This window comes from Pleurodeles waltl, chromosome 11 (genome assembly GCF_031143425.1).
Source record: "Pleurodeles waltl isolate 20211129_DDA chromosome 11, aPleWal1.hap1.20221129, whole genome shotgun sequence".
In the NCBI taxonomy this organism is placed as follows: Eukaryota; Metazoa; Chordata; class Amphibia; order Caudata; family Salamandridae; genus Pleurodeles; species Pleurodeles waltl.
The window spans coordinates 766707508-766779596 of record NC_090450.1 but is presented as its reverse complement, the minus strand read 5'-3'; positions in this window follow the sequence as shown (position 1 = coordinate 766779596).

The following is a 72089-nucleotide window of genomic DNA, read 5'->3' as shown; positions in this document are numbered from 1 at the left end:
TTGGAGGGTAGTTTGCACTGCCTGTGTGTTTTTTTGTGAAGGGGGATTGTGCACCTGATTCTTGTGCTATACCTGTTTTTGGAACTATCTGTAGCCTCAGGAGTAAATATGTTTGTAATTTTGGTCCACAACAATAATCTGTAATCATTACTAGATGTACCATTCTTGGCAGTCTCCACCACAAGTAAGCAGCCCGGGGATGTTTTGAGCCAAACTAGTGGCACTTTTAGTGACACTGGTGAATTTAAGCAGAATGCCTAGCAGCCATGCATGCATATGAAGCACCATGTTAACAGCAACAAGCTAGAATAACGTGCAGACACACTAGAAGATTTCAGGAACTCTCATATGCGCTATAAATATGTTGGCATATGAGCAGCAGTGTGACATAATTGCCTTTTCCAGGCAATAAAATACCAGTAGAATTGTTGTTTTGATACTTAAGCAACAGCAGCACAGAAATAACATTAATAAAAATGGCACCATCTATCAATTGTCCATTCACGTAGCCTGTAGGTCATGGGCCTGGTGGAAGTAAATGGCCCCCTTGGCTGATGTCTGAATTATAAAATACAGCATAAACAAGATTCAGTGGGCCCCTCAGGCCTCAGTGCCCGGTGCCACTGCAACCGATGAACCAATGGAAGCTACACCCCAGCAGTTGTTTTTTTCTGTTTGCAGAAATATCAGACTTTCGTGCATCGAATGACTGTCAGACACAACATTTTTTTAAATAAACTTAGTTCCTTCCCACAACTCATGCTTTTGGGTACTCTGACTCTCAAGTAGTGTTGAGACGTTTTAAGCAGCGCCCCTCAGACTCTATGGCTTTATAGCCTAGCTCTTTAGCAAATGTTTAAAACTTAGTTGGCACAGTGCGCAAAATACCAACTGACTGGGATGTGGCCCAGAGTAATTACCAGTGGCTGAGATTAGTTCAAGCATTCTATTCGTCATTGTTTTGTATTCTTCAGTGTGATGTCATAAGTGGAACGGAAATGCCCAGATGTGGGTGCCATGCACACTGAACCACTGGAACTCAGCTATACCTGACTGATGAGCCCTAATAAAGGCAAAACTGGTCTTTAGCTGCTTCTGTTCCAGTTCATGAAGAACTAAACCTGGCATTTCGGGCTGGACTATTCCTATTAGAGCAGGGTCAAGACTGATTTTATAATGGCAGTGTCCAAATAAGGTGGCATGAAGTACAAAATAATGATTGACTGGGATCCAGTCAGCGTAAATACCAGTGGCTGAGATTAATTTCAGCATTCCATTCATTGTTTTTTTGTATCCGTCCGTGCAATGCCCTTAGTCGGACTGGTATGCACATATATGAGTCCTGTGAACACAGTTACTGGAACCAAGATATACCTGCCTGAAGAGCCCTAATAAGGGTGAAATCGGTCAGTGGTGTACTGAATCCTACTTCGTTTTAATGGGATAACAGGAGTTAGCTTAGCCTTTGGCTTGCAGACTCGTGCCCCCGTCACCTAGTGACTTTTATCCTACTTAGCTTGCTCTGTCTTAACACATTTAATTATTTATTTCTTCTAAGATGGCTGCCTTGTTTAGAGTTAGGCCACTTGTTATGGGTTACATTATCAGTGTCACCGCGCTAAGGCGTCAAGATCTATCACCAAAGACAAACAAACAGTAGGCCTTCACACTTAGGGATTTTCCCTCTCTATACTTTTGAGGGATAATTGCCGTCCCAAGCATGTCTGTTACCTATTGTTTGGGAACACACCTACGTCAGGGGTCCTTGAAGATCTGTATAAATATATTGCACTTTAGACAGATAATCAGAGGGATCCAGACCAGAGGGCATCGCCACCATCGCTGATATCGATGCTGCAGTCGTCTTGACGCTAACCCAATCTTCGTGTCCCTACGGAGTCTGAGATAGAGACCTCATTCCAAGGTAACGAGGGTTGGGGCTCCTTTCATGGACATGGCATTGGCAGATTAGGTTTAACAAACCCAGCTCTCCTTTAGGTAGGATGTTAGGTCTTACGCACTAGGGTATTAGGGCACATTACATTCCGTATGTCTTTTTAATGCATTGCAAGATGGTGGGGGTCTTTGTAATAATGACTCTCGTCTTCACAATTCTGTTACTTGCATTATTCATTATCCTAATCATTGCATCCCATGCAACTTATCACAAATTGCAGTTATGTTGAATAAAAACTATTGAAACGTTACTGCATCTTTGTCATTGCCTGCGTTTGTATGAGACATGATACATCTGTGACAAAGGGGTAATCTCCGTTTAACCACAACACTCCCTGAGATGTCTTACTCTCGAGTCCATGCGTAAAGGCTGCCACAAATCACCTTTTATTATTGTGTTTCTGGTGAGGTGCTGCTAGTGAGCCAGTAAGGTTGGGACAACAGTTGCAACTTGTTGTAGGAGAGATGTAGTCGCCTACAAACAAAAGTACTGTCATCCTTTAACCAGCAGTCTTGACTAGAGCAAGAGTCCAAACTACGACAGTGGGTTGCTTGTGTGTGTATCAGGGAGGAAGTGGCATTTCAAGCTTGACTGTTCCTAATGTAGTAGGGTCAAGAATGAATTGCAAGTGGCTTGGCCTCACCTGAGGAGGCATGGTGTGCAAAATAATGATGGACTGGGATGCGTCCCGAGTAATTCTCAGTGGCTGAGATTAATTAAAGCATGAGTACTCACAAACATTTTCCAGGGCCAAAATGTTTGGTCTGTGGTGTGACTGACCACCGCATTGAATTCAGCAAGGAGGTGGTTGGAGGGGTTGGAGTACGTAAAGTTGATGTGGGCGAAGCAAAGAATGTACATCTAGTGGCTGAATTACACAATGTGAAACCAGAAAACCTTGGAATCAATTCTAGCTTCTTCAGTTGACCAAATTGTGTGATCCTAGGCAATTGTTTTATTCAACTTCCTCTCCTTTTTCTTCATAATCACATATTAGAGGACCCTGAAATACATGATGTCAGGATGTGTGTGTGTGTGTGTGTGTGTGTGTAAAAAACAGTAAAACAGGCCACCTCTTAGGTCACTTTTGGGATTGTTGTCAGGGTAAGTGGAAACATGAATGTTTCTAATTACATGTTTAAAAACTATCCCTTAAAAAATACTTATGAATTCACTGATAGAATCTGGTGCACTAAGGTGAAATTGTGCTGCATGTTCATGAACTACACTTTTTGAATTCTGAAGAGACTTTATCACATTTTTTCACATTTGTTGCAAGATGTCTTTAAAAATGATAGTGTTCCTAAAGTTAAGCAGTTCAGGACATCATGTTTATTTACTTTTTTTAGCTTCAATTAACATGTTGCTGCTTGCCTATTTATTTAACATATTTTTAATATTAGGACTGGTTCCAGTAAATGGCAGTGTAGAACACCGCTGACCAGGGGGCCACATCTAAAGGTCAGGACGGCCACCTGGGGTCCCCGGGCCATACTTTAAGTATCACTGAATTAAAGCAAGTTCATCCATCAATTGTTTGTATATTTCCGTGTGTCTTAAGTGTGTCCACTCAGTAAAATTGCATTAGGATCACAAACAGACATTAAAAATAGACATGAGTTTCCTTGCCTCATTTTGGGTAAGGTGGCAGAATGGTTTGTCTGTACAAAATTGCCACCAGGTTTCTGGTGTACATTGCTTTAGTTAAAGGTAACTTTTCAATTTTCTTTCTGAATCCTTATACTAACTGAGTCTTCAGAGAAAAGCTACTCAACAAGCTAATCTTGTAACATGCTTCAGTTCCATGCTAGAGAGGAGCAAAATATAACGAAAGCCAATTTTTCTGAGCTTCTGAAAAGCTTCAACGCACTTTTTTTCCAACACTGCAAGCAAGAAACACCTACTGCTGCAAAGAAACACATGGAAAAGAGATATGAACTCGTCTAAATTAGGGAAGGGAAGAGAGAGAGAAAGATACGTTGCTTGAAGGCATGCTGACTACCAGGGTGCCTAAGACACAACCACTTGGCCTGTATTTATGCAGGATTTTACATCATTGTGTGACAACCAAGCCATAGTATGATTTCACAAGACATCTCAAGACACAAAACTTTAAATTGGTGATGAACAATGTTTGGCATCTGTATTTTATTCACTTACATAACTCATTATATCTGAGGTAGTAATAATTATCATGGTGATAGTTGTTATTAACGTGAGTTAAATAAGATCCATATTATTAAAAAATAATTTACCAACGGTCTGTGTGAGTAAATAATTCTGTGCCATATCTGTTTTATTATGAATAAGGCTCCCTGTTTTTACTTTTTTACTTATTTTACAGATGAATACAGACAGAAGACCATTGAGTTACCTGTCTGTATTCATTTTTAAATGTGTATAAAAAGGGATATGGGGTTGTTTTTTTGAGTGATTCTAATGCCATCAGTCATGATTGCCAGGCCCCCTCTTGCTGTGTGGATTGGCAAGGAAGGGGGTTAAAAAATAATGGAATTTTAGTAAAGAGCCTTAAACAGCAGTAGATATGCACAACATCGTTAGCAAATTTCTAATGTTTTCGTCTAATTGCATATTTTATCATCTGCATGTGCTTTTATCACTGAAAGCTGTCATGCATTCAGGCATAAGTGCACAATTTTTTGGTTAAATAAATGTAGACATATACCCGCTCCAGTTTCATTTTTTAACAAAAATCAAAATAAATATTGGCAAATACAGAGAAAATTACCTTCTTATAGAAAGACGCAGTAAAGCTGCATTAGCCTTCTTTAGCAGGAGCACATAACTGGGAGAAGAAGCAACAAGAATTTGAACCCAGGTCTGCAGGTTGTGAAAACTGGAAATTAGCAACTAAGGCATGTTGTATCTTATCTTAATTTTTGTAAACCGTGTTTTACTACTGACACATAAAGATTGACCTGAGATCTTGGCAACAGCACACAATAAGGGATAATCACATCAACAGAGAGTGTTCGAAATGGGGTCTTTGGTTGGCAGTCAGGTTACCCCCTGTTCAAGCAAGAACCCTCACTCTAGTCAGGGTAAAGGAGAATGTTATGTTGAAATTCAGTCACATGGTGTCAAGAAACCACACTGGGCATTGTGGAGTTAACAGCAGCCGCTGCAGGTGCTGTGCGTTGTTTCTTCAACCATGTTGCATCGATCTTCCAGCTGTGAATCAGGTGGAGCATCGATTGTAGCTACGAGGCTGGTGGCGTGTCGTTTATCAGCCGCGAGGCGGGTGATGCGTTGAAAGATTCCCCTCTGTAGTCTTTGCATGGATTTTCAGTTCTTAGCTGCCAGCTCCCCCTCTCAAAGGTCCAGGGACTGGATAGGGCACCACTTGGCAGGGCAGGAGTATCAGCAGAGAGTCCAGGTGCAGGCAGGGGAAGTCTTTGATGGCCCTCAGATTTCATCAACAGGAGACAAGTTAAGTTCAAGCCCTTGGAGATTGTTCTCAAGCAGGAATGCACAACAAAATCCAGTCTTTGTCCCCGTTCACAGGCAGAAGCCGCAACTACAGGATAGCCCAACAAAGTACAGTCACAGGCAAGGGCAGCACTTCTCATCAGCTCTTCAGCTCTTCTCCTTGGCAGAGGTTCCTCTTGATTCCAGAAGTGATTTAATTTTCCAGGGGTTTGGGTGATCTTATTATACCCCTTTCTGCCTCTGTAGTAAGCCTACTTCAAAAAGAAGTCTCAGTTGTTTTCAAGATCCTACCTTGCCCCGGCCAGGCCCCAGACACACCAGGGGTTTGGAGACTGCATTGTGTGAGGGCAAACACAGCCCTTTCAGGTGTGAGTGACCACTCCTTCCCGCCCTCCCAGTACAATTGGCTCAACAGGCTATGCAGGCTACACCCCAGCTCTCTTTGTGTCATTGTCTAGAGAGATGTGCAAACAGCCCAACTGTCAAACTGGTAAAAGACAGGGAATCCACAAACAGGCAGAGTCACAGAATGGTTTAAGCAAGAAAATGCCTACTTTCTAAAAGTGGCATTTTCAAACACACAATCCAAAAACCAACTTCACTAAAAGATGTATTTTTAAATTTTGAGTTCAGAGACTCCAAACTCCACATGTTTATCTGCTCCCAAAGGGAATCTATGCTTTGATAAAAATTTAAAGGCAGCCCTCATGTTAACTTATGAGAGAGATAGAACTTGCAACAGTGAAAAACGAATTTGGCAGTATTTGACTGTCAGGACATGTAAAACACATAAGTACATTTCCCACCTTGAACATACACTACACCCTGCCCATGGGCCTACCTAGGGCCTACCTTAGGGGTGCCATACATGTATAAAAAGGAAAGGTTTAGGCCTGGCAAAAGGGCACACATGCCCAGTTGAATTGGCAGTTTAAAACCATACGCATAGACACTGCAGTGGCAGGTCTGAGCCATGTTTACAGGGCTACTTCTGTGGGTGACACAACCACTGCTGCAGGCCCACTAGTAGCACTTGATTTACAGGCCCTGGGCACCTCTAGTGCACTGTACTAGGGACTTACTAGTATATCAAATATGCCAATCATGGAAAAACAATCAACAATTCAATTTACAGAGAGAGCATATGCACTTTAGCCCTCGTTAGCAGTGGTAAAGTGCACATGGTCCTAAAGTCAACTAAAACAGGTCAGAAAAATTAGGAGGAAGGAGGCAAAAAGATTGTGGATATCCCTGCAAAAAGGGCCAAGTCCAACAGGGTATAAATTGTGGTGAAGAATATTAAGACCTAATTTATGAGAGAGTGGTCAAAGGCATTCACCAAAAAAGGTAGATTCTGTGTCCTCCCTCTTCTTTATTCTCTTTCCTTATGTATAATGCCATAGGATGAAACACTTTCTATGTCTCTGGTTTCACCATTCCTGTATTCACGAAAACCCTTTGAGACCACTGATGCTTTTTGAAATTCCATCATAGGGTGTGCTCAGTTTAAGGTTACCTTTATGGCCTAATTTCCAATGGCACATTTTTTTGGAAATAGCAGGCCTGCTACCATGCTTCTTTCTCCACTATAGTTTCTGACATGTATGCAGGAATGGCTTTCAGCAAAAATGTTTACCCACAAGGCACATAACTCTTACGTAGACTGCTATAAACCACCAGCAGCATGACCACACTGCATAGCACTAAATAAAACAGTTATGGTTTACCTATTTTATGGCTTTTATTTACCTGTATCCAACCCTTGTAAAAGTATCCTCAAAAAGACCTTTTCTTAAATGCTTTAGTAATGTATGTGTCTGAGTGGAGGAGAAAATACAGCAAGCTTCAAAACCACCATTATTAAAATTCATAGCATGAAATGTATTTTTAAATATGTTCTGCTATGACTGACTACTGAGAACATTGAGCCTACATGGTTATCATTTTCATGTATTTTACTAATTTTTATATTCCTAATTTTATTAGGTACTATAATTCGTGAGCATGCCAGGGTGCCAATGGATACGACCTTAACAAGGGATACAACTGACAGTGCAGTGATTATTGCAAAGCCCAGAGCATAATGTACTTTGTTGCCGGAGACATTGTGATAAAATGAGGATTATGTTCACTCTTGGATGTAACAAGTGAAGGTGAATTGGATTACATTTAAAAAAAAAATTGGGATATCTGAGGATGGTGACACGATGATGAAATATTGATGACAGAATAACAAATTCTGGAGCACAGATCAGAGTTGGCAAGATTTTGTGTGGATCTTAAACTTCTGACCAGCTCCATTGTGCTGTTCTTCATTTATAGAGTTCCACATTTAGGAGGCCACCAGGTTGTTTCTCTAGTTGACCTACAGAATGTTGATGGATGCTAGGGTTGAAACAGCTTTAACAGTTATTCATGAGAGTAGCTGGAGTTACCATCCATATCATGAACAACGTCTTACCCTTCAATCATTGTTTTATGTGAAGCTAATAGAAAGAGTTCAGAGCAAGCATGATATAGATATGGTGGCTAAATGCACAGATGAGCTGTGCTGCCAGGTTCTATACTCTTTAAATATTGCTGAGTTCTTGTTGAGAGTTATCCTTGTAAATGACTTTGCTGTGATTAAGTCAACAGATTATAATAAATGATGTCAATGCACTTCTGTTAGTCAATTTCAACAGAGGCTACAGTGTTTTGGGGGGAATTGTTGAAGACGGCATTTAACGTGATGGGAGTTGATTTTGCTGGCAAGGATTAGTCCCAAGTATTACTTTTTGTTTACTCATGTTATTAGTTGTCCCAAGGGTTTGTCGCAGTGAAGAACATGGTAAAGGATAAACTGGGCCAATAAGTAGGATCTCTAATTTCTACAAATTAAGCCATATTTAGCTGGCCAGCACCATTTTCAGGACACTACTCTGTCAAATGTTCAATTAATATAATGTGCTAGCAACCTTTTAGAGAATAATGTGGTCAATGATTTAATAGCTTATAGTTGGCGTACAATGTGATCAATTTTCACAATGCAACTCAGAAAAGTCATGCAAAAGTTTAACAGGATTAGAGAGAGAGCTGATACATGAGATGATGGAGTTGTTTTTCAAACGGTAATGAACCTGAGGAAGGCTATAAACCATGCCAGCGAGAACCCTCCAATTTGAATTGAAAATTCAATAAATTTTTTCTATATATTGTGTTTAGTAGAGACACATGTGGTTGTAACACCCACTAGAATGTGTCCAAAAGCCCTGCTTGGTCCCTAGCAAAGGGGAGTTCCTTGGTGATGTTGTATAGCGATGTCAGAGCCATGGACTGGTTTTAGTCCTGACTGAAAGTCACTCAGTATGGGTATAGTTTCCATGTGATCGGAGAGTTATGTGTGTGATATGGATGCCAAAGCACTGGCAAGATTGGGGAGATAAAATTGGGACTGTAGTTCATTAGAAATTCAGGGTCATCATTAGTACTATTCAGTTGTGAATTCATTATTGCATATTTTAACAACAGTACCTGTTTAGAAGGATATGTTAACTCTGTTAGTGATTGGTAGTAAAAAAGCCATAAGGCCAGGGTTAGTTGCCTTTGCATTGCAATTGTCTGTTGTGAAGATAGAAAATTCTTTAGTGTTACCTCATGAGGCACAGAGAATTATAGGAAAGGTCTGCATTGATTATCCTCTCAGTCAGTGTGGTCCAATCAAGAACGGATAATTTGATATGTGCTTTAATGGAAGAGCAACCCAATTGCTGTAGTGAGTGTTGAGATTTTTATTGCTGATCTTGAAATGAGTGAATGACTAGTTCTAGTTGGCTGAAATATCTTGAAGATCAAGTTTGTGATAGACCACATACATTAGTAAGTACTGAGTTTTTGAAAGGTACTGTCAAATCTGTGCATCTAAAAAGTGGTGTATGACGCAGCTATGGTAGTGGTGTTTGAGTTAGCATTCAGCATTTAAATGTATTTGTGCTTTGAATCATCTTTTATAAAGTTGTGAGTGGACCTTGGGTATGCATGTGATTATGCTTTGTGATGAGTATAGTTATATTCCTGTTTTTGAGAAGTACAAACTCAGGAGAATATACGAGGATAGCAGTGATTAGATGGAGTGGCTGAGAAGGAGGTGTTTCAGTTCAAGTGTGGTTGATTTCAGCACTGTACACAAATATCACATGATTTGCTTGGTCAGCCTGCCTCATTATCTTTCCACCGTACTAAAGTTTTAATATCAGGGTAGCCAGAAATGTGGTGAGTAAGATGGTGTGAGAGTGTTTGAAAATATGGACCCATGAGTGAGATCTGAGTTAGAGAGCATAACATTGCTGTTAGTTATATCTTTAATTAGACAGAAGAAAGTGTCTACTACATTTGAGTTGTCTGAGATATAGAGCATGGAGGTGGTGTTATTTAAGGCCTTAATTCGACATAAGTGATTGTCTACCCTGATTTTGGCGCATGGTTGGTGGACTTTTTCTTCATTATTCAAGTTTTTCTTTGTACAGAAAGAGGGAAACTGATTTCTTGTCTGGCCACACCAACCTAACTAAACCTGTATTGTGCAGCATAGTTAACATCAAAAGAACCTACAGCCAACGATGAGTGCATACAAAATTAGAATCCATTAGCGGGTTTCACTTCGGTGAATTAAATCTGTAAAACCAAGTGGTGGACTGTAAGAAGTATGAATAATTCAAAGGTCAAGCTCGGAAGCAATGACGTTTCTATGTTAAACTCGAAGGCACTGCAAAGGGACAATGAACAGACCATTGGTCTGGTAAAAGAAGATCATCAGCGATGCTCTAAGCATACCAGCAGGATCTCTGACATTTGCTCACAGAATTTCGTTGACAAGTGACAAGAGGACTGCGAGTGAGGGTTAGATGACAGGGTTATTAAATCAGAGAATGTTAATGATTCAGTGATTAATTGGCATAATTGATACCAGGAACAGAGTTTCGATAAACTAATGTTAATTACCAATCATATGTTGAATGATGAGAGGCTAGAGTCAGGAAGGCATGAAAACTCTTCTGCCAAGCTGATTTTATGAATATAATATTTAGAGAATAGTAAGACATTTGGCGTTGGCCTACATCCAGCCTGGCCAATTGTTCATCTCGTAGAAATACACTGCCAAACAGGTTTATTGATCGTCTCCGTTGGGCCTATTTCAAAGATGGCCAATGTCTATCTTGAGAGAATAAATGGGAGAATGCTGGTGTGATCTAGCCCTTTTAATTGAGTCCGATATTAAGATGTCGTTCTCTAGAGAAAACACACTATACAGGCTAACAACTAAGGCAAAACAACAATCCATTGAGAATAATGGTATATTTGTTAAAAAAGGCACGTTATAATAAAACTTGAACGGAAGGACAGGGAAGCGACTGACAAGGACAGCAAATCTTAAAATATATTATTGGACTGGTTTACTTACTATCAGAAATGGCTGAGCTTCTTCTAGAACTCTGCTAAAGAAGACAGCATGGTAGCAGCAAAGATGGTGGCCATGCCTACCAATGTCGTTAGACAGCCTCATCTGCTCCATTCTAGTGATACCTCATCCTCAGTCTCCTTGACTCATGAGGTTGTCATCTCACTAGACAGAACATGATACACCTCATCCTAAGCTCTAACCGTATTTATACTTTTTTTAGCGCCGCAATTGCGCCGCTTTTTGACGCAAAACGGCGCAAACCTACAAAATACAATGGCATTTTGCAAGTTTGCGCCGTTTTTGCGTCAAAAAACGACGCAAATGCGGCGCAAAAAAAGTATAAATACGGGCCTAAATTGTTACAGATGTGACTCCAAGTAGGAGCCCTGCGGAGGACAGTTCATATAAATGCTTCACACCGTTTCATTAGGTGCAGGGGCCGGCCTACTCATTCCTTAGTTGGCCTTTATACGCTCCTACAGAAAGCACAGCGGTCAGCGAGGATGCATAACACAGTTTTCAACTGTGTCACTTCGCAGCCTGGAGGATCGAGCGAGGGGTCTTACCGTGTGATGGTTTGCAGCTAGGAGCCAGCAGCATCGCTGGCATGAGGACTTTGGGTGAGCTCCTTTGACCTTTGCAGAACATCCTGCATCAAAGGATCAAACGGACAAGGGAGGCTGCTGGGGTTACTATAGGACAAAGCGTGCTTGCCTTGGTGACGAGGCACTCTCACGGCATAGCGGCAATCCTTCATTTAAAGCTGAAGCGCTATTTACTGATGATAATGGCAAATTTGGTAGTGGCTTCATAAGTTTTTTTCATAGTTAATTGTTAGCAAAAGCACCTTTATTTCGCATGCACCTTCATTTGTTGGTATGTGGGCAAGGGCGCCCATGACATTTCTTTTTCATTACGAGTCATGACGTTTAGCCACTGGTGTATGTGTCTTAATTTTTAGTTGATCATGTGACATTACTGTATAGGAGATGTGTTGATGGAATTAGGGCTAATACCTCACACTATGCCGTTCATGGCTGCTGGTCAAAGGCCTTAGATCGATGATTACCTCAAAAATCCAGGCATCATAGATCTTGGCGACTCTAACGCTTTGACATTGCACCTCAGAACCCCACACGAGGACTCAGACTAGCACCAGCAGAGGCAGAACGTCAAAGCCTAACAATCTTCTAACCCATTCTTAGCTTAATTGTCCTCTTTTTATACCCTCCCCATCGCACTCAGGTTATGACATGGTGGCGTGCAGCTAATTACAAAAAACAAAAAAACGAAAAAAATAATCTTATCTCTTAATTGTCACTTCCTTTTCATTAAAAGCCCATAAAACAGTGCATTAAATCACCTTAAGCGATGCAGATATCTGTGTTATAAGTCTTTATTGAATACAGTTATCTAGGTCTTCACACATTAATAAACCCTGTCTGCTCTGCAGTAGGAAGCCAGTGGCTTTAAATGAACTCTGTTAGTGCGAGCTGCACATGATTACTTTCCAAGAGGCATGCCAAATTTAAAGTTAAAAATAATGTGCTTGCAGATACCCTTGTAACTTAGAACCAGCTGGAGGACAGAAATGATGAATGGAGAAAAAGATGAAACACGATTGTCAGATATTTCTTTGATGGCAAGTTGCATTCATCTTTTACAAACAAAAATGCCATTATGTAAGCATTTGTAAGATGCCATTGAAAAACATGCAGACCCAACTCTTTCCAAAGAACAAATATTCCTATTTATCTTTCCTTAGGCAACGAGAAATTACTTTGTTAGCAGGAGATTTTTGTACTCAAATCATATGGACTACATGCATACTTGCCAACATTTCCCTGACAACATATTCAGATCTCTCACTGACAGTCATTTATCTTATCAACAGTGATAGCTACTCCTATTCAGATCAAATCATACACATAAAATTGCATTTGGACGAACAAAAACAAGAGAAGCCTAGAATTCATCACTGCCAAGAGTTGGACAGTTTACTATCTTATTGTTTTTCAAATATGAGAAAACAGCAGGATATTACGGCATCCATATGTATAAAAATAATGATACCAATCCACTAGTATTACCTGCTGTGTTGGTGTTTCCATCTAATGAGATTAGCACTCAAGCACTTACTGTGAGAAACTGGGCTCTTTCCAGATGTCCCCACCCCTACACACTTTTTGCCCCATTTAGACTACTGCTGCTGTAGGTTTTGATCTGAAAGTTCACTGAGGCCTGCTATTCAGACCTCAGTGCCAGTGCTCTTTTCCTTAAATTGTACTGTGATTTTGTAAATCCACTTGTCAAGGACTTTACCACCCCTGCAAGGCCCTAGTAAATGGTGCCAGTGGTACCCAGGACAGGGGTGGTAAAGGCGTCACCAGGACTGCCACACCGATTGTGCCTTGCTGTGTGACCCAAGTAAATGCAAAGGTGCAGAGCTGCCATGTCAGCCTGCACGAGCAGCTTGTCTGCTCAAGTTTGACTCTGCCTACACCAAGTGTAGGCAATGTCCCTTCTTTTCCCATAGCACAGGTCAGCCATCCCTGAGGCAGGCCTCCTATAGCCTAGGAGGCAGGGTTCCCTTTTTTGTAAGTGCGGACATATATGCACACGCATATATGACCCTGTGATAGTGTTAACGCGTCCTTTTATGTTAAATTTATACACACTAGGACTCGTTTTAGGCCAATGACTCTTGTGACCCAGTGGTGAGACACCGTAGGACGAGAAAACTGATCAATATGTCAAGCAATATATCAATAATGTCATAAATGTCAAAAGTACTAAAGAGAGGTGGTTGATGCTAAACGACGCACATCTGAAACCAGTAACTACAAAAATAGCATATCATCAATGAGTCCTGTGGCGGGTGCCAACCTGGTGCGAAGAAACCCAACCACCAAGGGTTTCACGATGCACATGAACAGAGGTGGAGATAAAAAACACCTATGTCATGCGCTGTAAGTTACAAAATCAGAAAAAGAGCAACCAGGGCACTCCAAAGATCAATGAGTCCAAAGTTGAGTAGCTTTGTGTACAACACTTTAATCCTTTGTGATCGGTAGTCGATTCGCAGTTCTATGATGTTCAAGTCCACAGAAAAAAGATATATACGAGTTTAACAATGTCTGAATCCTCAGAATTAACAGGTATATAAGAATAACAAGAAACAGCCAACACGTGTTTCGTCCTCACGGACTTTTTCAAGGCTGCGAACAGAGACAAATGGAAACTTATTACAATTAGTGACACTATCATACGGTAGGTAGCATTTAAAGAATACAAATATCAGAGGTGATCACGCAGAAGAGTTAGTTAGCCCCAGCGTAAAGAAAGATTAAAAATAGAGAACACCCTTTGATCCGAAACATTACATATATTAAAAAAGGGGGGAAATGTTTAAGTCCACACATGAAAAGATATATACGAGTTTAACAATGTCTGAATCCTCAGAATTCACAGGTATATACGAGTAACAAGAAACAGACGAAAAAAGAAGAAACAAGGGGAAAGATAAGAGGTCACCGTGAGTGCAGAAGAGAGAAGGTCTGATTGTATTAAGGAGGTATTTCCAAAGTCTTCGTGGAGTGGGAGACCCGACAGCCAACTTGTGCGAACAGGAAGTTATTGAGTACAGTGTGCAGATGTGTGTGAGACAGACGGTGCTCGTGGGTATATTAATTTACCTCGAGAAAAATGAGATCGAAGCTACAGTTGTTTTGTTTGAAATCCAATGGTGAGACTAAGTCTATAAAGGAGAGGCGAGAACCAAAAGAAATGCAGCGTTAATTGTAGAATTACAGGTTGCCAAACAGAGGTATGGAGTTGATGAATTAAGCAAAATATTGTAAAATGAGATGGAGGAGGCGCGATTGTAAACCTACCAGAGACTCAGGGGTGAAAGAAGTTATTCGTGTGTTCCAACTGTATACGGGACAGGTAATACTCTTGTGTGACAATCCTGGAACCAACGATGTGTCCGCATTAAGGGACATGGAATAATTTAGAGGTCTAAGTAGACCCTACCTATAGGGATAGAACAAATAAAATGGAGAAAAAGTCAACCGCTATGTAACGTGTATGAAAAAAAGCGGTACATAATGTGTATAGGAAAATTGATAGCTACGCGCTTGGTATAATAGGCCAGGGTTGGAAAAGCCCTGTCCACCCTTGTGGAGACGTTGACCATGATATAAGGACTGGGCGTAGCACTAAGACGTGACGGGAAAAGGGATTAGCCTCTCTATCACAAAGCACAAATGGTATAGTGTGCAGAAAGAGCCAACACAATCGTATAGGTGAACAATCCAAATATAATACAGAAATATCTTGTCAACGACCAACATATAGGAAGGTCAGGCCTTTTCCAAGTGTCACTAGAATGCTTGTTGACGGAGAAATAAATTGCATCGAACACCCAAAGGAGCTATTCGAACGGGGAAGTCAATCCCCATAATTGCCAATTGGCCGGGGAAGTCGCCCGTTACTTGAAACATACGATATTGTTTACAGCCACTAGAGGAGAGAGGCTCTTAAAACTTTTTTTCCCCTTATCCGTACCTCCCCGTACGTATTGGGAGGGCCAGTGAGCAATGCGTGTATAATATCAAGTCTCCAATAGATTAACCATACGCTAAAGAAAAATGCCAAATAACCCAAAGGAGAAAGTTTAAGTCATTCTCCCCTACCTTTATCGCCCGTAAGTTTTGGCCAAACAGGTAAGAAAGCAAGTACGCGAAGTCCCACAGCGCCTGATAACGCTGCTGTGTTGTCGGCAGGAGCGAGGCCACTGGAGTGTCCGCGTCTATATACGCACACTCTTAAAAAATGAACAACGGACTAGAGGAAGGTTCTCCGGCAGGCCAGGGAGTTCCTGTTCACTGATAAAGGTGAATGTAGGCGCCATGTTGGAGTGTGCTCACTGCACCGAGCGTAGACAGTTAAATGAATTAAAAGCGAAAAGTGGAAATGAAATGGTAGAAATAATTACTTAAACGCCTGAAAAGTTCAAGGGTATGTACCTTTGGTAAATAGAAGTGTGAGGAAAGCTAATTATTGTGAGGTGAGGACATGCATGGTACGTGAATTAGAGAAAAAGCGTGCTATCGGTACATATATAAATAGAGATTATTTGCCGACAAAGTACAGGACACTAGATACATTACTTATAACCCAGTAATACATCGGAAAGATAATGCGACACGGCATGGGTGCCCCAGTATCTTCGGACATGGGTTTATATAATATAGTCAAAGGTGAAAATAATTGTGAATACGAGATGTGAGAACATTAAAGACAGAACAGAAAATCATAGACAATGGCGTGGGTGCCCTAATAACTTCGGACATGGGTTTATACAATATAGTTCAAAAAATGGAAGTAATTATAAATATGAGATGTGAGAGCATAAATGACAGACAAGGTAATGATAAAAAATGACGTGGGTCCGTTAATTGGACAAGACCCATTAAGTCAAAACCCAACATGCTACTTGTTATAGACAGTCATACATTATGTACAAATCAGAGACAGGTAGCAACCGGGAGGGTGGGAAAACATATTGGAAAAGGAGTGTAGCCGTAGATTGAACAGATGGTATGGGATCTTAAATGCGTTTGTTTTCTATATACATTTTGCTTATTTAAGCCAGTGGGAGATGGCTAAGTCACACACACTTGCTGTGGACAATACTAACCCCGATCTCATGGTGGGGATGCACTGTGGAGGAGGTGAACATTATACATACATGGGTACTTAGAGAAATACATGGAGGTCCTTGTGGATATTCAGGCCCTGTTCAACGGCTCGTAGTTTGACTATCCACCTGCTTTCCAGGCGTCTTAGGGCCAGAGTGCAGTTACCCCCTCGGGATGTTTTTTTGAGGGAGTCGATCCCATGTACATGGATGTCCAAGACTTCCCTGTGTCCATGGGTCTCGTTAAAATGGATCGCAAAGGGATAGTTGATGTTGGATGATCGAATGGCTCTAAGGTGTTCTTGGATACGCTCTTTCAATGGTCGGATGGTGCTACCAACATAAATTAGTCCGCATGTACACACAATGCAGTATACCACATGACTGGTGTTGCAGTTAATGAAGTGTTTTAATTCGTGTGTGATCTGGGTGTTATACTGGAATTTCACTGTCTTATCTTTAATGTATTCACAAATATTACAGTGTCCACACCTATATGTGCCTGGTGGTGGTTTGGGTAGCCACGTATCCCTGCTTTCAATCGGCAGGAAACTATGACATAACCGGTCGCGTAGGGTGGTGCCCCTCTTATACACAATACTAGGTTTGCCAGTAAGACCATTTTTAAGTGTCTCATCTGTTAATAACACAGGCCAGTGTTTATGTATAGTTTTATGGACTTGGGAGCTTAGTGCACTGTGTTGTAAAATGAGGGAGATATGTTCTCGTGAACTGCTTTTCTTGATATTGGTGAGTAAGGTAGGGCGTTTGATTTTCATGATCTTGTTGCAGGCTTTATTTAGGGTCTGTGGATGGTAGCCCCTATGTTGGAAACGTAGTTTCATGCTACGCAATTCTTCTTGGAAAACCCGTTCCTCACTACAGTTACTTGTACTTTCCCCATAGGGGATAGCATTAATTTGGTGCTTTGGATGCGAGCTAGTGGCGTGCAAAATGGCATTACATGCCGTAGGTTTTCTGAAAAGTTTAGTGCAGATTTTACCTTGTTCAATGTAAATAGTGAGGTCCAGAAAGTTGATGGAAGATTGACTGGCCTCATGGGTGAATCTAATGTTGAAACTATTGTTGTTAAGGTGCTCTGTAAAAGCTAGAAGAGACGGTGCATCGCCTGACCAGAAAACTAGAATGTCATCGATATATCTGCCCCAATAGAGAATGTGCTGTGTCAGGGGTGGAGGGCAGGAACGCCACACATGTGTTTTCTCCATGTACCCCATATTTAAATTAGCGTATGATGGGGAGAATTTGGCCCCCATAGCCACTCCTCGTATCTGACGATACCAGTCTCCATTGTGCAGAAAGATGTTGTTATCTAGGACTAGACTAATCAGGTCCATAAGCATGTTTGTATGATCCAGTAGAGAGGCATCTCTAGTATCTAGATAGTGTTGGATAGCAGTAAGACCCTCTATTCTTGGGATGCTTGTGTATAATGAGGTCACATCCAAAGTGACTAGATAATGGCCCTCTGTCCATTCATAGTCCGCCAGTTTACACAATAAGTCCTTGGTGTCCCTGATGTACGAGGGTAGGTTTTGGACGAAAGGCTGTAGGAAGATATCTATGTATTCCGACAGTTTTTCCGTAGGGGAACCAATGCCTGAGATAATGAGTCTGCCTAGGGGAAATATGCCCGTCTTGTGTATCTTTGGCAGAATGTAGATACAGGGTGAAGTAGGCATGTTGTTATATAGATATTTGAATTCCATATCGGATATTAGGTCAAGGTTCAGGAAACCTTGTAGTTTCTGCAGAATGGACCTATTAACCCCCTGCATGGGGTTGTGTGTAAGTTTGAGGTATGCAGTACAGTCTGACAGTTGACGATCCAGTTCAGAGACATAGTCCATTCTGTCCATGATCACGATGTTGCCACCCTTGTCTGCCTCCTTGATGACTATGTCCTTATGTGACCCAAGTGACACTAGCGCTTGCTTCTCGGCTAAAGTGATGTTAAATGCAGGGATGGACTTGTGTCCTAAAACATACTGTTCCTCCATGTGATAAAGGTCGTTGGTGACCTTATGACAGAACGAGTCAATTGCATAATCCCTGGGTATTATGGGTGTGAACTTGGAGGTCGTTTTTAAACCACTGATAGTCCTGGTGTTGGAATCTATATTAAGATCATTGATGATCTCTGTGAGTGATGGCATGGGACCCTCTTTGTGTTCAATTGATAGCAAGGTTTGGATGTCCTTGACATCTTTGATGGTCATTGTGTTAGGGGTGTGAGGCAGGGCATTGGTGGATCGAGCAGAAATGTTAACGTCATAATAGTATTTAAATAGTTTACATTTGCGAACAAACTTAAACAAGCTAACATGTAGTTGTGTGAAGTCTGGAAGAGTGGTAGGTACAAAACCCAGGCCTTTCTTGAGAATGTTGGTTTGGTCAGGACTCAGGGTCATGGAGGATAGATTAACAATAGAGATGGTGTCTAAGGTGTCACTCATAGAGGCATATGTGTCTGTCATTGTTGGGCGTTGCAAGTTATTGAACGTGTGGCCACGCCTTCCAATCGTTTGTTTGTGTTTGTGCCTATGTTTCCCCCATCTGATGGTCTTGTGGTGTTCTCTTCTCTCCTCTGGGGTTGTTTTTGGCCTCTCCGAAATCTCTCTAGCTCTAGTAAAAAAGGTGACCTATGTGTGGAGGTGGATAACAAAGTTTGGTCCCTTGCATCTTCACTGGTCCCATTAGAAATGCTAGAGATGTCCGTGTCACTGGTGGTGAGATTGGAAGAAGGAAGACTTTCCTTAATAGTAGGGGATGCCCTATTGCTGTCTATTTTGGAGTTATCATATTTACGTGCAAATGTGAAAACCCTTCCGTTCTTGTAGTCGTTGTCGTCTCTCTTGAGTTTACGTAGTTTTTTGTCCTTTATGTATAATTGGTGTTTATGTAGGACATCTTTTAGTATGTTAAAGTTCTTCATTTTGTTATCAGTTGAGTCAATGTCATTGATCTCTTTTTCTAGCAATATAATGTCTTGCAAGAGTTTCTCTCGCTTGGCCTTAGCATCCCGGATAAGTATATCCATCATCCCGTATGATGAAGTGATTAGTAGTTGTTCCCACTCCTTGAGTAGGTCAGGGCTGAGGTCATCAAAAGATGGAAATAGAATGACCCTCAACCCCCTAGGGATTTGGTGGTTTTCTAGGTATTTTTGTAGGATCGTATAATCCCACCACCGTGAGAGTTCCTGTTTTTTTAGACGCTCGAGTTTAATGAACTTAGTTCTAAGGCCCTCATGTGTGGGATTAGACGTGCTAGGTGCATTGGTTTGAGCACTGGTCTGGAATAATTCTTGAAGCAGGGTGTCTCTATTATCATCAAAATTTGCCATTATTCACTATTGTAGAGAAATTACAAGAAATGAATACAGAGTCATATATACACAAATATAGAGTTAATATAAAAAGACATTGTTAAACTCTTATATATCTTTTCATGTGTGGACTTAAACATTTCCCCCCTTTTTTTAATATATGTAATGTTTCGGATCAAAGGGTGTTCTCTATTTTGAATCTTTCTTTACGCTGGGGCTAACTAACTCTTCTGCGTGATCACCTCTGATATTTGTATTCTTTAAATGCTACCTACCGGATGATAGTGCCACTAATTGTAATACGTTTCCATTTGTCTCTGTTCGCAGCCTTGAAAAAGTCCATGAGGACGAAACACGTGTTGGCTGTTTCTTGTTATTCTTATATACCTGTTAATTCTGAGGATTCAGACATTGTTAAACTCGTATATATCTTTTTTCTGTGGACTTGAACATCATAGAACTGCGAATCGACTACTGATCACAAAGGATTAAAGTGTTGTACACAAAGCTACTCAACTTTGGACTCATTGATCTTTGGAGTGCCCTGGTTGCTCTTTTTCTGAATAATGTCATAAATATTCACCACCACAACGCACTTTATTTTGGTTAAAGACATTAATCAAATTGTCAACGCAACCATGACCTTTCAGCCATGAATAACCACACCTTTTGATAAAATTTTATGAATTTTATTCCCTATTGATTACAATCAAAATAATTTAGAACATCAATTTAGAAAACATCTAACTATGGCCTCTAATCAAAAATGAGCAGTTGGTACCTAGAAAGGAAAAGCAAACAGTCAAATTACATATCGCATTGTCATAATTACCCTCCAAGGATTAGGTCAGCACACAGGATCAGTCTTCGTCTTCAGGACATCAGTCAAATAGCCATCTGTCTATCTTCGTCTAAAGGACAGGGGAAACTTCCCTCATAAGGAGGAGAAGTGTAAAGGGCAGTCTATGGGTGAGGATGGTTTATTAAGTCTCAGGTCACCAAACAGAGTGACAGAGTTTCTGGATAAATCAACAGCATTCCCTACCTAGTTCTAACGACCCTTCTGTGACGGGTTTTTATCCCTTTTTCGTGATAGCTTCCCCCAAAATTCTATTGGACATTTACTATACCCCACTAACTTTAACCTATAAAAATTAAGCATTAGGTAATCTCAATTGTCACCCCATGATAATCCATAACATTTTGATTGGTCTTCATAATTGACGCCTTCGGAGGTGGCACATCCGGGGTTACTTCACTCCTTGGCACGTCTTCTTGGGTCATAAGTTTCCTTTGTCCATGGTTAACATCCTTGTACATTACATTAATCTACTTTTGTTTCAACTTTTGTACATAACTCATACTAAACAACGAGCATGCGAGTGAGAATGGAATTTAGGTTGATACATGAAATGAAGAAAAGGAACAAATGCAGGGTCAAGGCCCTTTGCGAGTCAGCACACTGAAAAACAGAGAAAAATGCTTTAATATGAGAGCTAGGCAGCTAATTCTACAACTCACGCTAACTTAAGGCCTATGAGATTTTAAGACAAATGCAATATCGTAAATGTTAATATAAAACATAGCATGAACAGTTTTTACTCATTATTGTTAGTTCACGTATATTGGTGACTTCACACATTATAATCGTAATTCAAATGCATATTTAAGCAGAACACTAATTATTGTTGTTTTCTATGCAGCATCATTAAACATTTCACTTTTAGTATATGCAGCATTTAAACTACGCTCTCTCAATATCATTTAAAAAGTAATGTTACAGCTATTGACTGGTGGTCCATAGGATCACATGGGCTGACACCTGGGCAAACCACAGATGTCCAGCTCCATTGTGGCCCGACCAATTTCCCCAGTGTTTGGTGTCAAATACTGTGCTTTTCAACCCTAAGCACAATTCTCATGCTCAGGATTAGCTAGCATGTACCCTGGTGGTGTCCGTACAGAATGCTCACCAAGTTGCCAGCTTTCTCTTGCCTTACTGCGTTCCCCAGAGCCATTTTCCACCAAGACAAGAGTCTGCCCTCCTGCTGGCTATACTAGCACTTCCTCAGGACACAGACTAAGGACCCAGGCAGTAAGACGGTCACACCTCCTCCCTCCCAGGGTGGCTGGTGTTTACAGTAATCAAGGTGGGGACCCTCAAAGGCTTTCACTGCCCTTGATATGTAATCTCTTGCCCCCACAATTGAGGACAAAGCCCTTCCCACCCTGTCAAGTCTGATAGGTGGGAAAACAGCAGACGTACACCTCCAAGAGGCTAGCCACACCTTGTTGTATAGCTATTTTAGCCATGTTTTAGACACATTATTTTAGCAAACTAGGCCTGCCGTTGTGCACTTTAGCCCAGTCACATTTTATTCAGCGTCATTTTATTTTTCTAGCATTAGCCACATTTGGGGTGTTGTTTTGTTTTATCAATCTATTTGTTCCTTTGCCTAGGAAAGCATCACATTCTTAGCATTGCACTTTGTGCTTTCCTCAAGGCTGCAGTCCAATAGGGTTGCTGGCAAAAGTGGTACGCTGTGCCTCCAACATTCACAGAAACATACATACGCTTATGTGGGGACATTTTTCCTAGAACATCCATTTATTTTATTATAAAAAACATCTCTGTCCCATACACGTTAGAGGGAGATTCCAGCCAGATCACCACAACTGCATGCTGATTACTGATCGCTACAGCTGCTTGCTTAGACTACTGAATCCCTGGCCTACATGGGGACGGTGTCTTTTTGGACAACAGGCTTCCCTGCTCAGGTATGGGGGATAATGTCTTTCCGGGGGGGGGGAGTTGAAGTGTGGATTATGGCTCATCACACAGTGCTCTAACTTAGGTTAGGTAGGAAAGATAGATATCACTCCTAGTGACAGTATGGTGGGATTATATTTGTGTTTCACTCTCCTTCTCACAATTTTGCTTCTATTGTGTTTTATCATCCTAGTTATTCCAATACATGCCATTTCATCTAAGATGCATTTACTTCAATAAACCCTTATTGAACTATATTTTGCCTCTCTTTGTCTTTGCTTGTGTGAAACTAATGTAATCAATAGAAAGGGGTGAGATGTGATCGACCACGATTCATCTGAGGAGTATTGTTTGTCATGTTCCCAGTTACCACAATCGTCCCTGCTCTTGGGCAGAGATGAGGCACTACTAAATAGCCAGAAATCCCAGATTAGGCCAACAGGTGTCACATGGTGTGGGATTATACTCAGTACCCTACAATTCAAATGATTCTGCCACCCAAATTCAGTAGCCTTATTAGGATAATGAGAACTTACACAACAACGTTTAGAGCAGACTAGAAGGTCTGAACAGCCTAGAAAAGGTCCTGCCATGTCGGCAAATCTTGAAATTAGAAGATTCTAGGTAGAAAAGGGACATACTCCCACAGGACGTCATCCCCTCAGGGGCAGAATAGCAACAGGGACAAGTAGCCCATTGTCCATGGTCCCTCACACCCCTAATGCCCCCTAAACTATGATTTAAGGGGATCCCCGGGCACCAGAACATCAGTTCTGCCTTTGAATCTGCAAAGAGGCACAGAGAAGATGCATTCACCAACAACAGGACTCTGGACTCTGTCACCACACAAAGAGAGGATGCTTATGTGCCCTGAGGAGACCATATACTGGAACTGTGTGTTTGACTTGGCAAAAGCTCATTGTTCCCAGTAAGAGGGACTGTCAGAAACTGAAGCAGACTCCCTTGACTGGTGGAACCAGTCACCTGCAATGCACAGAAGAATCGTTGTGCTGCATCAGAAGAAGTGCCACCCATTGGGCCCTTCATGAGTGAGCCCAAAGAAAGTGGGTGACCTGTACCCCAGGAGCTGTAGCATGGCTCACCCCGAATCCCGAGCCTCTACACCACTCCTACCAACCTCCAGCCAACAAAGTGCCAATGAACTACTTTTGCTGCTGCCAAGGCTTGTTAGTTGCCAGCCTGGTAACCAACTCCTTCTCAAACACAACCAACTCCAGAGCTACTCCCAGCAATAGTGATCAATATCGGCAATGATCCCACTATTGAGATCTAGCACCCTGACGAAGGTGACTTCGGCCAAGCGGCAAAGCATCTTTGGTGTGACCCTCCCATAATTGACAGCTTCAAGGCTACCTCTGCAACCAGAGCTGCCCGACGTGGTAGCAGAGTTTCTGCTGTGGAATCCTGGTCGTGGGATCACAAAGGCCTCTGCTCTCTGAGGGTAGAATGTAGAACCACCCCAAGTGTGTTTTTGGCAAATGCTGCAATTTTGACAACACCTGTGGATCCCATCAGCACCACGGACAGCCAGAACACATCTGCACCTAGACTCCCTGAGCAAGGTAACGAAATGATGTCTGTTGAGACTTGGTACAGGGACCACCAAGATCTTAACTCCTGCTGGGTTCCACAGAATTCACCCCAAAAGTGACTGATTGCACACTGAGCTTTTTCCCCATTGACTTCAGTGGTATTGATTTGACAGCTAAAAGTGAATATATTTGTAAATGCTTTAAAAATACACAACTTCAGTTGTATTTAAGATTCAAAGTTCATTTTGGTGTCTAAATTAATATAAAAATCTGCTGTATGTTTCTGAATTGGTGTTGAATTTCTTTTGAGTTGTGTTAATTACTTATTGTCCAGGTGGGTGTTGTGACATACTTTAAACATGTTCCTCTAAGTAGTCTGATTGCTCTTTGCTACTCTACCAGGACTGAGCTAAGGTTTACCAGTGTGAACCTGAGGTCCACTTCTGGGCAACATGTTAGTATTATATGGTATGAGGCCCCAGTCATACCATAATATTGCCACCGTGCTACACTTACCTTTGACAATAATGTTTGAAAACAAACTTTTAGCTGATCCTCAGATCAAGGAAAGGCTATGAAGAGTCTATCTAATCATAGTTGCTCCTCTTTTACCTGTCTTAGACAGGCATACAGTTATACTAAGCTGAAGCTTGGCCATGATCAAAATCTAGAATTCATAGTATTATAACATTCATCTTCCAATATTATTGACATTGGTGCCACATTCTGTGATCTACTTAGGCCCTTGAGGAGCACTTCCTCAGGGCCAAAATGTGGCCCTGTGGCTGGGGCTGCTGCTCCTGGTACTGGAGAACCAGATTCAAATCCTAGAACTGCCTCAATATCCTGTGATACTTGGCATACAAATGAGGGACTGAATGAGAGTTTGGCAGATGGGATTGGGCCATTAAAATCATCTGTATCTCTTGGTCTGTCTATCAGATATAGAATGTGGTTCGATGATGGAAGAAAGTGTAGCAACCATCTTTTGCTTTTTCCATCAACTGAGTTTCGCCATAAACATGTAAGACGGAGCAACAGAAACTCCATATTTTATTCGCCATAGTTTAGAGTATAATTTTGGCCAATGGAATATGGCAGTTCACCCCCCACAGTGTTGTGAGAAAACAAGCATAAATAGGCACACACTATGCACAATGACCACAAAATCTATTATAACAACACGTCCTTTCTACTTCAAGGCCTGGAGCTCTATCAGACAGAGCTGGAGAAAACAAAGCACAACAACATGGAAGGTGAGTACAACTTTATGAAAACTTTTTAAATGCATTATGCTTAATAGTAATACCACTAAGTTCACCTTATGCATACCAACCTTATTTAACAGCACTTAATCCTACTCCCTGTCTGGCCACTTGGCCACATGTCTCTCACTACATACCCATATTGAACATTCACCTTATAACATTGTAATACACTCCTACAAGACAGTAAGTGAATGTATGTGGTCATGCAAACTGCTGACAGTCTATAGCTAAGCAATATTAAATGAATGATTAAATAAAATTATACTATTAATATTTCATATTTGTAGTACATAAAAATCCCACAATTATTCAGAGACTAATCTTCACCACACTTTATCAACTTGCCACACAATAATATGATGTAACCAAGTACCCCAAGTACATATTTCCACTACCTAGTCACTATTATGTAACCTCTTTAAATGTATCACATAATTTCAAGGGTTGGACACACACTCGCATGCCAGACACTGAACTCATATTCTTAACCTAGATGACGTTATACATTTTTAACCTAGATAAAGGTTTACATGAGTTTGACATGGACTTTATGTGTGAACCACATTATCTTAAGGTATTCTCACATTTATTACAAACTATTGAAGTTAAATGTAGTCATATGCACTGCCACTTTGAATGCCATTCACCCTAGGCCCTCATAAAAAAACTAATACTATATTTAACACACACAGGGAGGGAAATGAAGTACATCTTCCAAATGCAACACATAGAGCTTCTCAAGACCTGTACGTGGAAATAAATGGTAAACCTATGCGACATATTGGAAGGTGCAATCGCATATGGCAACATTATAACATTTTAAAAGGAAAATATATCTAAAAGTAATAACATACACAAAAGGTCCCAGTAGGAATTCTTATAAAAAAAGGAAAAAGGGACAGTAACAATTTTCTTTTTCTGTGCCAATAAATGTACTTTAAAGACAAATTAATAAAAAGAATAATCGGGGTATCACAGTACATTTGCAATTGCTTCCAGGCAATGGGCTTGACTCCCAACATTAGCAGCAGTGTCTTCCTTAGGGGGCTCTCCACCCTTCTGGAGCAGATGGTATTTCAGTCATTGGGTGGGGTTTTAAGTTAGGATTAAGTTGGGTGGTTCTGAAGAGGGATGGCAACAGGAATTGTAAGGTTTTGGGGTATGGAAGTGTTTGTAAGAATGGGAATGTTTGTGGGTTTTGGGTGTGGGTAGGACAAGTGGAATGGCTGAAGGAGGTGGAGTGATTGGGCCTGAAGAAGAAATTGGGGTGGTCTACACAAAAATGTCAGGGCTTTGAATGGGGGCAGGTGGCAGACTGGTGTCAGGGCTTTGAATGGGGCAGGTAGTGGAATGTCTTTAGAGGAACCCGGCAGACGGTGGAAAAGGGGCATCTGTGCTGTATGGACTGCTGTCAGCTGACATGTTAGAATAGAAAGAACCTCTCTGTAAGGCAGACAGGGCAGATCACATGTCCTCCAAGATGTCAATAACTTGTGTGAGTTGCTGACTGAATTCCTGAATGGCATGCAACAATGCTGGCTGCACCACACAGAGAATCCTTGAGAGCTTCCATTGTCTCTTTGGACACCAGTGTTTGCAGGATGGGGCCAGTGGCAGAAGTACTTAGGTCAAACGAGACCCCAAACTGTTTATGGAATAGAGATTTGGGGTATTGCAAAGGGACTAAAGTGAGAGTGTTGTTGGTTGTAGTGGTGGTGACATACACAAGAACAAACAGCACATTCTTTATTTTTGGTCTACCAACAGGAAAGGTTGGCCTGAGTTGGAGGAAGCTGATTCTGATGTTCTGGCCTCCTGGCCTGTCCCACCCATCATTGCCACTGAGCCCCTCAGTGTCAGTGGCTCCATCTTCCAATGCGCAGTGGCTGTGCTGCGTGTCCCCTGAGATTTGGGCAGCAACTCCCTTGTTTGCTCCAAATGAAGCTGAAAGAACACATATGCACACATCATTTACAGACTTCTAAGGTTAATAACAAAAGGTCCCCAAGTCATAGAAGCCACACATACAACATTTTACCATGCTAGTCTCAGCAAAAGGCAACACATGGGGCATCTTAAAGGCAGTGACTTTGCTTTAGGAAGACTGGTTGTTCCTTCACAAATCTCAAGGATATTCTGCCTACCTTATTCCAAGTGTATTATATTATGTATATTATGTAACACTTCCAAGAAGGTGGACAGGACATCTGTCAAGTTTTAATGGAGTAATGTCTCTGTCAAGCTAAAAACAAGGCATCTGGCATACTCTTTTTGCAAACACATTACAAGTTGCATAAGCGTTTATACTCTTGGAAAATGCTGTATGTCGGTTCTGCCATCTTTTTAAGGGATTATTAATTATCATCCATTGCAAAAAGGACCTCAAGCACATACTGTTATTTTCTTCTTTGAAATACCGTTAACAACACATTTCTGCACTTTAAGTATACTCGTAGTCATTGGAAAACATTCACATTTCTACATATCCTGCAGGACTATATGGATAAAGTAAAAAAAAACTCTATGTCAATGCTTAGGCCATCTTTTTAACAACAGTGTTTTCATACTCTTTCTTGGGACCTGGGTGTCTTACACAAAATACAGCCTAAAACACCGGTCAAGGGGAAATATTCTTTTGACATAGCCTAAATTAAACATAGTTAGGGCAAGACATCATATTTAATATACATATGAACAATTCCAAAACTATCACTGGAGCGGAAGTCTCGTGAAGCACTTAATGAAAGTGCAGGTTTGAAATATTTTAGAGGGAATAATACAACTAATAACTGTCACATCAACAGAGTTACAACTACAGCATTCCTATCGTGCATCATTTATATTTGGATAGTTAAGTTACTACATCACAAATGTGACAGATATTCAGTGCGTCGTATTGTATGTACAAGTAATTTCACTTGTAAGGTAATGGCCGGGATGTCCGTCACATTTTGACAAAACAGCTTTGTAGCAAAACTGAATTCTGGTGCAAAGTCTGTGTTACTTGTAATAACAACATCTTTAAAAGCCTGATTTAAGAATGGGTTGAGAGTCGTCAATCAGTTTTAAAGTGACTAGCGCTCACTAAAAATGTGGTTCAGGATGTATGATGTACTAAATTATTCTTTCCTAAAATTGCACACAACAATAACTAAACACTGATTTCTTATTTTTGCAATACAAATTACTGAATTGCTAAAAGAGATTTCCAAATTGAAAGTCATCATGATTTTAAAAACATTTGCAATTAAGAAACTAATACTGCATGTTGCACGTGCAAAAACTATGGATTTACAGGTGATAATCATGCACAAAGTAGGAAAGGAGTCCCACAATACCTTGCTTTTTCCAGCAATGGCAGCACGCTATGCTTTAATAAGAAAATGCAAATTCTGGGAGCTCAACAAAGAAGGAGGAGGAGAGAAATTATATTCAGGTAGAGGGTGAATCTGTTTAATTGAGCTGATGAGGAGGTTGTGCAAGATACAAACATTTTGGCCCCTTGGAAAATGTTTGTGACTACCCATGTTCTAGACACTCCCAATGGACTGTGGCAGCAGCAGGTGGCATTTCTCAATGTATTTAATGTATAGTTTTCCATAATTTTCCAAGGGCGATGAATACCATGTTTCTTTCCACTGCACTTCTGCAAATTTAGAAAGTCCCGAAATTCAATCAATCAATCAAGGATTTTTAGAGCACGGCTATTCACCTGTGAGGGTCTCAAGGCACTGGTGGAGAAAAGTGGGGGGTGATGAGGATCAGTCAAAGAGGCAGGTCTTGAGGTACTTCCTGAACTGAGACAGGGTGGGAGATTGCCTGAGGTGGGTGGGGAGGGTGTAAATTAAATTTTATGGAGCAGCACATTTCCTCAAGTGCTTTGTTGTGGAGACATATTCATATTTTAATTGTCCCACACTTTGAGACAGAGTATGTGTATTATATCTGTAAAAGTTAACATTCATTAAACAAGTGAGTAGACTGTAATGCAAAACTCTGATTACGGACCTTGTTGCTATTTGCCATGAGATCACTCACGACTCCTATATATTTAGACTATATTAGTTGCTATCTGGAAGGGAGCTTGGAGATAGCTGGCTATTAGGTCATGTTGACTGACATGACTACCTTATTGTAAAGATGTTCATCACAGAATCAGTTGCACTGAATCAGTTGTCTTAATTTCTAGGTGACACTGCATACTGATTCGACCTTGGGTTATGACTCCATCTTTGCAACCTAGAGCTTCCAAACAAAGGAAATATCATATGACCTACAGACAAACACAGACCATTATAAAAAGAACTGAAGGCAGATTTCAATGTCTGCATAAAGGTGAGGGTGCCCTACAGTATGAATCTACACAATACTGTAGGATTGTTGCCACATATGCAATGCTACACAAATTAGCTGTGCATAGACATCTACCCATGGAGTCAGCAAGTGATAATTCTGAAGAGGATTATGAACAAATTTCACCTTGCTTGCTACCTCCAGGACCAGATGCAGTAAGTAAGCAGAGGAACATGCATGTCAAGATGCTCTGACTAATGACTATTTTTAAAGTAAGGAAAACATTATTTACAAACATAACTCAAAATGTGATGCATGGTAAACAAACATTATTTTATGTATTCACATATCATGCAGAAGTTGGACAAAATGTCCACTCAATTATTCTTTAGAAACACAATTATTGTTTTGAAAAGAGAAAGTAAAATTAAGGAATTGTTCTTTTGCACAATATCTCTTGCCAAAGGTTTTGTGGCTATTTATGCTTTTGATGTCTACTACATGGCCTCTGTATAGAACGCTGGTTGTGTCTTCTTTGTCTTTCAACACTGTGGATTCTACTGTTAATAGACATAGCAGGTTTACCCACAGACGTACTGCTCACAGTTGATGGCCTATTTCGGACATTAGCAGTTTGCATCTGTTCAAGGGTGTTGGTTATTTGTCCAATGCTCTTTTCAACAGCACCAATGAGATCTACTAACGTAACCTGTATGTTAGTTGTTAACCTACACATTGTTGATGTCACTGTAGGCAATCTTTCCACATAACTTCCAAATCTTTGAACACGCTTGCTGGTGTGCCCTTGTTGATGCATGTAAGAAGCATTGTGTCATTTGAATAGCCACATCTTTTATTACCACAGGTAAGTACCCAAAGCCTACACTGTCTACATCATTGTCTTCTCTAAAGGTGCTCTCTAATCTTCCTACCCCACTTAATTATGATGTTGCTCTCTACTGCTTACTTTGTATTTGAAGCACGTATTGCTCTGATACATGACATTGCACAGGGGTAGGTGATTTCTCCCTGCCATCTTCCCTTCTAGGCCTCACAGTCTGTCTTACAGGCCTTCTTTCTCTATGAACTACAGGTATTGATGATATCCTTTGCTCCTCATTGACAGCGGAAGTGGCATGACTGGCAGTGTGTTGCAGTTCTTGTGTTGAACTAACTGTGTGTTGCACTTTCTGTGTCAGTGGGAATGTTGATGATTTCTGTCTGTTCTGCTTCAGTTGGACATGATATTTCATTCATATCCTGAGTTTCAGGTTGGTGACTATTACAAAGTTAATTTGTCGTAAGTTTGAAAAAATATATTGTTTGTTTAACAGTGAGGTAATTGTGTTTTGAAAAGTATCATTCCTTACAATTTCTTTTTTTCTTTCTTTAGATTTCACAATTCAGATCAGAAATAATGTTTTTAGGCAGGAAACCTAGAAATGTTAACATGTATTTGCTAGAGAAGTGTTTTTAAAAGATAAATTTGGACTACCTTACGCACAATCTATTGTATCAAACGCTGTGAAAACCTGATATGTAACTTTCCAGAAGTTTTTTTTTTTACTTTACTCAATGTATCTACTGCTGTCCAGTTAATACATCCAAATTAACATAAACACATATTGGTTAATGCTGTTTGTTAAAGTTTAAGCATAAAAATGGTTATTTATTTAAGTATTACATTATTGGACAACTACCCGTGAGTATATGATGCAGGAAATAAGTATTATTAGTTGATACTCCTGAGATAGCTTCAGGCTGCAAGATAAATGTTGTCATCTCCTTTATTGGGGTGGGTGGATTTTCCTCTCTATTTACTCCTCCAGTAGCTGCAGCATATTGCTTTTGGTTTGCAAACTTCTTCTTTGTACGGGAACAGAGGTCACACACCACCTCTTGCATTCTTTCTACTGACCTTTTTGTCACTCCAACACCTTTAATGGTGTCCTGATTCCTAGTCCATAATTGTTCCTTGGTGAACTCGGGAACACATGGGGAAACCTTTGAAAAAGAGCTTGTTATGATCCCCCCACACATTCTTCTACAGAATATCTAGCTCTGCATCTTTACATTTTCATTGTTGCTTTCTCAGCACTTCTGCCTGTGGCTCCAGACTCAAAATTTTCAATAATGGAACCACTTGGCTAGAAAACAAACAAAGTCTGTTCTCTGGTGGTCTCAGGAAATACATATACTTTCTAAACTGGCCAGCCAGATCTTCCTTTTGTTGTGGGAGCTGAACTATAGAAAATGAGAGTTAAAAAGTGTACTTATGTATTTGTATTATACATGTGTACTAATCTGTACTATATACTAATATACATTGGTAGAGAATGACAATTTGTTTGAGTTACTACTTCACCACTAATGTTACCAAAATGCCATCCTCTTTATTCCTAGTGTGTCATAATACAATGTTAAATTTTATCTGATGACTAGAGTATTTGTTACCTTGTGAAGCAATACAATGTCAAACAAATTGCAAATTATGCAAAATTCCTTTTCATTTTTGTGAAGAAAAGTGTATGTCACTTTTTCTTTGACCACCATTCAGTTTTCTGTTATGACGTAGGCTTCCGATTCAGGGATATTTGTTGCTTTTTATGCCAAGTTACTCCATGACAAAATGATGGATGGACCCTCCACCACAATACAACTGTATTTAAAATATAAAAAGTAAAATTGTAAGCATGTCCTATATGTCACATTGTGATGGAGTAGCCATTCTGCCTAAAAGGAACTAAAGATTATTCTGTTGTATGTAAATGTTACTTCTTTCAAAATGTCAGGAATACCCTGTCACTTATGGTCATTCACAAAGTTACGTTTAGTATGGACAGTTTAAACACATTTTCACCTTTAACTTAACAGTTGCAAAATTAAATTCTACAGCCAGGTTCTCCATTGGCTCTGATAGTGCCATGTCCTAAAACATATGTGAAACTATGCAAAAGCAATACCTTAAAGCATATTTTCTAAAAGTCCATGCAACACAGGACATCAAGCAAAAGGGCATCTTATTTACTTCAAAATTGCATTCTTCAGCACTCTACCTGAACTTGAGGCTGTCTAGTTCTTGTGGAGGAAGGCACACCGTCCTGCACAAAAACAACTTTAAGAAATAATTTTGTCTTTCTATGTGCATGACACATAGAAAGAAAAAGTAACAAGGAGAAAAAACATTTTTTTTATCATTACACTTCTCTGTGGTAGGAGCATCATTTTGGTGAACTCCTAGGTTTATAATATTTTGTAAATCTGGGATTGTGCAAAATGTCATGGGTGGATGCATGAGAACACTCATGCTTCACCCATGGAGTGTGCACCACAATTCAATGTAATGCTATGCAGTGCAAGCCTCAGTGGTGTGTTACATTTCTTTACAAAGTCATGCAAGGCAACACAATTTTTTGAAGTTAAAAAAATTGTTCATCATATCTGCATTTCTATAGTTTAGACAATCAATTTAGAATCCAAGTGTTGTTTTACAATACCTTTAGTGTAAATCACAAATTGGCACATTGCAAGGTTAAGAAACATTACACTTATGGGAGATGTGAGTAATAAAACATTATTTGGAGATTGTGAAGTCATCCAGAATATTTATAAATACACACAACATGTTCATTTAAGTGCATTTACATTATGGACGTTATCTCACTCTCAGAGGCCCCTCCTCAAGGACATCCAACTAGTCAGGAATTGAGCTGAGGGCTGTGTCACATGCTCCTTCCGCTATGGTGGGTGCCAGCAGAAGAACTGCTACATTTGAGAGGAATTGCTATTCTTGAATATTTGTAGGCAATTGACTAAATGGTCTTACAAAATGCATAATCAATGGAGCAGAAAATACGTGCATCAATGGTGACATTCCGGATGACAGATTCTGTCAGTCACAGACCTATATAAGCAACGTGGCACCACCGACAACAGAAAAGGCATGTACAGACTGCACTTAATAGAATGTCAACCATAATGGACATGTCAAACATCCACCATGTTTGTTCCACAATCATAAACCAACTGTCAGCACAGGGTATGCCTGACAATATTATGGAGGAGTAGTACGCTTTTGACAGAAGCATCCAACATCTGTGACATTGCCTACATCAATAAAAAATAGATCATCTACAATACAAACTATAAGCTCCATCTGCTGTGTAATCAATGTCAACCTTGACATTGTTTTCATCAAATAATAGGAACAATGTTTAAAAACTTAAACACTTTGATCATGCATACTTTAATGGAAATTGATCTAAACAATTAGAAAATATTGTATGAAATAGGAATGTTTTTTCAACCAAAAAATGGTTTATTTTTAATGCATGAATGATGATTTTTATTTTTTATTTTAGTATTGGCAATAAATGTTGATAGATGTAAAAGTGCAATTAATATAACTAAATGTAGAGAAAATAAAATGAAAATATGGGAATGTTTCATATGTATGTCAGTTTACCTGAGCCAAAACCAAATAATGATAAATGATTCTACCAGCTGTGTGTGACCATACACCTTTGACACATTGCATTTATTGCTTGCAGATAGGTCTATCCACCACCCCAGGGAAGTTTCAGAAATATATGTCAATGGAATGAATGGCTATACAAACCCCAACTCAATCTGAAAACCATGCAGGAAAGGAACATCATTAAAAAGCTTACATTGAACAGTGACATGATTCAATCCTTAACAACTGCAGTAAAAATCTGAACTATTGCCAGACACAGAACTTCAGGTATTGCACATTTAGGAACTCCAATGGGATGTCCCAACCAACTTTTGGAGCTATCGTCATTCAGGCCCTGGGTGTGTGGAAGATTTTTAGGCTCCACCCATGACAAGCTACTGATGCAAAACAGCTCAATAATACAACAGATGGAAGACCTTCCACAGAGGGTGCCTGGCTTGTTAGTAACTGTAAAAAATTGCATTAGTAGTTATGTTATGCTACGTTATGTTATGTTATGTTATGTTCCAGACCCACAGGAGTCAACTGCGGAGTACCCCAAGGATCCTCACTGAGTCCCACACTTTTCAACATACATATGGCCCCTCACGTAGCCATTGTCAGAAGCCGCGGTATGAATATCGTGTCAGATGCCGATGACACACAACTCATCATTTTCCTCACTGAAGACCCGGACATAGCCAAAAGGAACTTCCACTCAGGAATGGAAGTTGTTGCCACCTGGATGAGACCCCGACAAGAATGAGTTCATCATCTTCAGAAACGCCACCTCAGCTTGGGATAGATCCTGGTGGCCCACATCCCTCAGCGACCCCTTGCACCGACTAAGCATGCCAGCAAACTAGGAATCATCCTCCTTATCCATGACCCACCAGGTAAAATCAGTCGCCTCGTCCTGCTGGCACACACTCTGCAAACTTCGGAAGATCTTCAGATGGATCCCAGCAGACTGTCGCAGGTCAGTGACCCACTCCTTAGTCACTAGCAAGCTTGAATACAGCAACGCGCTCTACGCTGGCTCCTCAACTAGAAACATAAAAAACTACAGCTCATCCAGAACGCCGCTGCCAGTCTCATTCTGGAACTCCCTCACTGAGAACACATCTCCCAACACCTAAGGACCCTCCACTGGCTACTGGTCAAGAAGAGTAAGACCACCAATGATGGCAGTACAGTTACCGCCGTGTTACAAATCACAAACTGAAGACTGCCCAAATACAGCCACAAATCCTAATCTGCCAGCCCGACTGAGGGCAGGAGAGAGACGGTCGCATCACCAGCCCTGCCACACTGACAACACCCTGGCCTCTATATTACGACCTGAAAAATCTTCAAGTGGATTCCCGTCGAAACCAGGAAAACTGTCACCCATGCCCTGATCGGCAGCCGACTGGACTACGGAACGCCCTATATGCAGGAACAACAACCAAACTCCAAACAAAGCTGCAAAGAATCCAGAACGCATCCGCCTGAATCATTCTGGATGTCTCACGCTGCCACCAAATCACCCCCACCTCAGAGATTTACATTGGCTACCAATACCAAAGAGGATCATCTTCAAACTCCTCGTCCACGCACACAAGGCCCTCCACAACACAGGCCCAACCTACCTCAACGAAAGACTCACCTTCCACACCCCCACCCACAACCTTCGCTCCGCCAGCCTCTCCCTCGCCTCCGTTCCCCGCATCCGCCGCACCACCACCGGAGGAAGATCCTTCTCCCACCTGGCCGCCAAGACCTGGAACTCCCTACTGCTCCACCTTCGCCAGACCCAAGACCTCTTAACTTTCAGGAAACATCTAAAGACATGGGTTTACGACCAGTAGCTCCCCCCCCAGCACCTTGACACCCTAACGGGTGATTAGGGTGCTTTATAAATCTTGTGATTGATTGATTGATTGACCCACAAATCAGCATGGCGGTTATTGCATGGTGGAAAACCATTGGCGGTGTGAATCATCGTTGTCTTAGAAACACCTCCACCAGAACCTGACACCACATTGAACAGTCTGAATACCCCACATCTGACACACACCTGTTCACTGCACTATATACCACACCATCACACACCCCCACAATCCTTTGCAAACACAACTACTAACTGAGACATTGAGGAACACACCAGCGAAGGACAGTGCACGTCAATACCGTAGGCACCATTGCACTTCCCACACATCACACACCACACAACTCCACTAGCAACACAATACACACATCGCAACTGCACGCAGACACCAAATACTACCAGCACATACAACCAAACACCCCCACCCCACCATGCACCCTAACCTGCACCCTACACACAGTACACACACCCCCACCCACAACATAACCACCATGTCCTGTCAGAAACACCCACATTTCACTGATAATGAAGGTCATGATAGATTAATTGACAGGGTAGAGCCACAAATGTTTGGAGTTCAGGTCCAGCAAACCTCGATAGCCAGGAAAATGAAGTTATAGTGGAGGATCGTTGACAGGGTCAACTCAGTGGGCAACCATCCACACACTAGGGAGGACATCAGGAAGAGGTGGAATGACCTTCGGGGGACGGTGCGTTCCATGGCATCCAGGCACTAGATTGCCATCAACAAGACTGGTGGTGGGCTCCCACCTCCTCCTCCTCGATTTACACTGTGGGAGGAGAAGGTCTTGGAAATCATGCATCCTGAGGGGCTGACTAGAATCATCGGAGAACTTGACTCTGGTAAGTCAACAACACTCCCCAGGCACCCACCATTCCTGTCCAGCATGTGTCCCCATCACCCATCACTCCCTAATCCACCCCATCTCATACTTCTGCACCCCCATCATCCCACGCCCCTCTCCTGCATGACACACCACCCCACTGCACAATCCTCACACAGTCCTTCTCTAATGCACAGATACCAATCACAATGCCAATCACCACTACTCCGGCAATGCATCACTCCCTACACATCAAAAGTTCACAGTCCCGCTTCACAGTGGAACACCTGCATAGAAACCATAGCACATGCCACACCAACTGGATGCTTCGACACATCACAATGACAGCAATGCTATCCACAATCCTCAACCCTGAATGGAAAATGGAAATAATTCCACAATATGTCACCCGCAAGCAATGTCTGCAGTGCTGCAGCTGTCATTGACATCACTAGGAAGTAAGTCAAGCTACTTCATGCATCAGATGATGATATGAACAAGTATATCTCCACAATGTAACTCCCTCCCTTTCCATCCATAGATACCTCTGACACAGCCACCCGGCAGTCGATGCCAGTGACAGACAGCTCTCCCCAAGGATGAAAACCCCAGTGGATGTCTGGATATTGATGACTTGCCAGGCCCATCTGGGTCAACTGGTCAATCAGCCACAACCAGCCCCACCCTGGACACATCGGAGTCCCCAACCCATGTGGCAGCTACAGCACAGCCAACCCTTCTTCCTCAAACCTGTGTCCCAAGGACAAGTCAATCAGCAGTGTGCCCCACAGTAAAGGGACCAGAGTTAAGGCCACACACCCAAGATAATGAAGGTGCTGGTGCAATTGGGAGTGGGCACACTGTGCCAGGGGCACAGGTACGGGGGCCAGGGGCAGTGGGAGGGCACCTGTGGTCAAAAGGATGGGGTACCCATACAAAACAACTGGCCAGGGGGCCATCTCCCAAGTCCTGGGAGCATACCACCATTCCTAGGACACTATGGGCAAGATCCTCGCAACCGTGCAGGAGAACCAAAAGCTTCAGAGAAAATACTACCAGGAGGATATGCAGCAGTGGCAGACCCTCAATGCTACCAAGGCCTCCATTGCAAGGGAACTGAAGGAACTGACCACCATCCTGCATGCGTCCTCCACCCACCAGCAGCACTAGCCTTCCACTAGCCACATCCCAACAGAGCCCTCCACTTCTGCAGCAGCTAGTGGAACGGAGGCCAAGTCAGAGGAGCTGTAGACCACCAACACCCCTCCCCCTGTAGCTGAGAAACCCCCACACAAGCAAAGATATCCATCCAGACATCCTTCAGGACCTGATGCCAAGACCACTGCCAGGAAGTGACCCTCTCCTAAACATTCTCCCTTGTTTGCCACTGACACACCCTGTTGACTGTCCACTGTCATGTCTCCATTTTCCCATGGCCCCTTGGATACTGGACCTGGATTACCTACAGCTGGGACAACTCTGATGATTTCACCCACCATGACCCCACTCAACACCCATTGCACTTGTGAATAACATTAAACACCTTTGAGCACAGCTACTGCCTACATGTCTTATTTGTAATAAGCAAGATTTTATGTTGTAAAACATGCCATTATAGTCAAACCATTGTCCTGTAAAAGTCTGTGAGATAGACAGAAGGGAGAGCAATATGCAGCAAGGTTGATAGTAGAGCAGACATATTCTGGATACTTGTGTCAAGAGAGCCACCAGGCAAGGCAGGAACCAGAGTTGCACCACACAAATGCCCTGCAAATAGACCAAGACAGGGTCAACTATCACAATAGGAGTCAATTTTGGCCACTCAACACACGTACAGTACAATGTCTCAGTCCCTTGTGTGATTTGGCAGATGGAATCTCAAACCATATGCCCATGTCAGATCTACATTTCTAAAATGTCCATACCCAATGGTCCTTCCCTCACAGCTGACACACCTCAACTAAAGGTATGTTGCATAGTCAGTCACAGTTGGGTGACATATTCTCCCATTGTGGACTGTGAGGATAAGTAGCAATACTGATGAGAGCACTATGTATGGCACTACAATTGCAGTTGACAAAACAGTACAGGGAACATAGTGCATGTACAATTAATTGCATGAGTGATGTAACACATCAGCAGAGTGAAATTAGCACTGATATTTGAACACTAACACTTCCTCTGATAGGCATTATGGGCCAGATGTAGGAATCTCCAATTTTGCGACTTGCAAATTGCGAGTCTGACCGACTCACAATTTGCAACTCACAAAAATGGATGCAGAAAGGTGACTCAGACACCTTCTACGACTCGCTATGGGGTCGCAAAGACCCACCTCATCAATATTCATGAGGTGGGTCACAGTTTGCGAACCCATAGCGAGTCCCTGCACTCACAGGGATGGTGGCCTGCTGTAGTCAGCAGACCTCCATGTCTGTGACTGCTTTGTAAATAAAGCAGTTTTTTTTTTTTTTTTCATTTTGCAGCCCGTTTTCCTTAAAGGAAAACGAGCTGCAAAATGAAAACTAAACCGAAACCATTTGTTTTTGTTTTTTTCAGAGTAGGCAGTAGTCCATAGGACCACTGCCTGCTCTGAAAAAATATTTTTTTCGGCATTCACAAAGGGGAAGGGGTCCCATGGGGACCCCTTCCCTTTTGCGAATGAGTTACCACCAGTGTGACACTGGTGGTAACTGCGAGTTGGTTTGCGACCGCATTAGCGGTCACAAAGCAACTCTTAATTGTGATGCGGTTGCAGATAGGAAGGGAACACCCCTTCCTATTTGCGAGTAGCATTCCCAAATTGCGATTTGGTACCGACTCGCAATTTGGGAATGAGCATTGTGTTCGGCCGTTTGCATGCCGCAAACTGCGATTTTTTCAGTTTACAACATGCAAACGGCTTCGTACATCTGGCCCCTATGTCCCCCGCAACCCACCCATAGGGGGGGCTGCACTCAACACCTCCACTGATGCTCGACACCAGGAGGAGCTATGGCACAAGGCAGAGAGAAGTACAGGTCACATACAAAACACTTGAGACATACCTGTTTCTCATGGGAAGCATTGTTGAATTAACTGTGCTCTAGATTCAGCTGTATCCTCATCATCTAACTCCTCATCACTCACTATGTCCCCTTCATCAGCCACTGGTCTTCCTTTACATCCAGCAACGGGATGTGATGCCTCTGGGCCAGATTGTGTAGCATGCAGCAGGCAACAACGATCTGGCAGACGTTAAGTGGTTTGTAGAGTAGGGCATCTCTGGAGATGTGTAGAGAGTGGAATCTGGTCTTCAGTTGCCCAAAGTTCCTCTCAATGACACACCTCCTCCTGTCATGGGCCTCATTGAAATGGTTTTCACCATCTGTAGTGGATATCTCACATGTGTCAGCAGCCAGATTGTGAAGAGAGGTGAGATTACAGGGGCACACAAACTATTGGATACATACATATGACCCGGTCCCTTTGTAGTTGTGCCATCATGTGTAGAGGATGTTGCTGTTCTGCAGAATGTAGGAGGCATGCACAGAACCAAGGAAATTGGCCGTTACCTTGGAGATATATTGGTCAGCGAGACACACCACCCGGACATTTATTGAATGAAAGATTTTCCGGTTCCTGTACACTTGTTCATTTATCCTGGGTGGAACCAAGGCAATGTGGGTGCCATCTTTGTCCCCTATCATATGAGGGACATGTGCCAAATTGAAGAAGGCTGCTTTAAGAATGGCCAAATCCGCACAATGGGGGAACCTGATGTAACAGGGCAGATGTTTAATCAAAACACACAGTACATTTTTCAACACATTGCTGAAGATTGGCTGTGACACCCGTGCTGCCAAGGTCACTGTAATTTGAAATGACCTTGAGGCAAGGAAGTGTAGAACTGTCAACAAATACTAAGGGAGTGATGGCATAGGGATGACGTACAGCAGGCAACAGATCAGGCTCCAACTGGGTACACAGCTCCATGATGGTCTGATGCGTCAGACAATAGTCTATATGACACGTCTCTCTTCCAGGGTAGCAAGGTTGACTAGGCGCCAGTACGCAAGGTCATGTCTCATCATCACCATTGCACCGTATCTGGGAATGGGAGAGAGGAGAAGTCAAAAGTTGATGTATTCAATGTGTGGACATTGTCAATCTATGCAGTAGTCACTATGGGCCGGATTTATACTTTTTTAGTTCTGCATTTGCATAATTTTGTAGGCAAAAGTGGTGCAAACTTACAAAATTCAGTTATATTTGGTAAGTTTGCGCTGCTATTGCATCAGGAAATGACACAAATGAGGCGCAAAAAGGTAATCTACAAATGCCTTAATGCATGTAAAATGGCAGCCTCCTGTACTGCATGCACAGGACAGATGGAAGTGACCTCATTCTGCTCGTGTTAGACGTCATCCTGGTAGGCGATCTCATCCACCGTGCAACTCCTCCCAGGATAACATTGTTGCCTATGGGAGACTGGGGCAAATGGTGGTCACCCCCGGCGGTGACAGTCACGTACGCAATGGACGAGACTGCCATTTACTGTAGCATAGATCACTCAACTCCTGACACTCGTGAAAGCAAGACCTCCACTGAGTGTGCTGCTGTGTTCTGACTTTGGGAAGCCAATATGCCATGTCCTACAGGAGATAGGGCCCCAGACTTCACCCAGGAGGAGCTGGACAAGCTTGTTGACTGTGTCCTACCCCTGTATGGACAGTTGTGTGGCACACCAGAGCAGCACAATAGTCTTATGTCACTCTCCTGTTTGATAGTGATGTGCATGAGGATGAACGCTGTTGGCACGAGACAGACGGAGTGGATGCATGGAGATGTGTGAGGAGTCTGAGCGTCAGTGGCATGATGACACATGAGTGTGGTCATGAGATGTGTCTGATGTGTGATGTCCACCGCTGACCACGTAATGCCACTCTACATGACTTTTTCCTTTTGTCTGTGTCATCCATGCAGGTCAGTGCCCATCAGATAAAGGGGATTTGGCATGTCATCGCCAAGTAAGTGCGGACCCTGGGGGTCCATAGCCAGTGCAGCACTTACTGCAGAAAGCGGTGGGAGGACCTGAGACACTGGGCATGTAAGAGGCCCAGCTGGGGATGTCCTCCCAATGAGAGAGGGGTGCCAGTCAGACCCATACACCCCTAATGGCCCGCATTTTGGCGATGGCCTACCGGAGGTGCATGGGCGCTTGGGGGCAGCATAGCAGCTACAAGGGGGTACGTACACACTTACACCTTGATAATGTAATGCTTGTATGGCTTTGGGTTGACTACTCGTGGAAGAAGTAGTGTAGGTCATTGGTAGTTGCACACAGATTATGGGTATCAGCCACCTTGTCAGCATTGGTTTGATAGATGTGTTCCCATATCATGCAGACAGTGACTTATGAGGGCATTTCCTTCCAATTTGGGATTTGTGTGGGTTTAAGAGCCCAGCTCCTACCATCAGCATCAGTACTCCTGAGGTGTCAGGGCATTGCCATCAGTATCAGCCTACTGCTGTGACAGAAGTAATTACTGAGTCCTTAATCAGCTGTGATTTACTGTATGTGTCGATAGGCACAGTGGGCCAAGATGTCACTGTCTATTTGTCAATGGATTAGTGAGCATGCTACCTACTCATGCAGGATTCTGTTTAGTAAGGAGTACAGGATATGTCTCCATACATGACCATGATGGTGCGCCAGGAAAATGTGTGGGCAAGTGTGTATAGTATGACCCTCATGTACATGAATGCTAATGTTTCACCATCAGAAGTTTACATCTGCACTGTTGTAGTTTTCCCCATGGTGTCCTACTGTTGTAGCATGTATAGGTGACAACATGGACTGCCATGGCATAGCAGCAGATAATGATGTCTTTACTTTGTGTGAATGTAGGCTTGGTACTGACCCATTTCACCCTGTCGTTCTCTGCCACCATCCCTCCCTCTCCTCCTCTGTCTTTGTGTGCATCAGCATCATTAGGCGAAGGAGAAGAGGCAAGGTGAGTGGGGAAGCTGCAGCCCACAGGACCCAGGAGGCTGATTCTAGTGGAGTCTAGGGGACAAGTGGGACGAAGGGCGAGGGGAGTGCCACAGGGGAGACAGGATCAACTGCAACATCTTCGGATTCCTCCTCCGATGGATGCTCCCTGGTGAAGAGAGACCCATCTGTGACCATACCAGCACCATCCTTGTTAACGACCCCCCTTATCAGCACCACCTTGCTGTAGCTCCTCACCCAGTTACCCATGCCCGCTCACCCAGGAGGGTAGGCATCTCCTTCACCGCAGGCACCTCTGCCCCTGCCCCAGTCAGCCATGCTGCCCACATTGAGGAGGCTATTGACCTCCCAAAATCCATCTCTGTGGGGCAATCAACCATTGTGAATGCCATCCAGAGACTGGCATCGCAACAGTCCAATGCCTACCTGGAAGGCATTCACAATGCCCTGGCTTTCCTGCACAGATCCTTTCAGGCTCTGGCCTCCTAATTGATGGCAGTCAGTGTCACTTCTTCTTCCGCCCTCCCTCAAACTACCTGTTCCCAATCCCACAGCCCTCTCCCCTCAACCATCCAAGGAACACCTTCATACAAACATGCATCCACATAAACAGACATGGTTCACAAGGAAGAACACAAGCACCACAAAAGACACCACCAACATGCACATACACAACGGACACATGCAGACACAACAACATCTACTCCCTACATAGACTCACCCACCACCTCCCCCTCACTTGAACCACATCACTCATACCTGCAGTTACTGCATCATAACTCCCAGTTCCTGCCACAAGTTCACACATTCCCACCATCACTACAATAGCAGACCCCCATACATGCACCCTATACACTACATGCATGCTCAGCACAACTGTCCACACCCCCACATGCAGCACATTCACTCTACCTGCAGACACCACAACATACATTCACACATCTACCCTGCCATCTCCCTACATCTCCTCCCCCTCTTCCCACTACATGTAAACACCTATACTCACCCACTCAATAGTCACAGAGCACACACGTGGCACCCAGGCTCACACCTGCAACCAAGGCACCTCACTGTACACACCTCACAACCACTACCTCTCCCTCCACTCCCAAATGTTTATTCCATGACCAAACTTGTGGCCCTAAAAAACATTTCCTTCAAGAATGTTCCCTTTTCCCGCCCACTGACCCAGTTCCTGTTCCTCCAGGCGCCCTGTTACCCTCCCGAAACTCCTGACTTCCACCTCCCAGTCCTCTCATAGACCCCCTGGTACAAGTGGTACAAGCCATGCCCCTCCACTAGCTAAGACTTCTGCGCCCACAAAGGCCAAGGTTACACCACCCAAAGCCAAATCCAAGGCCCCATCCCCAAAATTGAAGTCCAAACATAATCCCCCAACCCAAACCAAAGGACCCCCCTTTAAACCCAAACCTAAGGACCCTCCTCAAAACTCAAGCCTCCACATCGCCAACCCATCACCCCTGAGGCGCCTGCATGCCCCATTGATGCCCCTGCCAAGTGGAGGTCACTTGGCAGTCAGGAGTCAAGTTGGGGCCCTGGACATTGCCCAGTGTGCCTGGGGCACACACTACAGTTGGACTGGCCAGTAGGCCTCTGTTGTATATAGTTTTTTTTTTAATTTGATGCCATTGCTATTTAAATATAACTGCACCAGGGACCCCTTGGTGTCAAGGGTAACATTCCTTCCCCATATATGTATAGCATATGTGCGATTTGTTGTGTGTGGTTTGTGTGTGAGTGTGTGTATGTGTGTGTGTTGGTATGGGTGTTTGTTTGCATGTGTATGTGGCAGCCACTAGCCGTGCCAGGTGTGGGTGTGTACTAATGGCCTTCCATCCAGTGTGTGCTAAGTGGGTGTACTTGCGGTTGGTGTATTTGTCACCATCTCTAGTTCTGGAGTTGTATGGCCAGCAGGAGCATTGAGAAGACTTCCAGTTCGGGTTCCAGGGTGGCTGCAGACGTGCCTGTGTTCTTGAAGGTGAGTGTCCCCTTTTATGTTGTACGTTTACACCAGTCTTGTTATGGCTAGGCAACCGCAGTGGATATCCTGGTGGTGTGCGACCTCGTAACATCGTTGGCGGAATCATGCTCCCCTCTGGCCTGGAGATGCCTACTGCCAGTCGCACCGGCCTGTCCTCACTGCGGTACTGGCAATGACTTGCCTGTGTTCCGGTCAGAACACAGCCATGGTCATATTTTGACGGTCTACTCCGCCTGGCCGCGGTGGTGCGACCAACACCTCCACCAAAGCAGTCCTCAGACCACCAAACTCGTAATGAGGGTCTGAGTCTTTCCAGCATTTACAAAACATGGTGTTTTTGCAGAGATTGTTTAAAAAAAGCCCATATTTAATTTCAATGAGGCGTAATGCAAAGTATGTAGTGTCTTTCCAGGGGCAGTGCATCCAATGGACATATGCAAGACTATTTTAAGCATAGCAAGTTTGTGCATTACACTTCCACTCACACTCAAATTTCATTACCCTATCTCACATCTCATTACATCTCACACTCACTCTCTAGGCATCTTTGTTGCAGTAGAGCGAGCACGTGTCCATTGAATTGGAGTGGTTGAGGATGTGGCTAAATTGAAAGAATACCATTTTCCTGAATATGTTTTTCCAACACACAAAAAAACTTTCTTTGTCGAAGATGTAGAGTCTGTGTCTGAAAAGGAGTACAAAATGAGAGTTGTATGTACTATCCTAAGGATACTTCTAATCCTAGCCTATGTGTGTCTAAGAGTCTAAAATGTACCATATGCAACTCATAGATTTAGAGCAACCATGAGAGCAAAAGTCTACTGCTACTATGGTTTGAATTGCAATATATCTTCTGTTTTGACACCAAGTTGCTAATTGGTTGATTTGTTTATGAACACATGTTGTCCTTGCAAGCATAGTTGGTTTTTTACCTTCTGCCAGCTGGTAGGTTATGCTAAGTTAAAAAAAATATGAAATCAATATGCTGTCTTTAGTTGAATGTATACATTTTTTCTCCTGTATCTGCTTTGTGTATGTAATCTGCTTATTCAGAGTGTGTTTTAGAATTGAAAGTGGCATGGAGCTTCCTGGTGATGTCTGAGTGGCGGTTGGTTGGTGATGTGGGTTAATGTGAGTGAGCTGGTAGTCGGCTGGTGGTGTATCTACTAGGCCTTAATTGACAATGTGTATGTGTAGTGATGGTTGACCGATGGTGTGTGTTGGAGCTCTTAACTGGTGGTGTGTTTTTTGTGTGTGTGTGGGTGTGTGTGTGTAGAGCTGGCTGGTATTTGTGAAGTGACTTGCTACCAGTGTGTTTGTAAATTAGTTGATATCTAGGTGATAGTGTTATGATTGGTGTGTCAGTCCTTAGGGTGTATAAAGTGAAGGTGAAGGCCCCCTGGAAATTGCTGTTTGTTTATGGGAGTGATGCAATATGTGGGGCCTGTAGCTAGTGATGTGAATTGTTTTCTATGGGTGATGTATGAAGGCTCCCAAGTGTGATAACTCCCATTGACTCTGGTTTGATACACTCTTTTTGCATGCATCATGCACAGCCACACAAGTGGACAAGTGTAGGAACACTGGATGGTCAGAAGTTTGCGGAGCCAAGCAGATTCTGGAAGTGTAGGTCACATAGATGCAAGGAAAATGTGTGCTTTTAGGCAAAGTTCGAAGTTTGCAGGGCATTCTGGGTAAGAAAACCTGGTAAGAGCCACACAAGTTGTGCCACCCTGAACTCCCCTGAGTGTTTATTTTTGAGAAAAGTGTGCTTGTAAGTTTTGCTGGGTGCCAACTGAGCTAGAGACCATAATCAACAGCTACACAAATTGCAAAAAAGGGTCAGTTTTCATGCCCATATTCATCATATTTAAATTTTACCATATGAATTTCTATATTGTTGGTTCACAACGAAAAATCATTGTACGATGCAGCTCAGTTGTTGGCTCTGGGTATCACATGTTTTTGGGGAACTTACAAACTATGCATTGCTATGTCTTTTGGGTCTGATGGATGTAAATATGTATTGCTTTTGTAAATCGGCCATCATGAAAAAGGTTACAGATGAAAATTTGAAAGGTTAGTTTTGGGGGGAAATCTTGAGAGATCTAAACAAAAAACCCTTCCAAAAGATGTAGTTTTGCCTACTTTTCAAAAATATATTAGCTTTCTAGAATCACCCTTAATGTAGCCCCTCTTTCTAACACAAACTGCAGGTACGTTGAAACCACACAAATTAGGACAAATTGACCGCTTCTCAGAAAAATGAAAAAACTGTGGTTTTGATACAACTGTACTTGTTCCTGAAAGCTGAGAAGATGGTGGATCGAGGACAGCAATCCTTTTGCCCAATGCCACTTGTAGACAACAATGCTTTCTTATGCAGCAGTTTTTTTGCATTTTTTACAAAAAGTCAAGATTTAGCTTTCTTCTGGCTATTTTCTTGGTCCACTGGAGAGGAATCCACAAATCATGAGTTCCTTTAGAATCCTCAGAATGTTGGAAAAAGAGGACTGAAATTTGGCCTGGATATTTTATGTGGCAAACAATTTATAAAGGTATAAGCGCAAAGTACCCTAATTAGTAAAAAAAAATAACCTTAGCTTTCTAGGTAGAAAGACTAAACAGCCAAGGGGTTAAATGTTTAAATAAAAAACAAAATAGCCTAATTAAATATCCCTTTCCTTTGGTGGACTGTGAGACGTATAAAATGTTTTCTATTATACTGAAACTGCAGTAAACCACTCTTTTGTGAGAATAATACTTGCTAGGTAAGTATTTGAGAGAAGCAAATGCTACTTTTAATTAATTTCATAAGACGGTCTTAACACACATTATTGTTTCATTAATGTATTTTTTATGCATTAGAACAAACAATATAAATTCAGATTTTCTGAAAGAAGGTTAACTTGCATGTTGGATGAGGAACTAAAGATGAACCTACAACTGATTAGAACGGTTTTTCAGTCAAAAATCTGTGAATCGATTGGAAATGCGTGGAGAAGATGAATAATCCAGATGCTTACACTAGGGTATAATTTTTGCATTTTGTGGTGGTGGCTCATTGGTGTAGTCCTGAACCTGGCCCAAATGAACAACCCCTCATAAGGGCCATGAAATGTCTAAATGTCAACAGGGGTGGTCAAGAGAGGTAGCTCCAAGAACAAGAGTGTTCTACTTAGAGAAATTAGAAATACCTAAAATGCTATCTATTTTCAGGGACACTAGAGACATTTTATTACACTTGCAGGATGTGTACTTTGAGGAAGAAAACATTTTATTAACAGGTATTATGACCTGTTTCAATGGGAACAAATCATACTTTAAAGGTGTAAAACCTGTGGAAACCATTTTAGATTAACAAATCTATGATACTGATTGTGGCTTCTTATTACAAATGCTTACTTTGATATTGTTGCACAATTAGGCCCTCATTACAACCCTAGCGGTTGGTGTTAAAGCGGCAGTAAGACCGCCAACAGGCCGGCGGTAAAAAAAATGGAATCACGACCATGGCGGAAACCGCCAACATAGACTGCCACTTTAACACTCCGACCCCCACGGCGGTACAACAAACACAGGGGTGGTCACCGCCAACAGACAGGCGGAAGACAATGTACCGCCCACACTCTTATGACAGGCCAATCCGCCACCTTTCCCGGGTGGATTCAACGCAAATAAAAACACGGCAGAAACAGGACTTGGAAGGGAAAACACTCACCTCTACACAACCCACGAGGAACCAGGACGCCATGGTGCCTACGCTCGAAATACTCCCTTCGATAGTATTCCTGCTCCTCTACCAGGAGCACGAAAGACGGCGGCAACGACCACGGTGAGTACTGCACCTACAATACAGGGGAGGGGGAGGGAAAGAGAGTGACACACACACGCAACACCCCCACCTCCACCCTCACCCAAAACAACATACACACCAGTACATGCTGCAACATTACATTTACATCCCCCTACCCCCCTGGAAGAACGCAAGGACCAAAGGAAATGAGTTGAACGATTGTAATCATGAAAAATCCATTACTCAAAACTTTATGTACAGTATAAACAATTATGTGCACCAACCAATCAAGTCCAGGTAGTGCACCGTTCATAGTCGGCGGACCACTGGGCCCAAAATGCATGGGCGAGGCCCACACTAGATACCAGATGCGAAACGGAGAGAATACTGCTGGGGCATCAGATCGAAATGAAACAGGCACCACAGGGGGAAGGGAGAACACCTCAGCCGGATGAGTGCACAATGCCAGCTCCACGAGGGGGCTCCATGCCCATTGATGTATCCTGGGGAGTGCAAAGCCACAGTCTCTCAAGTCTCTCCAGTGGGTGGGTTGCCCACTGCTTTATCCTAGGAAGTGCAAGTCTCTCCAGTGGGTGGGTTGCCCACTGCTTTATCCTGGGGAGTGCAAAGCCACAGTCTCTCAAGTCTCTCCAGTGGGTGGGTTGCCCACAGCTTTACCCTGGGGAGTGCAAAGCCACAGTCTCTCAAGTCTTTATAATGGGCTGGTTGCCCACTGCTTTATCCTGGGGAGTGCAAACGCACAGTGTATCAAGTCTCTCCAGTGGGTGGGTTGCCCACTGCTTTATCCTGGGGAGTGCAAAGCCACAGTATCACAAGTGGATGCCTTTCTCCACTGGCTCTAGAGGAGGCTTTGTGCCCAGAGTGCTTCATCTTGCCAAGGACTGAGGTAGTGGAGGTAATTCTCCACTGGTTCAGGAGGGGGTTTTGTGCCCAGAGTGCTTCATCCTGCCAAGGACTGAGGTAGTGGATGCCTTTCTCCACTGGTTCTGGAGAAGGCTTTGTGCCCAGAGTGCTTCATCCTGCCAAGGACTGAGGTAGTGGATGCCTTTCTCCACTGGTCTGGAGGGGGCTTTTTGCCTAGAATGCTTCATCCTGCCAGGGACTGGGTAAGTGGAGGGCTTTCTCCACTGGTTCTGGAGGGGGCTTTGTGCCCAGAGTTCTTCGTCCTGCCAAGGGCTGAGGTAGTGGATGTGATTCTCCACTGGTTCTGGAGGGGGCTTTGTGCCCAGAGTGCTTCATCCTGCCAAGGACTGAGATAGTGGATGCCTTTCTCCACTGGTTCTGGAGGGGGCTTTGTGCCCAGAGTGCTTCATCCTGCCAAGGACTGAGGTAGTGGGTGTAATTCTCCACTGGTTCTGGAGGGGGCTTTGTGCCCAGAGTGCTTCATCCTGCCAAGGACTGAGGTAGTGGATGCCTTTCTCCACTGGTCTGGAGGGGGCTTTTTGCCCAGAATGCTTCATCCTGCCAGGGACTGAGGTAGTGGAGGGCTTTCTCCACTGGTTCTGGAGGTGGCTTTGTGCCCAGAGTTCTTCATCCTGCCAACGGCTGAGGTAGTGGATGTGATTCTCCACTTGTTCTGGAGGAGGCTTTGTGCCCAGAGTGCTTCATCCTGCCAAGGACTGAGGTAGTGGATGCCTTTCTCCACTGGTTCTGGAGGGGGCTTTGTGCCCAGAGTGCTTCATCCTGCCAAGGACTGAGTTAGTGGATACCTTTCTCCATTGGCTCTGGAGGGGGCTTTGTGCCCAGAGTGCTTCATCCTGCCAAGGACTGATGTAGTGGATGTGATTCTCCACAGGTTCTGGAGGGGGCTTTGTGCCCAGAGTGCTTCATCCTGCCAAGGACTGAGGTAGTCGATGCCTTTCTCCACAGGTTCTGGAGGGTGCTTTGTGCCCAGATTGCTTCATCCTGCCAAGGACAGAGGTAGTGGATGTGACACTGGCTCAGGATGTTGCGGGGCCACTGGCGGTGCTGGCGGCGGAGTCATTAGCGACAGTGCTGGTGGTGGGCTCAGTGACTGCGGTTCTGGCGGCGGTGTCAGTAGCGGCGGTGCTGGTGGCGGGCTCATTGACGGCAGTGATGGTTGAAGGGCTCAGTGTCTGGGGTGCTGGTGGCGGTGTCAGTAGCGGCGGTGCTGGTTTGCAGGCTCACTGATGACAGTGTTGGTGAAGGGTTCAGTGTCTGGGGTGCTGGTGGCGGTGTCTGTGGCGGCAGTGCAGGTGGCGATGCCAGTGGCAGTCTTGTCCGCCATGCAGGTTGGCATCGACGTGGACCTGCCTTTGATTTTCAGGCCCTTCCCCACCTTGGATGGTGGCGCAGCTGTCTTGCCACTTTCAATTTTTGTCTTGACTGAGCCCTTGGTAGCAGGTGTTTTGGCCTTCTCCCTCCGGGATGTGGGCAACTTTTTCTGTTTTGGAGGTGGCGGAATGTCCTTGCCCTCGCTCCTTGGGACACTGGCAGCCCTGTTGCTTGGCGCACTCCAAAATCCCGTTATTGCTGGCACCACTGTGCCCGGTGATGTGGTGGCTGAGGTGCTGGGTTGGGACATGGAAAAGCGGGCCCTAGGGGACGGACGGGGGAGGTGTAGGGAAGAGGTCAACATTTGATAGGAAAAGGTTTTTAGACACACTGGGACGGGTAGATGGAAGGGGTATGGAAGTGGAGGAAGAGGTAGTGGTTGTAGGAGGTGTTCGTTTGGTGACTTTGGGTGAACGTGCATGGGCTGTAGGCTGTTGTGAGTTGGATGGCTGTTGGGTGGGTGTGTGACTGCGTTTGTGTACTTTGGGAGGATGGCTCACAGACACACTGGGAGAGGACACAGGGGATGTGTGAATGGTAGTGGGGTTGGTGATTGCCCTTGAGCGGTGTGTGGTGATGGGCGTGCTGGTGATGGAGGCAGTGGCTGAGGATGTAGTGCATGCAGGTGTGAGTGGAGATGAGACTGGGAGGGAGGAGGGAGACGTGGAGGAGGGGGACACAGTGGAGGCAGTGGATTCTGGTATGTGTGCATGGGTATGATGCTTGAGTGAGTGCCTGTGGGATGTGTGGTGCTTATGTTTGCCTGAATCACCCTTGTGTGTTGAGGTGTGTGTATGCCGGCCTGAGGGTGTGCTTGGAATAGGCTGAGGTACAGGGGATTGGGTCTGGGTGGAGGAAGTCGGAGGGCGGAGGCTGGACACAATTACAATGGCTGCCATCAGTGCTGAGGCCAGAGCCTGAAATGCTCTCTGTTGGGCTGCCTTGCCAGAATGAATGCCCTCCAGGTATGCATTTGTTTGCTGCAACTGCCTTTCTACACCCTGGATGGCATTCAGAATGGTAGACTGCCCAACAGTGAGGGATCTCAGGAGGTCAATGGCCTCCTCACTGAGGGCAGCAGGGCTGACTGGGGCAGGGCCTGAGGTGCCTGGGGCGAAGGAGATGACACCCTCCTGGGTGAGCGGCCACAGACAACACGCTGAGGGGCTGCTGGGAGGGCGGTGCTGGTAGGGCGGGTGGTGGCTGTACCTGTTGATGCAGTGGGCACAGAGGGGCCCGCCACCGCAAGGGAGCTCCCATCAGAGGAGGAGTCAGTGTCACTGGTCTCTGCTCCTGTCCCCACTGAGGAGCTCCTCTCGCCCTCCGTCCCACTGGTGACTTCAGACTCCGTTGTCTCGCCCTCCAGGGCCATGTGGGATGCTGCTCCCTCCTGCTTCGGTGGCACTGCTTCTCCGCCTGATGATGCTAATGCGCACAAGAACAGGGAGACCACAAAAAGGGGGGGGAAGAAAGAAGAAAGACATGTTCAGTGCATGCAATACCGCTACCGTTGGCGGACACTACAGACACAGCAGCCCTCTGCACTACGCCATGCACTTAGAGTTCCCTAATTAATCACAGGGACATGAGGTACAAGGCCTATGCCCAATTGCTGAACACATGGAGGTCACAGGAGCCTGACTAGGTGTAGATGGCTCTTACCACTAGTGGGGTTGGGGTGCCACATAACCTGCCTCACGAAGTGTCCTTGCCTACAAAGCTCGCCCTGGCCTAGGGGAACCCACTGCCCACCTCCCCCAACCAGACACATCATAATGCACGCAGAGTCAGCTGAATGAGAGTGTACTTACCACCTTGTGGCTGCTGTGAAGCCCTCAAGTGCCCATCCAACTCCGGATACGCCACCACCAGGATCCGGAACATCAGGGGGTCATGGTGCGACGGACACCCCTCCCACATTGGGAGGCCATCCCCAGCTGGGACTCCACCGTCTTCTTGCTCCAGCGGCGCATGTCCTCCCATCTTTTCCGGCAGTGGGTGCTCCGTCTGTGGTGGACCCCCAGAGTCTGGAAGTCCTTGGCGATGGCATGCCAAATATCCTTCTTCTGGTGGGCGCTGACCTAGAGGAATAGTACAGTGGAAAAGGAAAAACTTTAACCGTCCGGACCATCACAGTCATTGGCCCACGTTCCCACCCTTGCCCTGACACACATACACTCACTGTCCGCTCAATCAGACCTCAGTCCCCCCCGTATCTTCCATCCACACCACTCCAAACAGGCATTGCCCATACAGCATGCACACAGTGTACTCACCTGTTTGGCTGGAGGACCGTAGAGTAGCGTGTACTGGGTGAGGACCCCATCCACTAATTTGTCCAACTCCACTGCTGTGAAGGCAAGGGCCCTTTCCCCAGACACATGAGCCATCGTCGCTTCCAGACTGAGGTCACAGCAGCACTTGCAGTGTAGGTCCTCTCCTGTCGAAGGTCAGGTATCAAGTGAGTGAACAGAGTGAAAATGGCGGTCACGTCCGTGGCGGTGCGTACCGTCACCGCCAGCATACATCGTCATTGGCTCCTGGGACCCATAGGGCCCAATGTTAACCAAATGCAGGATTGCGCTGCGGTCTTCCACCGCCTACCGCGACGGTGTACAACGCCAGTGCAGTTACCTCATATCCCCTTGTCCCACATTACAGGTCAGGCAGCCTCCATTTCAGGGGGCCACATGGCATTACTTTTAAATGCGTCACACATATCTAGGCCTTGCATACACACAAAGACAGGCACATAGTGGATTGACAAATGTGTGCAATAAAAATTTTTTTACTACCTCAGTGTCGGCTGACTCTGTGCTCGCTGTTCTCATCAATAGGGCACGTCCGCTGGGGCAGGTGAGGAGATGGCAGCATCCTCCGGTGTACAGACCGCTGGTGGACCTGTTGACAATGGAAGAGAGACATGTAATAGTCACCTACAGACTTGATCGTGCAACAATCCATGAACTGTGTGCCCAGCTGGAGCCAGACCTGATTTCAGCTATTCGCCATCTCTCAGGAATCTCCCCTCTAGTGCAGGTCCTGTCAGTACTCCATTTCCTGGCAAGTGGGTCTTTTCAAACTACAGTGGCCATAGCATCAGGGATTTCCCAGTCTATGTTCTCAAACGTGTTGTTCAGAGTGTTGTCTGCCCTGCTGAAACACATGCGCAGCTACATCGTTTTTCCTCAGTTGGAGGATTTGCCTACAGTGAAAGGTGACTTCTAGGCCCTGGGACATACCCCCAACATCATAGGTGCCATTGATGGGACACATGTGGCCTTGGTATCCCCCGCAGGATTAAACAGGTGTACAGAAACCGGAAGAGCTATCATTCAATGAATGTGCAGATGGTGTGTTTGGCCAACCAGTACATCTCCCATGTGAATGCCAAGTTTCCTGGCTCAGTGCATGACGCTTACATTCTGAGGAATAGCATCATCCCTTATGTGATGGAACAACTCCAGAGGCACCGTGTGTGGCTAATCGGTGAGGACAAGGACACTATACCCTGTGAATAGTTGTTTAGGTCTGGGGTTGTCCCTAAGGGTTAGTGTGTGTCTAACAGTTATTCCTCGACATTTGCAGGTGACTCTTGGTACCCCAACCTTTCATGGCTACTGACTCCAGTGAGAAATGTTAGGACAAGGGCAGAGGAACGCTACAATGAGGCACATGGGTGAACTAGGAGGATTATAGAAAGAACCTTCGGCCTCCTGAAGGCCAGGTTCCAGTGCCTCCATATGACCTGTGGTTCTCTGTACTACTCACCAAAGAAGGTGTGCCAGATCATCGTGACCTGCTGTATGCTGCACAATTTGGCATTGCGACGACAGGTGCCTTTTCTGCAGGAGGATGGTCCAGAAGGAGGTCTTATGACAGCTGTGGAGCCTGTGGACTGTGAAGAAGAAGAGACAGAAGAAGAGGATATCGACAACAGAAACAATGTGATCCAGCAATACTTCCAGTGAGACACAGGTAAGAAGACATCACTGCCTCCTACATAACATACAATTGTTAAACCTATCATATGTCTGTCACTTTCACCCAGTGTATGAACCCTGACCTGTCACTTTGCCTTTCCATTTCACAGATGTGGGTCTCACTGTGTGACCTCTGCTATGTTACCTCATGCACTAGAGCTGTGTGACATAGGTATGTTGACAATGCAATGGACATTGCTATTTTCCTCAGTTATTGCAAATACACATTTGTGAAAGCACAGACGGACTCTAGATTGTTTTGTGACTCAAGGGTGTTTATTTAAGTGCAAAATAGTGGAGGGGTTGTGAAATGGTCAGGGATGAGGGTGGAGGAATGTCCACGGCAGAGTCCAGTTATTTGTCTCACAGGTGCATTGTCCAAAGGGGCATAGGAAGTGGAGCTAGGGCAGTTTAAGGATGGACAGTGTGACAAAGGGGGACAGAAGGATGACATTCAGGGTGGTCTCATTTCTTGGCGGGAGTCTTGGCATTGTTCTCTGTCTTTATCCTGGATCTCAGGGACCATTTGTGGGGTGGTTCTCCATCTGCAGGGGGTGGGGTGCTGGTGTCGTGGTCCTGTGGCGGTACCTCCTGTCCATTAGCGCTGGCGGAGGTGATGGGCAGTTCATCATCCAGGCTAGTGTAAGGGGCTCCTTGTTGTGCCACAGTGTCCCTCCTGGTGTTCACAAGGTCCTTCAGCACCCCTACAATGGTGACCAGGGTGGTGTTGATGGACTTGAGTTCCTCCCCGATCCCCAAATACTGTTCCTCCTGCAGCCGCTGGGTCTCCTGAAACGTGGCCAGTACCACTGCCATCGTCTCCTGGGAATAATGGTACTCTCCCATGATGTTGGAGAGGGCCTCATAGAGAGTGGGTTCCCTGGGCCTGTCCTCCCCCTGTCACACAGCAATCCTCCCAGTTCCCCGGTTTTCCTGTTCCTCTGTCCCCTGAACCGTGTGACTACTGCCCCCAGGTCCCTGCTCTTCTTGGGTTTGTGGGTTTGCCTGGGTTCCCTGTAGTGGTAGACACACTGCTGCTTGGCGTGTCCTGGGGACAGAGGGATGAGCACGCTGGGTGGGTGCTGTGCTGGTGTTTCCTGAGGGGGAGGCTCTGTGGTGCATGTGCCAGTGTGTGGGGAGCCGACTGTCCCGAGGTCCCAGATGGTCCGGGCTGGTCATCTAGATCCAGTTGGAAAGAGCTGCTGTCATCACTGTGGGCCTCCTCTGTGGGGGGAGTGGAAATGTCTGGAACCTCCTGTCTGGTGACATTGGGTAAGGGTCCTGTAAGGGTGTAAAGGCATGATTATTGCATCTGTCTGTGCCATTGTGTGCAATGGGTGGGTGACCCTGTATCCCAGTACTTACATTCTTGTATCGGACCTTGTGTGATAATTGTCTTGGGGTCTGTGTGGGTATCTGAAGTGGACATGCTTTTGTGATGGGTGTCCATGCTTTGTTGTTGCCTGCAGGGCTAGGTGTTGGAATGGGTGGTTTATAATAGTGGGACATATGTGAGGTGTTGGAGTGATGGGGGTGAGGGTGGTGGTATGTGATGCCATGCAGGTAGGGTGGGGGATATGGTAGTAATGATTTGACTTACCAGAGTCCATTCCTCCTGCTACTCCTGCGAGGCCCTCAGGATGCAGTATAGCCAAGACCTGCTCCTTCCATGTTGTTAGTTGTGGGGGAGGAGGTGGGGGTCCGCAGCCAGTCCTCTAACTGCAATCTGGGGTCTTGAGACCACGCAACGCACCTTTCCCCGTAGGTTGTTCCACCTCTTCCTGATATCATCCTGTGTTCTTGGATGCCGTCCCACTGCGTTGGCCCTTTCCACGATTCTGCACAATAGCTCCATCTTCTTAGCTATGGAGGTGTGCTGCACCTGTGATCCGAATAGCTGTGGCTCTACCCGGATGATTTCCTCCACCATAACCCTGAGCTCCTCCTCAGAGAACCTGGGGTGTCTTTGCGGTGCCATGGGGTGGTGTGGGTGATGTGTGAGGTGGATGTGTTATGATGTGTGACAGGATGTGTTTGTGTGTGTTGTGTGAGGTGCGTGGATGTTGTGTGAGTGATGGTGTTGTGTGCCTGTGGATGCTAGTTTGTTGATGGTGGTGTCTCTCTCTGGCCTTCTATCGCAATTTTTGTCGAAAGGGTTTGTGGGTGTGTGTTTTATATTGTATTGGGTGTGTGGGAGAGGTGTGTGTATGTGTATCAGGTGTGTGTATTAGAAATTGTCCAATGTGGTTGTGTTTTGTAAATGTGTGTGTATTTTGAGCGCGGCAGTGTGTACCGCCAATGGAATACCGCTGTTGAAAGACCGCTGCGTGGATTCATGGGTCATGATAGTGTGGGCGTATTCCTGTTGGCGTGATGGTGGAGGTTTTGTTATCGCCAGTTTATCACTGCCCTTTGGTGTGGCGGACTTGTGTGGGTGTCTAGATTTTGGCGGACTCCGAGCTGTGGGTCGTAATAGCTGTAGCAGAATTCTGCCGCCACATCGGTGTGTCTTCTGCACGGAGGTAAGCTGGATTTACTGTCAATGTTGTAATGAGGGCCTTAATGTTTCTTAGAGCATAATTTGTCCTTTGCAAAATAAATGAGTGTCTAAGAGGGGTGATTTTGCTGTGACTTATGCACATATATAGATAGATACCTGGGAGAGGGAACATAGTCTGGATAATTGCCAGTAGCCTCAACAAATAAAAACCTGCTGCATAACTCCTAGTCTTACTCCATCACCTTCCTTTCCCAACCAATGAGAAGTAGCTAGAGAAACACAGGAGACCGACACTGAGTTGCAACAAATTTAATCACAACACATCAGAACACCAGAAAAGAAGAACCCGATTGCATCATAGAGGACAACTCACTGTGACCCAATACCGACTCCAAACACCCTAAGTCCCCAAGTCTATAATGACAAACAAAAGTAAATGGAGAGGCCCAAGTAGCTGCCCTGTAAATTTCCACCACAGAAGCGCCCTGTAACTCAGCCACCGTAGCAGCCATACCCTGAGTAGAATGTCCCTGGATCCCCAGAGGAGGCAAAACCCCTTTCAAAGAATAAGCCAGCAAAACTATAGAGCAACGACTCAGAGAAGCAGTGGATGGTTTCTCCCCCTTCCAAGCCAGACCAAAGTTTACAAACAATGAATCCCCTTTCTGGAAAGAACCAACCACCTGCATGTATTCCAACAATGCCCTACGCACATCGAAAAAAGAATGCAACCACATGTATTCCAACAATGCCCTACGCACATCGAAAGAATGCAACCGAACCTCCTCAGCCGAGGAAGGGTTGGTACAAAAAGCAGGCAGAATAACTTCCTGCCAAGCATGGAAAGTGGAATTCACCTTGGGAACAAATGAGGGACCAGGCACAAGAACAACCCGATCTGGAAAAATCTTACAAAATGAAAAAGTACAGGCCAAAAGCTCCCAACTCTCCCAAACGCAGGGCCGAAGTGATGGCCACCAGAAAAAGGTTTTCAACATCAGATGACGCAAATCACAGGACTCCAAAGGCTCTAAAGGAGGACCAGCCAAGACCTCCAACACCAACGAAAGATCCCAGGCAGGAAAGGAACGCACCGGATGAGGAAACAAGTTAAGAAGGCCCTGAAAAAATCTAGGAATCAAATTACCTTCATCAGAAAGATTACGCCAGGGACCCCGAAAAGCCTGAATAGCCACCCACTGCACCCGCAGAGAAGCCACAGACGAAGCCAACTGAGCCCCATCTTGCAAAAACTGCATCACCTCAAACAGACGCAAACACCAGGTAGAAAACACTATCCGCTGATGATCATAGGATAGTAACGTGGAAGCCAGCAAAGTCAAAGTCAAAGGGACCGGAACCCCCAACCCTGTCAACCCCTGCCGTTCAACCTCCAAGCCATCAAGTGTAACCGCTGCAAAGACCCCAGAGGGAGGCAAGGAAACAGCAGAGGAAACGGAAACCAATTCGCCCACAGCCAATGAGGAGTGATCAAGAGAACCCTTGCCCTCAGTAGACACACCCTCACCAGAAAAGCATGGAGCAACTGGAAAGGTGAGAACGCATACAGAAGACCCCAAGGCCAAGGACACGACATCCCGTCTGCCGTCCAAGCCCGAGCGCAATGAAACCGGGAGCAAAAGTGCCTCACCTTTGCATTTTCTGATGCAGCAAACAAATCCATCACCAGAAGACCCCACATGTGAACCAGACGATGGAACAGAAACAATCGGAGGGAAAAAATTTGGGAGGAAGGAGGACCCAGCTCAACTGATCCGCCAGAACATTGACCACAACTGAATGTACATGGCCCGAAGAGACAGAGCCCACTCCTGAGCCGAAACGAAAATGTCCCTCGCAATCCGAAACAGACCGAGACCTGGTCCCACCCTGCCTGTTCACGTAAGACTTGGCGAAAAGTTGTCAGTCCGGAGAAGAACATCCATGCCCCTCAGGGACACCTGAAAATGCACCAGAACCAGAAGAACTGCCTTAAACTCCCTCTAATTTGAGGATCGGACAGACTCCTGAAGAGACCAAAAACCCCTGGACCTGCTCCGACCCCAACCACGTGCCCCATCCGGAGAAACTAGCATCAGTCGTCACAGGCCTCGAAGGAGCCAAAGGCACCCCAACCCAAGATGAGCCAGTACCAGTCACCAACCTAATTCCCTGCAAATGAATCCCGACATAGGAATCCTCGCCCGAAGAGAGCCCGGAGCTGGAGACCAATGGGAGAGAAACCAGTTCATCAGGCAAAGAAGATGAATCCGTATCCAAGGCACTAGAAAAATCATCGACGCCAAATGACCTTGCAGATTCAACCACTAAAGAACCCTGGGAGCTCTTTGCGACAAGACCATCAACACCTGTGACTGGAGGCTCAACAGCCGAGAGTCAACAGGAAGCTCCCCCAGACCCTGCCATGGAGGAGGAAGAGAAGGTAAGTCCAGCGGGCTAGACAAAAAAGAACAGGAGGTGTTGGGGGCTGGGGAGACCTTTTAAAGGGGAAGGGAGGGGCCTAGGGGAGGCAAGGAGCCTCATTGGTTGGGAAAGGAAGGCGAGGGAGGGACGGGAGGTAATGGAGATTATCAGCTAATGGAATGCTTCAATATTCATGACGCAAGAGATTCAAGCATTTCTTAAAAAGTCATTAAACTAGTATATAATTGCGGCCCTTAAGTGGACCATCATGGTGTTTTTCTCATCCGAAAATTCCAGTTTAGGTAACCTGACATCCTGCTAGCACTGGAGTTGAACTCCCACCCATATTGGAGAGCGGGGGATTGTAGAACGATTTCAGTCATGTTTCTAAAATGAGAAAATAAATCCTTACCGAGCTAAACGAGAATCCATAATCTTCCAGAACTTGAATGGTTCTGATCCTACCAAATGCATCACTGGGTACAACACACACAGATATAATAAGTGGCTACCCATCCTTATTCACCTGGAGTGGTTCTACATCACTTTACAAAGGACCAAAGGTTGTGAGTCAGCTGTAAACAAATACCTATGTGCAATTCCAACATCACATTCTTGGTTTTATATGACCATATGGGCTGGTGACTTACAATGCAATATTAACATGAAGCTTAATGGTAAAAGGTCTTGAGGGATATCAGTCTTTGTAAGTAGAATCTGTCAGTCTGAAATATAAAATTTGCACTTAAGGTACTAAATGCTGATAACTCACACCAGATAAGTTATATAGAATGTTCCTACATACAGCCATATGGCATAGTGAGGGTCCTGTTCTATGTGTGATGGAGCTGCCTGAAGCTAGAAGGAAGTTTTGTCTCCTAGAAAGGACACCACAGGGGTACTTGTACCCCCGAACCAGAAGTGAAAGTGCTGAGCAATACCATGATTTATCATCATCCTTTGCTGGTTGCAGGCATGATCATTGACTATTGCCAAATATAGGAAACAGGCAGTGACGTCTAGCTGGCACTGGTGCTGGCATATCTTGGACACTATGGCCCTCATTACAACCCTGGCGGTAAATCCCACTTTCCGCCGTGCAGAAGACCACCAACATACCGCTGCGGCTGTGGAATTCCGCTACAGGTATTACGACCCACAGCTCGGAATCCGCCACAATACAGACCCCCACACAAGTCTCCCACACCAAAGGTCAGTGATAAACTGGCGATAACAAAACCGACACCGTCACACCAACAGGAATACGCCCACAGTATCCCGACCCACGAATCAAAGCGGCGGTCTTTCAACCACGGTATTCCATTGGAGGTACACACAGCCGCATTCAAAATATACACACAATTACAAAACACAACCACATTGGACAATTCGAAATACACACACCTGATACACATACACACACCACACCCACACACCCAATCCAATATAAAGCACACACCCACATCGCCCACAAACCCTTACTACCAACATTTTGAAAGAAGGCCAGAGAGAGAAACTACCTAAAACAACACCATCATCCACAGACACACAACACCATCACTTACACAACATCCACGCACCTCAAACAACACACACCAACACATCCCCTCACACATCACAACAGACACCACCTCACACATCACCCACACCACATCATGGCACCTCACAGACACCCCAGGTTCTCTGAGGAGGAGCTCAGGGTCATGGTGGAGGAAATCGTCCAGGTAGAGCCACAGCTATTCGGATCACAGGTGCAGGAGACATCCATTGCAAGGAAGATGGAGCTGTGGCGCAGAATTGTTCATTCCATGGTATCCAGACACCAGATTGCTGTACAGAGGACTGGCGGTGGACCCCCACCTCCTCCCCCACAACTAACAACATGGGAGGAGCAAGTCTTGGCAATTTTTAATTCTGAGGGCCTCGCAAGAGTAGCAGGAGGACTGGACTCTGGTAAGACATATCTTTACTACTTTATCCCCCACACCCCACCTGCATGCCATCACATACCCCCACCCTTACTCTCACACCCATCACCCCAACAACCCACAGATACCCCACTAACACAACCAGCACATCCCAAAACCAAGCCCTGCATGTAACACCAATGCATGGACACCCATCACCAAAGCATGTCCAGTACAGAGAATCCCAAAATCACCAATCACACAAGGACCAAGCCAATAAGGCAAGCACAGGAGTAGAGGGTCACTCACCCATTGCACACACAGATAAAATAACTGTGCATTTACACCCCAACAGGACCCATACCCAACGTCACCAGAGAGAAGGTGCCAGACATTTCCAGTCCCCCAACAGAAGAGACCCACAGTGGTGACAGCAGCTCTGCACGCCTGGATCAAGATGACCAGCCTGGCCCATCAGGGACCTCGGGATAGTCGGTGCCTCTGACACAGTCACAAACCACCACCCCCCTCAGGAAACACCAGCACAGCACCCACCCAGCGGACCCATCCCTCTGTCCCCAGGACACATCAATCAGCAGTGTGTCCACCACTACAGGGAACCCAAGCAACCCCACTAACACAGGATGATCAGGGAACTGGGGGCAGTGGCAGTGGGCACACGGTTCAGGGGACAGAGGCACAGGATAACAGGGAAGCTGGGAGTACTGCTGTGCGACAGGGGGAGGACAGGCCCAGAGAACCCACTCTCCAACATCATGGGCGCTTACCACCATTCCCAGGAGACCATGGGCACGGTAATGGCCAAGTTTCAGGAGACCCAGGAGGAACACTACAATCAGCACCACCCTGGTCACCATTGCAGGGGTGCTGGCAGACCTTCTCAACACCAGGAGGGACACAGTGGCACACCAATGGGCCCCTGACACTAGCCTGTATGATGAACATCCCTCCACCTCTGCCGGCACTAGTGGACAGGAGGCACCGCCACAGGAACAACAGGACACCAGCACCCCACCCCCTGCAGATGGAGAACCACCCCGCAAAGGGTCACTGAGATCCAGGAACAAGACAGAGAACATTGCCAAGACCCCCGCCAGGAAATAAGACCCCCCTGAATGTCACCCTTCTGTCCCACTATGTCACCCTGTCCATCCTTAAACTGCCCTAGCTCCACTTCCTATGCCCCTTTGGACAATGCACCTGAGAAACAAATAGACTGGACTCTGCCATGGACATACCTCCACCATCACCCCAGCCCATTTGAAAGCCCCTCCACTTATTTGCACAGGAATAAACACACTTTAATCACAAAACAATCTGGAGTCATACTGTGCTTTCACAAATGTTTAATTGCAATATCTAGGGAATATAGCAATGTCAATTTACTTGCTCACATACCAATGTAACACAGCTGTAGGCTAGGAGTAAACATAGCAGAGGGCACAAGGTGGGACCCAGATCTGTGAAATGGAAAGGCAAAGTGACATGTCAGGGTCCATACACTGAGTGAAAATGACAGACTTATGCTAGCTCCAACAATAGTATGAGATGTGGGAAGCAGTGACATCTTCTTGCCTGTGTCTCACTGGAAGTATTGCATGATGATGTTGTTTTGGTTGTCAACATCCTCTGTTTCTGCCTCCTCTTCTTCACTGTCCACAGGCTCCACAGCTGCCACAAGACCACCATCTGGCCCATCCTCCTGCAGAAAAGGCACCTGGCGTCGCAAAGCCAGGTTGTGCAGCATACAGCAGGCCACGATTACCTGTCACACCTTCTTTGGTGAGTAGTATAGGGAACCACATGTCAGATGGAGGCACTGGAATCTGGCCTTGAGGAGGCTGAAGGTGCGTTCTATTATCCTCCTAGTTTGCCCATGTGCCTCATTGTAGCGTTCCTCTGTCCTTATCCTGGGATTCCTCACTGAGGTCAGTAGCCATGAGAGGTTGGGGTAACCAGAGCCACCTGCAAATGTTGAGGGACAACTGTTAGACACACACTAACCCTTAGGGACAACCCCATGCCCAGACACCTATGTCAACTGTATTGGGACCTTGGCCTCACCTATTAGCCACACACAGTGCCTGAGGAGTTGCCCCTTCACATAAGGGATGCTGCTATTTCTCAAAATGTAAGTGTCATGCACAGAGGCAGGATACTTGGCATTGACATGGGAGATGTACCGGTCTGCCAAACACACCATCTGCACATTCATCGAATGGTAGTTCTTCAGGTTTCTGTACACCTGTTCATTCCTGCGGGGGGGGGGACAAATGCCACATGTGTACCATCAATGGCACCAATGATGTTGGGGATATGTCCCAGGGCATAGAAGTCACCTTTCACTGTGGGAAAATCCTCCACCTGAGGGAAAACCATGAAGCTGCGCATGTGTTTCTGCAGGGCATACAACACACTGGACAACAAGTTAGAGAACATTGGCTGGGACATCACTGATGCCATGGCCACTGTTGTTTGAAAAGACCCACTGGCCAGGAAATGGAGTACAGACAGGACCTGCACTAGAGGGAGTATCCCAGTGGGATGGCGGATAGCTGACATCAGATCTGGCTCCAACTAGGCACACAGTCCCAGGATTGTTGCACGATCAAGTCTGTATGTGATTATGATGTGTCTCTCCTCCATTGTCGACAGGTCCACCAGGGGTCTGTACACCGGAGGATGCCGCCATCTCATCACCTGCCCCAGCAGACGTGCCCAATGGAGGAGAACAGCGAGCAGAGAGTCATCCAACACTGAGGTATCACAATGTGTTATTTGCAGAAACTTTATTAATCCACAATGTGCCGGTATCTGTCTGTATTCCCTGCCTAGATAGGTGTGACACATTTTTTATCTATGCCATGTTGCCCCCTGAAATGGCGGCTGCCTGACCTGTAAGGTGGGACAAGGGGATATGAGATAACTGCGCTGGCGTTGTACACCGTTGTGGTGGGCGACGAAGACTGCGGCACAATTCAGCATTGGTTAACATTGGGCCCTAAGGGTCCCAGGAGCCAATGACGATGTATGCCGGCGGTGACGGTATGCACCACCGCAGACGTGACCCCCATTTTCTGTCCGTTCACTCACTTGATACCTGACCTTCAACAGGAGAGTACCTACACTGCAAGTGCTGCTGTGACCTGTGTCTGGAAGCGACGATGGCTACAGTGTCTGGGGAAAGGGCCACTGCCTTCACTTCGGAGGAGTTGGAGAAACTAGTGGCTGGGGTCCTCCCCCAGTACACGCAACTGTACGGTCCTACAGACAAACAGGTGAGAACACTGTGAGCATGCTGCATGGGCAATGACTGCTTTGAGTAGTGTGGATGGAAGATATATTGGGGGGGCAGAGACATGCATGTGCAGATGGTGAGTGTATGTGCATCAGGGCATGGGTGGGAACTGGTGGGCAATGAGTATGACGGTCTGGACGGGTGAGTAATTTCCTTTCCCCCTGTACCATTCCTCTAGGTCAGCGCCCACCAGAAGAAAGTTATTTGGCGTGCTATCACCAAGGACGTCCGGACCCTCGGGGTCTACCACAGACAGAGCACCCACTGCCGTAAAAGATGGGAGGACCTTCGCCGCTGGAGCAAGAAGACGGCAGTGGTCCAGCTGGGGATGGCCTCCCAACGAGGAAGGGGTGCCCATCGCACCATGACCCCCCTGATGTCCCGGATCCTGGCAGTGGCATATCTAGAGTTGGATGGGCGCTTGAGGGCATCACAGCAGCCACAAGGGGGTGAGTACACTCTCATTCAGCTGACTCAGTGCGCATTATTAGGTGTCTGGGTGGGAGAGGTGGGCAGTGGGTTCCCCTAGGCCAGGGCGAACTTGGCAGGCAAGGTCCCTTGTGAGGCAGGTTATGTGGCACCCCAACCCCACTAGCGGTAAGAGCCATCTACACCTAGTCAGGCTCCTGTGAATTCCAGGTGTGCAGCAATTGGGCTTAGGCCTCGTACCCCATGGTCAGGTGAAATTTCTAGGAACAGTTAGTGCATGGTGCAGTGCAGAGAGCTGCTCTCTGTGTGTTGTGTCCGCCAACGGTAGTGGTGTTGCATGCACTGAACATGTTTTTCTTCTGTCTCCCCCCCTCTTTTTCTGGCCTCCCTGTTCTTGTGTGCAATAGCATCATCAGGCGGAGGAGGATTGGCACCGGAACAGGAGGGAGATGCAACCCACTTGGCCCTGGTGGGTTAAGCAACGGAGTCTGAAGCCACCAGTGGGACGGAGAGCGAGGGGAGCTCCACAACGGGGACAGGAGCATACACCAGTGACAGCGACTCCTCCTCGGATCGGAGCTTCATTGTGGTGGCGGGCACCTCTGTGCCCACCACATCAACAGTCACAGCCGCCACCCCCCTACCAGCACCGCCCTCCCAGCAGCCCCTCAGCGTGTGTCCCATGCTTGGAGGGTGGGCATCTCCTTTGCCCCAGGCACCTCAGGCCCTGCCCCAGTCAGCCCTGCTGCCCTCAGTGAGGAGGCTATTGACCTCCTGAGATCCCTCACTGTTGGGCAATCTACCATTTTGAATGCCATCCAGGGTGTTGAGAGGCATTTGCAACAAACAAATGCATACCTGGAGGGCATTCATTCTAGGCAGGCGGTCCAACAGAGAGGATTTCAGGCTCTGGCCTCAGCACTGATGGCAGCCATTGTCCCTGTGTCTAGCCTCCCCCCTCCAACTTCCTCTACCCAGACCTAATCTCCTGTACCTCAGCCTATCCAAAGCACACCATCAGACCAGCATGCACACACATCAACACACAAGAGTGGCTCAGGCAAACATAAGCACCACACATCCCACAGGCACTCACACAAGCACCATGCCCATGCAAACACAGCAACATCCACAGCCTCCACTGTGTCCCCCTCCTCCACGTCCTCCTCCTCCGTCCCTGTCTTGACTCCACTCACACCTGCATGCACTACATCCCCAGCCACTACCTCCATCACCAGCACGCCCATCACCACACACCGCTCACGTGCAATCACCACCCCCACTACCATGCACACATCCCCTGTGTCCTCTCCCAGTGTGTCTGGGAGCCCTCCTCCCAAAGTACACAAACGCATGCACACACCCACCCAACAGCCATCCACCTCACAACAGCCTCCAGCCCATGCACCTTCACCCAAATTCAGCAGACATACACCTCCTACAACCACTACCTCTTCCTCCACTTCCAACCCCCCTCCATCTTCCCGTCCCAGTGTGTCTAAAAAACTCTTCCTAGCTAACATTGTCCTCTTCCCTACACCTCCCCCCCTTCCTTCCCCTAGGGCCAGGCTTTCCAGGTCCCAGCCCAGCACCTCAGCCACCAAATCCCCAGGCACAGTGAAGAACCAGAACCTTATGGGCCTGGCGGCGCAGGGTACGCCTGAAATCTCCTTGGATTCACCTGCCTCAACTAACAGAGACACGGGACACTCTGTCAGGCGTAAAAGATCAGATTTTATTAGCTGCAGCTAGTACAGTTGTCCAAGAAGTACACAAGGTATGTTCTCAGGAGACTGCCACTTTACTTTGTGGCGCACAATCTTATATACCGTATAAAAACCATTTATTAACTACATACACTCCCAGAACACATAGAAAGGAGCCAGTAAGAATAATGTAAAGATAGAACAGAGCCAATAGAAATGTCGGAAAACAAGACAGCACCAATAGAAGGAATTGGAAAACAAAGTATCAAGTGACTTAAGGTTGCCTCCCCTCCAGCTGTGTTTGTCACCCCTCCCTTGAACTAATTCATTAACTGATCCACAACGAAGTTGCATGTGGTGCGATAAGTTTGTGTGCGTTTGGAGGACAGTTGTGAAATGAGAGAATACTAGCAAAGGACAGCGAAGGCCAGACGATAAGATAAGATCGGCGGAGAATAGTGTGAGCCTACAGATAGTTGAAACAAGGATTAGAAAACCAGACAGGGATTAGTGTACTCGGTCAGACCTTAATACCAGCCTTGTAAAGATAGAGGCAGAAGGCTGTTTTGAACACCATGTTGCAGAATAAGCAGAAAAGGCAGAATGGACTTCGTTCGCTGTGCTGCCTGAGTGAAGGCAACATAAAATGGCGGCGGGCCACAAAATGGCGGGTCGATACGATCGTATTAAAAATCGAATTTCCTCAGACCCTCCTTTTGCCAGAACTCAGGCAAGATACACAAACTCATGTTAATCTGAGTCGATGTCTATGGCCATGAGGTCATCAAGCTGTTGCTGTACCATCATTTTGATATTCTCTGCTCTTTGTGACTTGGGTTTGGGAATACATGCAGTAGCACATAGGTTGCAGATGGCAGGACCGCAGTGCATACAAAGACAACAAGAGAATATAAAAGCTAAAATTACTCCAAAGAATGTCAATACCTTCCAACCCCATTTGGACAGTAATTCCCAAAACCACTCTGAAAAGGACCAATCTCCTTCGTCCTGATGAATCGACTCGGAGATTATGTGTAACTTAGAGATAGCTTGGTATACTGTCGGAGCGTCATTAGGTATGAAAATACAGCAACTTGATCCGATCAATTTGCATACTCCACCACGGTCCGCAAGAACAAAGTCTAAGGCAACACGGTTCTGCAAGGTCATAAGACGATCAGCCTGTAGTTCAGCTGTAATGTTACTTAAAGCTCCTACAGTGATGTCTATGGTGGTTTCTACGACACGAACCAATTGCCTTATATTTCTGCTGTTGGCCATTGGACCCCAGAAGGGAAGAAATCCTTTGAGGAAATCTCCTCCCTCTTGTCCTGCTGTGTCTTTCGAATCCACAATCCCTCTGCCATATCTATTTTTATGATGGTTCGCAGGAGCGGTGTATGTAGGGGGAAGAAGAAAGGCTATATAACAAGTACCAGAGAAATCAGCTGGCAACCATGTATAAGCCCTATCGTGGCAAACGAAGTATGTACCTTGAGATGGTACTAACGGCAGTGAATTCAGGGCTGAATAAACATATGTATGGGAACATAAACTTTCTCTTTGTCCGGTGTTTGGAGTTCTACCATTTATTTGCAGACAGAAATTTCCTTGTTGGGGTATGACCCGTATCGGAGGAGATTTTCCTTGCTTAACCTTATCATTGAGGCTGGAAATGTAATTAGTTATGTTCCAATTGGTATATGCTTTTCTTTCATCTATGGAAGCTTCACTTTTTTTCATGATTTTAGCCATAGCTACCATTCCCTTTATCAATAAACTATGACTGAAATCTGAACCAACACTATGTGAACTGACAGGTTGTTTAATTTTACTTTGATATGCATTATTGAAAATGACAAAATAAGCCCAAGCGGAACCTTCATAGGAGAATGGAAGAACTAAATATGGCATTCCTTTTTCTACCGTATGTGGTATGAGTCCACACACCCAACAGTCAGTTGTATTGATCACTAACTGATGTTGATGTAACAACTGGACGAAGGAATTGTTAAAGTATTCAGTTCTTCTTATGAGTTCATGCTGGGGAAGAGTGTGAAATAGGTGCGGAGAGATAGTAGAAGAAGATGTAGAGGTAGGAGAAGAGACAACTTTTTGCTGCAGAGTAATAATGATCCAGTTTACAGATGCCAAAAGAATACACGACAATATAATGACGCATAGAGCAATACTACAACGACTATATATTTCTTTACAATTATTCTTTACATTTTTACTTTCTCTTTTATCTAATGTAGCCTCCATCTTTCTAAGTGGATGCTCACGGCAATCTTCCTCAATCACTGTAGTCACGATTATCTACCGTCCTATGACACTGTGAGGTCCTGCAGGCCTATTGCCACTTACTCAGGTCGTAACTAAGACTCCTACCGTGACCCTGCAACCGGGATAGAGTACTACATAGGAGAGAAATTTACAAGTTCTTTGGTCTTGGTCTCAAATTATAGCGTTCCTGTCCAGAGGCAGTCTGGTTTTGAAACAATGTTCCTGGATTTGTCGTGTTCAAGCGACGATGCGATGGTATTGCTTCTTGAAGGATGTCGTCGTCCTCTTTCTCAGAAAGTGTTCCAATTAGACGCGCATCACTGAATGGTACAAATTGCGGAACTTTCTCACTTTCAGAGTCACTGATGCCTCTACGGACCCACTGATCGAAAGGCAAGGGCAAAGGCACTTTCTTGCAGTGCACGGCATGCACCCAGTTTTTCTTTCCTTCGACTTTAACTGCTGTTCTTGTGGTCAAAAGAACCAGGCGTGGCTCTCTCCATCTGGGCTCCAAATTTCTCTGTCGTTGGAAATTTTTCGTGCAGACCCAGTCACCTGGTCGGATGGAATGACCTGGGTCTGTGGAAGCCTCTGGTAGAGCACTCTGAACCTGTTGATGAAGAACACGCAATTTAGTTGTAAGGTCATGCAAGTAGTCAATCAACATCGGGTATGGCAAGTCTGAGTATTTCTTAGGGCGAGGAACTCCCCATACATTAGCTGGGCGACCAAATATCACTTCGTAAGGGCTAAGCCCCAAACGAGAGTGTACTGCTGTTCTGGTGGACAGAAGAGCCAATGGTAAAGCATCAGGCCAATTAAGTCCTGTGCTAGCTTGCACCTTAGCAATTTTAAGCTTCAAGGTTCCATTGTAGCATTCTACTAAACCAGCCAACTGTGGGTGATTCGCCGCGTGGAACTTCTGTTTTATGCCAAGACCTGCACAAACTTTTTGCATGACTTGACCCACAAATTCGGTCCCATTGTCACTCCAGACAATGCGCGGCAAACCAAACCTAGGGAAGAATTCTTTCAAAAGTATTTTGGCAGTTGATAAAGCAGTATTGTCCTTCAGAGGGTAGGCTTCTACCCATCTAGAAAAAGCACATACTACCACCAGAACATATTTGAGGTTGTTGCATCGTTCCATGTGAATATAATCGATCTGCAACACCTCAAATGGATATGTTGGAGGAGCAAAATGACCTGCTGGAGTTGGGGTTCCCTTTCCCGGATTGTACATCAAGCAAACAATACAATGTTTTACTACATTGTTTGCACACTTTGGGATCCCCTCATTTTGCCACACTGGAGCCAGAAGTTTACATATTCCTTTTGCACTTAGGTGAGCTGGACCATGTGCCATAGTAACTACAGGTAGTACATAAGCATCTGGTAACAGCCAACGTTGATGTTCTGATAATTCAACCCAACATCCCATCTCATCTAACATTCCTGTACTTTCCTTCCACTTTCTCAACTCATTCTCCGTAGCCTCTCCTTGAATTGATTTCACACTCTCTACTGTATCTTCACACATTCCCTTTTCTCTTACGCAGTTTGCGGGACCTGCAACATACATTCGACTTGTGTTGTCTCTGGCTGTCTTTTTCGCTACCTCATCTGCAAATGCATTTCCTCGACCAACATCGTCCACAATCTTTTTGTGTGCACTACACTTCACGATCGCTATCTGAGTAGGCATTGTAAGTGACTCAAGAAGTTCAGTCACTAATGGACCATGTTGTATCTTAGTACCATGGGAAGTAAAGAATCCTCTTTCCTTCCATAAACGCCCAAAGTTAAACGCTACACCAAAAGCGTATTGGCTATCAGTGTACACGTTTACTCTTTTTCCTTTGGATAACACACGCTCTAGTTAAGGCTATCAATTCAGCTGCCTGAGCTGAATTATGTCTAATGCGTGCTGTCTCCACAATCGTATGCAAAGTAGTAATAGCGTAGGCTGAAACTGTATCTCCATTCGGGAGCTTGAAACAAGAACCATCTACCCATAGTGTTCCATCTGGATTCACTAATGGCGTGTCTTTTAGGTCAATTCTACCCTTAGTCTCTTCTTCAGTACGGAGAAAACAATCATGCTGTTCAGAGACATCTCTCTCTTCTGGAAGAGGCAACAAAGTAGCTGGATTCAGGGTATTACATCGTTTGATGTGTATGTGACTAGCCAAAAGCGTCAGCTCATATCCGGACAACCGAGCACTCGTAAGATGCTGCGTTTTTGTCTTATTTAGTAAAGTATCCATTGCATGTGGCACCATAACAATGAGAGTATTATCTAGCACTACTCCAGCAGACTGTCGAATAGAAATTGCTGCTGCCGCTGTCGCCTTAAGACAACTAGGCAATGCTTTAGCTACTGGATCTAACGTAGCTGAGAAATATGCGCATGGTCGCTGTTGATCTCCAAAACGCTGCGTTAAGACTGACAATGCACAACCCTCTCTTTC